Source organism: Osmerus mordax, chromosome 2 (assembly GCF_038355195.1).
Source record: "Osmerus mordax isolate fOsmMor3 chromosome 2, fOsmMor3.pri, whole genome shotgun sequence".
Classification (NCBI taxonomy): Eukaryota; Metazoa; Chordata; class Actinopteri; order Osmeriformes; family Osmeridae; genus Osmerus; species Osmerus mordax.
In genome coordinates, this window is record NC_090051.1 from 11,084,192 (window position 1) to 11,155,076 (window position 70,885).

General features: G+C 42.1%; 4 protein-coding genes across 10 annotated transcripts; 2 read left to right on the forward strand and 2 right to left on the reverse strand.

Moving 5' to 3' along the window:
- The first annotated feature begins 14,704 nt into the window (after positions 1 to 14,704).
- Positions 14,705 to 25,700, forward strand: si:ch1073-416j23.1 (rac GTPase-activating protein 1). Of its 5 annotated transcripts, none has more exons than XM_067255384.1 (17): positions 14,705 to 14,758; positions 17,137 to 17,227; positions 17,680 to 17,882; positions 18,300 to 18,436; positions 20,449 to 20,521; positions 20,652 to 20,705; positions 20,854 to 20,946; positions 22,173 to 22,317; positions 22,549 to 22,715; positions 22,870 to 23,031; positions 23,160 to 23,255; positions 23,346 to 23,544; positions 24,233 to 24,338; positions 24,486 to 24,618; positions 24,729 to 24,855; positions 25,000 to 25,111; positions 25,295 to 25,700. In XM_067255384.1, exons 2-17 carry the CDS (start codon positions 17,143 to 17,145, stop codon positions 25,347 to 25,349), a joined length of 1,947 nt encoding a protein of 648 aa, XP_067111485.1. In that variant the 5' UTR covers positions 14,705 to 14,758; positions 17,137 to 17,142; the 3' UTR covers positions 25,350 to 25,700. The 5 variants fall into 5 exon arrangements, 4 of the variants coding, with proteins under 4 accessions (XP_067111485.1, XP_067111470.1, XP_067111478.1 ...); XM_067255369.1 differs by having other exon boundaries at positions 24,729 to 24,882; positions 25,295 to 25,684; XM_067255377.1 differs by lacking the exon at positions 14,705 to 14,758 and adding an exon at positions 16,860 to 17,018 and having other exon boundaries at positions 24,729 to 24,882; positions 25,295 to 25,684.
- A 995-nt stretch (positions 25,701 to 26,695) lies between these two features.
- gmppaa (GDP-mannose pyrophosphorylase Aa) lies at positions 26,696 to 39,705 on the reverse strand. 2 transcript variants are annotated; one of them, XM_067255118.1, is made up of 13 exons: positions 39,597 to 39,705; positions 39,094 to 39,191; positions 38,832 to 38,935; positions 38,554 to 38,746; positions 38,202 to 38,261; positions 37,984 to 38,114; positions 37,802 to 37,816; positions 36,902 to 37,051; positions 36,685 to 36,782; positions 36,526 to 36,572; positions 34,555 to 34,647; positions 27,447 to 27,615; positions 26,696 to 27,294 (listed from the first exon to the last, which is right to left on the reverse strand). In XM_067255118.1, the coding sequence occupies exons 1-13, from the start codon at positions 39,634 to 39,636 to the stop codon at positions 27,194 to 27,196; spliced, it is 1,299 nt and encodes a 432-aa protein (XP_067111219.1). In that variant the 5' UTR covers positions 39,637 to 39,705; the 3' UTR covers positions 26,696 to 27,193. The 2 variants fall into 2 exon arrangements, with proteins under 2 accessions (XP_067111219.1, XP_067111220.1); XM_067255119.1 differs by lacking the exon at positions 37,802 to 37,816.
- Positions 39,706 to 56,823: 17,118 nt separating this feature from the next.
- On the reverse strand, positions 56,824 to 62,499 carry pnkd (PNKD metallo-beta-lactamase domain containing). Of its 2 annotated transcripts, none has more exons than XM_067257160.1 (9): positions 62,371 to 62,499; positions 62,021 to 62,136; positions 61,827 to 61,939; positions 61,317 to 61,375; positions 61,064 to 61,156; positions 59,611 to 59,726; positions 59,133 to 59,219; positions 58,910 to 59,025; positions 56,824 to 58,460 (listed from the first exon to the last, which is right to left on the reverse strand). In XM_067257160.1, exons 1-9 carry the CDS (start codon positions 62,466 to 62,468, stop codon positions 58,284 to 58,286), a joined length of 975 nt encoding a protein of 324 aa, XP_067113261.1. In that variant the 5' UTR covers positions 62,469 to 62,499; the 3' UTR covers positions 56,824 to 58,283. The 2 variants fall into 2 exon arrangements, with proteins under 2 accessions (XP_067113261.1, XP_067113254.1); XM_067257153.1 differs by having other exon boundaries at positions 59,611 to 59,774.
- A 482-nt stretch (positions 62,500 to 62,981) lies between these two features.
- LOC136965743 (protein lifeguard 3-like) lies at positions 62,982 to 66,813 on the forward strand. The gene is made up of 12 exons (XM_067259929.1): positions 62,982 to 63,099; positions 63,373 to 63,670; positions 63,835 to 63,905; positions 63,993 to 64,057; positions 64,218 to 64,271; positions 64,401 to 64,451; positions 64,556 to 64,595; positions 65,495 to 65,532; positions 65,656 to 65,743; positions 66,114 to 66,209; positions 66,326 to 66,379; positions 66,512 to 66,813. Exons 2-12 carry the CDS (start codon positions 63,394 to 63,396, stop codon positions 66,659 to 66,661), a joined length of 984 nt encoding a protein of 327 aa, XP_067116030.1. The 5' UTR covers positions 62,982 to 63,099; positions 63,373 to 63,393; the 3' UTR covers positions 66,662 to 66,813.
- The last annotated feature ends 4,072 nt before the right edge of the window (positions 66,814 to 70,885 follow it).

Genomic DNA, 70,885 nt, shown 5'->3' on the forward strand with positions numbered 1-70,885 from the left:
TAACGGAAATACTACGTTTAATTATAAATAAAGGAAAGTAAGCAAACAGCGCTTGATCGGCCATGACTGACGTCAACGCAGCAAACCACGAGAAGCTGGAATGTCCGACTTTAAGGAGGGCCGTGATGGGAAGCCAGTGGAGGGAGATGAGGAGCGGGGTAACATGGGAGCGTCTGGGTAGATTGAAGACCAGACTGGCCGCTGCGTTCTGAATCCTCTGGAGAGGGCGGGTTGCGCATGCTGGGAGACCGGCGAGCAGCGAGTTGCAGTAGTCCAACTTTGAGAGGACAAGTGCTTGGACTATCAGCTGGGTGGAATGCTCAGACGGGTATCTCCTGATCTTCCGGATGTTGTAGAGGGTGAATCTACACGACCGGGAGACCGCAGCAATGTGGGCTGTGAGGGAGAGCTCGTCATCCATGGTCACCCCGAGGTTCCTCGCAGAGGATGAAGGGGTCACCGTCGCCGATCCCAGGGTGATTGAGAGATCTTGGGAGATGGAGGGTTTGGCCGGGATGATGAGGAGTTCTGTTTTGGCGAGGTTCAGCTGGAGGTGGTGCTCGGTCATCCAGGCGGAGACGTCTGTGAGGCAGGCCTCGATCCTAGCTGAGATCCCCAGATCAGTTGGGGGGAACAACAGGTACAGCTGCGTGTCGTCAGCATAGCAGTGGTAGGAGAAGCCATGGGAGGTGATGATTGGTCCAAGCGAGGTGGTGTAGAGGGAGAAGAGGAGGGGTCCAAGGACGGAGCCCAGTGGGACACCAGTGGAGAGCTGGCGGGGGCCTGACACTTTGCCTCCCCAGGAGACCTGGTAGGATCTTCCCGACAGGTAGGATGAGATCCACTGAAGTGCAGTGCCAGTGATGCCCATCTCAGAAAGTCTGGCCAGCAGGATTTGATGGTTAACCATATCAAATGCTGCAGAAAGGTCCAGTAGAATGATGACGGATGACCTCGAAGCCGCTCTGGCAGACTGGAGGGGAGTGGTGACAGTTTCTGTGGAGTGGCCAGTCTTGAAGCCCGATTGGTTGGGGTCAAGCAGGTTGTTCTGAGAGAGAAAGTTTGACAGTTGGTTAGATACAGCGCGTTCAATTGTTTTAGAAAAGAAGGGTAGTAGTGATACTGGTCTGTAGTTCTGGAGGACGGCTGGGTTAAGGGAGGGTTTTTTGAGTAGAGGGCTAACTCTGGCCTGTTTGAAGGCAGAGGGGAAAGTGCCTGAAGTAAGAGAAGAGTTAAGGACATGGAGAAGAAAAGTTATGATGGAGGGAGAGATGGTTTGAAAGAGAGGGGAGGGGACTGGATCAAGGGGACAGGAGGTGGGGCGATGAGAGAGAATGAGGTCAGAGATCTCTGCCTCGGACAGGGGAGAGAAAGAGTTTAGACATTTAGTTGGGTCAGTCATAGAGGGTGAGTGGAAAGGTGGGTTCAGGGAACCGACTGCTAATGTCAGCAACCTTTTTTCTCAAAGAAGGAGAAGAAGTCGTCTGCTGTCAGGGGGGAGGGTGGGGGAGGTGGGTTAAGAAGGGTGGAGAAGGTAGAGAAAAGTTTGTGAGGGTTTGAGTTAATTTTGTTCATGAAGTAGTGGGTTTTAGCATCAGTTATGCGGCAGTTCTCCAATTCAATGGAGAACTGCTGAGAAGTCCCGCTGCTAAAATATTAAATAACTAGAGAGGGTACAATTTCAGGGGAAATTGTAGGGTGTGCTTGCTTGCATCGGTTGCAGGTGGGTCCGTCCTCTAAGTTTTTCCCTTCTAGTGATATTTTCAAGCATTTAGCCTACTCATATTGCATATTTCATTAAGAACACCCTTTGAAACAGCTGCGAACCCCCTTTGAAACAAGCTACTGTAATAACGTTGTCACTGGCAGTATATTTCAGATGGAATCGCGATTCAAACAGTACCGTCTGCTAACCGAAAATATGCCCCCCAAAACGTAAATAAGTTTGACATTAATGTAGGGGGAAATGGCTAATTCAAAATAAGTTTGCTAGAGGCAAGCTAGCTGCTGTTGCTCCACATTTCACTGAAAGCGCCGGAAATTAGTTTCTTTTGACATAAAGTTTAGCTGTGGCATTGAAGACAGTACTACACACTGCCAGTGAGCGAGCCGAGTCTGACTAAGGCCCCGTTTACACGGAGGAAAAACGCATATATTTTCATGCGGTTTGGCCTTTCATTTACACGAAAACTGAGGTTTTATCACGGAAAACGATAATTTCTAAAAACTCCGGCCAAAGTGGAGATTTCTGAAAAGGTTCTCAAACGTCACAGTATGCGACTAAAAATGCATCACGTCATGTGAGCGTCCTATGTTTGTAGTAATGTAATGGGGTTATTTATTTGTGAATCGCATTACATTTGTGAATCACGAAATACATTTGTGCAAAGCGTTACATTTATTTGTGAATCATCCAAACAAATGAACATAGACTTATATGAACCTCGCGCTATATTTACTATTGAAAGGAAAAGGAAGTCGATCATGTTATTCGTAGTTGTTGATTTTGAGAATTCTGATTGATTTGCATGGCTTTATCCTTCTCGTTAAACTGCCGCCTACAGGTTTTGCATAAATAGGGGCGTATTTATGCGGGTTAATGTAAACAGAATTTTTTTTTTTTACGATCTTGTGTGTACAACGTTATTTTTGAAAACGGAGGGGCAGAAATATTCGTTTCTGTAAATAACCGCTATGTGTAAACGTGGCCTGAGGCTAACGTTAAAACAAGCCGTGGTGTCACTCAAATTCCAAGTTTTACGCAAATCACAAAAATATGCTGACCCGCTGGCTGTCTTCGCAATTGCCATATCTTTAAAACACTGCGCTCCTTCTGATTTTTGATGTAGAATTGACCCTGGTAAGAAATTAAGAAAATACTCATCGGAGATCGACAACAGGTGACACAATCGTCAACGGAGGCTGACGGGGCTCTCACGTAGCAAACCAATCAAAGTTTTTACAGCAACCTACATTAAAATCTCACCATCTGGCTGTCTTCACAACATATAGTCATAACATTGCCCTCCTTCTGTTTTTTGGTGTAGAATTGACCAAACTATAAAATTACGAAAATACTAGACTATGACGCTTACATGGCCTAGGCGCTACTGCCGCCTAGGCAGTCTCACGGGCGACCCGCACTCGCTCAAATTATAAAGACTTTCACGACCTAAATCAAAAATCCGAGATTGCAGTTCCACTAGAAATTGCTTTCTCAAAAAAGCCCAATGGTTGGTAATTTTGGGGTTTGGCATTTTTCACTCATAATCCAAGCTCCAACTTGCATGCTAGAACGTCTCTATCACGTTGTATCCATGCGTCGTTGCTAACGTGTGTTGACGTAGTGACGTAGGCTAGCACTGAGTACCCTTCGTTGACAGAAGGCACTTTTTGGGAGTAGCATGTACCTGCAGAGCCGGAGAGCTGCAGTTTCAGGACCGCAGTTTCAGGACCGCAGTTCTAGGACCCTCGTTTTATCTGACAGCGCCACCTAGCAAATTGGATAACCATGGACCGGAACAAGATAATCAATATTTTCCTGCAGTAGTGAATGCAGGTTACGGCTCGACATTAAATTATAAAGAAGAAGAGGAAGTGATGTATGGAGGACCAAACCTGCCATATTTACAAATGAATGAATGAATAAATAAATGTCCACATCCATGTATTTAGACAGAAATAAACGAATATTCAAGACACAATTCTGGTGTCTTGAATTGGACAATAAAGTTAACGTTAGCTAGCTAACTTCAACTTTGCTGTAGAAATAATTTCAAGACACCGGAGTGGTTTATGAGCTACACTGATTGCCAAACATACAACTGTTAACAACCAAGTTGAAGACAGAAATTACTGTCTGTGGGGAATACTGCTTTGGTCGCACTCTTTTTGGTATTTTGGTGGTCGCGAAAATCTAGAAATCCTTCAAAATGTTGATGGTTGATGGGGTGGAGGGAATTATGAAGAGTTGGATGGAGCGATGCAGTTGTATTTGGTGGAGGGGTGGATGTGATACTGCGATTGTTTTTGTTTATTATTGTATATATATTTTAAATATATCCATATCTGAATAATCAAATTCCCCAGTTTTCCTTGTTTCTTGCCTCTTTCAAACCATTCAAATAGCCTATCTTGTTGTGATCTAGTGACACGTACTCAATAGTATATTTCGTCATCCAATTCGCTAGGTGGCGCTGTCAGATAAAACGAGGGTCCTAGACCTGCGGTCCTGAAACTGCGGTCCTGAAACTGCAGCTCTCCGGCTCTGCAGGTTCATACAATTGCTTTTTGGCACAAAAACCCAATTTGTACTTAAACCATGCAACGGAACGTAAATAAAAATACAAGCAACTCAATCGCTACCAAGACAAACCTTTTGACATCGTTGTCTATGTAGTCCAAATATTGAGGCATCCTTAGGGGTGGGAAAATAAACAATAATAAATAAATATATATGATAGAGAACAAAGGTTGTGCCCTTGCCGAAGGCAAAGCACTCCAAATTAGGTGTATTTGTGCCAGATGTTTGGCAAGCCGTTTTATCATTTAACCAATGAATTTTTGATATCAAGAAATGCATTTTGGATATCAAGAATTCGAATTTTGGATATCAACAATTGTCATTTGGATATCAACAATTCGAATTTTGGATATCAACAATTGCATTTTGGATATCAAGAATTCGAATTTTGGATATCAAGAATTGCATTTTGGATATCAAGAATTGCATTTTGGATATCAACAATTCGAATTTTGGATATCAAGAATTGAATTCTGGATATCAACAATTCGAATTTTGGATATCAAGAATTGCATTTTGTATATCAACAATTCGAATATTGGATATCAAGAATTGCATTTTGGATATCAAGAATTCGAATTTTGGATATCAACAATTAAATTCTGGATATCAATAATGTATGCTAATGACTTTCATGTGGGTGGGAGTAGGCAGGCTACGTAAATTCTGTTTGCAAAGGCGTAACATTTTCTACGCTAAGAGCGTTGCCCACTGTAGACTTTACAATCCGTTGGCGTTCGGTTTAGTTCAACATTTATTTTGAAAATGGATTGAAGTTGGATGTTTTGACCCCAAAAAACGTTTGTCTAATCATTGTCTTAATGTTTATTAATGTATTGTACGTGTAACATATTTATCTGGGTTCAGATTAAATTCCACTAAATTGGCATAACTACGCCAACTACTGTTCAAATGTGTACCTGCTCTGAGTACCTATAGCGTGGCATTGTGGGGAATTCCTCATAGCAACGGAGGATTTTCTACAAGGCGGAGCGTGCCTGCTGTTGTCGTCTACATTCACACGTTTTTCCAATTGTAAATGCAGAAGTAAAACTGGATGTTAACAACTGACCGGCTCCGAGTGATTTAGAAGACATCTCACATAGGTCACATATGCACGAAAATGTATGAGACTATACCACCAAATACATTGAAGCACTACTGGCATACATTAAGCTTTCAATTATTTGTAATAAAACTACTAAACTTTCCTTTTGGAGCTATTAATAGATGCTAAACTGTCCAACACAATCCAAAACCAATGCATTTTACATAAGTAGGCCTATGTTGTTCACGTGGGAGGGAAAAGGCAGGCATTATGTTTTATAATTTCACAAATATGTTGAAATGATGCGGTTCATAAAAAAAGATGCTGTCATTAATTCCTAGGACTTGGCATTTCCAATGGGTGTTATTAAGCATTCCAATTACAGTCCTAACTTGGACACACATTGCATCACTGTGTCTGTCTCACTGTACATGCATGTATGGGATTTCCCATGTACTTAAGTTATTCACTAATCAATAGAACTTTCACAATTCAATAGAACTAGTCATTGAATACTTCTCATGTGAGTTTGTTATTGATAAGAGTAGATTGTGTGTAGTCAGGTTGAATAGATGTTCAGGGTCACGAGAAATTACTGGCTAAACGTCCCTTGTGATAACGGGGAGAGCGCAACCTATGATCTCTCTCTGCCCTGAGTGGTCATGGGCTGGGAGCTGTGAATATTTCTCTGTGACTGTTGTAACACCATTAATGCCTAACTATCATCTATGTTGACTTTATTTGGCCCTATAAATCATGATCCTCCGACCTTTGAAGATGGGAGACACGATTGAGACCTAAGCCTGGTGTTGTGCCATCATTTATTGTCAGAGGTCTGTTTTCTCTCCAAATCTGCAGATCAATAATTCTTTAGTCACATTTAGTCACTTACAAAAATACAGAACTGAACTTAGTCTCCGTTAATGAAGACAAACAAGATACTTTCCTCATCAAAGGTGAGGCTGGGGATCATGCTGGACAGCTTGGAGGAGGAGGCTGAGAGTAGCTGATGGCCATCATGGACAACCCATCTCATCCCCACAGTGATGATGCAATGGAGAACCCACAGCAGGGCCGGCCCAAGCCTTTATGGGGCCTTAAGCAAAATTGATTTGGGGGCCCCTCGGTGTCGCATATCGTTGCAAAAAAAGTATATATATATTTGTTTTAGTGGTGGGCCGTTATCGGCGTTAACGTGCTGCGTTAACGTGAGACTCTTATCAGGCAATAAAAAAAATATCGCCGTTAATCTATTCTCAAAGTTGGGTTGGGTTGGGAGCTGGGTCTATACTACGCAAGCTATGATGACTTTCACCTTGATATTTTAGCTCGGATATATACCTCGCCGAATTGCACTGTAGGGGGCGAGAACGAGTCTTCGAACCTGTGTGTATTCCTTGTGTATGAAATTATCACATCAAACGTGACGTGCTAACATGGATGCAGCTATGAAGCCGCCTGGTTTGCTTCAGGGAAAATGTATTTCTAAGAAGCTTCCCAATGGAAACCTCGACAAGACTAAGGTTGTTTGCACCTTGTGCTATGCGGAATTAGTTTACTGTAGGAGTCTCAAATACCACCTAAACGCAAAGCATCGCTTAGCTAATGCGGAAGATGCCGGGCCAAGCACTGATGTAGCGCAGGGGAAGAGTCGTCGTCAAACTACTGTTTGAGTGCAACCGAGGCAAGCCCGTCAGCACAGCTCTATCAGCCAAGCTAACTAATCTAATAAACAGTTAATAAACACAAGTACATCTTATTGAACATAATTTATTTTCATCACCAATTATCATAGTAGAACAGCTTTCTCAAGCAGTTTGTGATGCATTTTGGAAACAGGAGATGAGCCCCTGGTCTAATGCGCCACCTGGCTTGAGAAACCCATTCTCAAAGACTTACTTTTAGTCATTATTTGGGTCGCACACATATTCTGAATGCCTTCGGCGGAATTCAAATGAGCCATTTTAATCTAGATTAACGCCAATATTACAGTGAGATTAATCTAGATTAAAGAAAATAATCTATGCCCACCACTAATTTTTTTATTACATTAAACTGTACTTTCATGTGCTCTCTTTCATGTGCCCTCTGGTAGCCCTAAGCAGCCTCTTAGTTCGCTTATTCCTTGGGCCGGCCCTGACCCGCAGCAACAGAATAGACAGCCAAAATAATTAGAGGGTACAGTACAATCCATTAGCTAGTAAGATAAATGAAGATATGATAAATTTTATGAAAACAATGAAATAAACATGATGGAGATGGTCTATTGCAAACAAACTTTATTAAAAGAAAGCAATTATAATTCGTACAATATTTACATTTACATTTAGTCATTTAGCAGACGCTCTTATCCAGAGCGACTTACAGTAAGTACAGGGACATTCCCCCGAGGCAAGTAGGGTGAAGTGCCTTGCCCAAGGACACAACGTCAGTTGGCATGACCGGGAATCGAACTGGCCACCTTCGGATTACTAGCCCTAACCCTAACCGCTCAGCCACCTGACTCCCCACAATATAAATGTGACTTTGGATTCATTTATTAGCTTCACATAAAACATTACATTGATACCTGCCCCCTCTAATAACTACTTATCCCTAGCACATGAGATGTAAAGGTAAAAGCTTGTACACAATATGGGCACATTACTCTGATCTAACGTTGCTGACATATCAAATATCAATCAAATAGTAGTCGGACTACAAGGGGTTGTCTTCTGCTTCTGCTGGTGAGATCAGATTGGATTACCTTTAAAGTCACATTAATATTTTTGCATGTTCAGAAGACCAGCAGCTCAATAAACATAGGTGAACTGTGTCCTTTCTTCAGGCTGAATCCAGACAGACTGTCCAACCAGGTAGACAAGGTCCACCATGTGGGCTGTGGACAGCAGTTTTGGACAAGGTCAGCTTGGTGTCAGGCCAGGTAGTCATGATCCAAGGACTCTGGTACACCTACGATTCAATAGGAAACCAGAGATCTGGGGTATTCAACTTCTATGCGGTCCAGAGTCTGCAATTTTCCTGTTCTACCTCATCACCGTCACTCACCCACCCAGCAGTGTCCCAGGTCAAATGTATGCCCTGATTACAGCCTTCAAATGAATAAAAAAACAAGCTTCATGTCCAGAGTTACTTTTTAAGGGACTTAGATTAAAAACAATATCATCAATAGAATTCTGACTGAACCTAGTTCCACATCCCACACATCAAGAGGACATGTCTGGGGAAAATAGGACGTTTGTGTCACCACAGTAGCTACCAGTCGGTATAGTCTGGGTCTCCAAACCTGTTCTTGGAGAACTGCCTAACTGTTAGTTTTTGCTCCAACCACACTCATTTGACCTGATTCTACACTAGTTACCTGATCAATCAGATAATAATTAGAATCAGGCGTGCTAGATTAGTGTTGGAGCTAAAACCTACAGGCAGGTAGCTCTTCAGAAACAGGGTTGGAGACTCCTGGTATAGTCTATTCATATCTTTTCACGTCTCATGACAGTACAATAGCATTAACGTGTGCTTGCTAGCTCGACTGTAGTGCTAGTTATCGAACAAAACAAAATATAAGAGCCAAAACAAGTACAGTACCTCTTGTTGGGCGGTCCACGTAGGTTTCTATGAGATTATGAGACTTTTTCATTACAAACGCTTGTACAGACATAGTTATACCAACCTGTCTGTTACGAGCAGATTAAACCCAACAGAATCCCAACTCTTGCGTTGTGGACGTAACGTTTTTGAAAACTCTCCCCACTCCCTACCCATTGGTTTACAGCTTTAATTATGTTAAATTTACACAAATGTATGCTAGTTTGATATCCAGAATTCCATTTTGGATATCAAGAATTCGAATTGTTGATATCCAGAATTGTATTTTTGATATCAAGAATTCGAATTGTTGATATCCAGAATTCAATTATTGATATAAAGTATTCGAAAATGCAATTCTTGATATCCAAAATTGGAATTCTCCATCCATCCATCATCTGCCGCTTTTCCGGGGGTCGGGTCGCGGGGGCAGCAACCTAAGCAGGGAGGCCCAGACTTCCCTCTCCCCGGTCACTTCCACCAGCTCTTCCTGGGGGACTCAGAGGCGTTCCCAGGCCAGCCGAGAGACATAGTCCCTCCAGCGTGTCCTGGGTCTTCCCCGGGGCCTCTTCCCAGTGGGACGTGCCCAGAACACCTCACCAGGGAGGCATCCAGGAGGCATCCTTATCAGATGCCCGAGCCACCTCAACTGGCCCCTCTCGACGCGGATGAGCAGCGGTTCTACTCTGAGCCCCTCCCGGATGACCGAGCTTCTCACCCTATCTCTAAGGGAGAGCCCGGACACCCTGCGGAGAAAACTCATTTCGGCCGCTTGTATTCGCGATCTCGTTCTTTCGGTCACTACCCACAGTTCGTGACCATAGGTGAGGGTAGGAACGTAGATCGACTGGTAAATAGAGAGCTTCGCCTTTCGACTCAGCTCCTTCTTCACCACGACGGACCGATGCAGAGCTCGCATCACTGCGGAAGCCGCACCGATCCGCCTGTCGATCTCGCGCTCCATCCTTCCCTCACTCGTGAACAAGATCCCGAGATACTTGAACTCCTCCGCTTGGGACAAGATCTCCTCCCCGACCCGGAGATTGCACTCCACCCTTTTTCGGTCGATAACCATGGATATCAACAATTCGAATTCTTGATATCAAAAATACAATTCTAATCTTTTTTAGTAAGTATGACAAGCGTTTTATCATTTAACCAATGAATTGTTGATATCAAGAATTCGAGTTGTTGATATCAAGAATTGGAATTGTTGATATCCAGAATTCAATTCTTGATATCCAAAATTCGAATTGTTGATATCCTAAATGCAATTGTTGATATCCAAAATTCGAATTGTTGATATCCAAATTACAATTGTTGATATCCAAAATTCGAATTATTGATATCCAAAATGATATTCTTGATATCCAAAATTCGAATTCTTGATATCCAAAATGCAATTCTTGATATCCAAAATTCGCATTTTGGATATCAACAATTCATTGGTTAAATGATAAAATGGCTTGCCATACAGATGTGCTATGTTCGTGTGCTACAACAAGTCAACAATATACCCTTTCATTGGATGGCTTGAAAACGACTTTTTAGTGTTCATATAATTCGTTTGCCGGTCAGATCGCTGCCCTGCGGTCTGTTGTGCTGCGATAAGCAGCCGTTACATTAGCCACAAACAAGATGTTCTTACGATTTCACTGCAGGGCATATGCATTTGCTATACCTTGTTTGAAAGCTTACGTCCTCTACAATTCAGTCCTGTGATTAATTTTACAGTCAGTACATGTATTTGAGATTCCTCCGCAAAACCGACCAACACATGCGCATTCAGCAAACGCGCTGCAAATACACACAACACAACCAAATACATAAACGCGCTGCAAATACATAAACGTGTTGCAAAAACGAAAGCACGCAAACCAAAAATGCTGCAAATACATAAAAGCGTTGCAAAAACAAAAGCACGCAAACCAAAAACGCTGCAAATACATAAACGCTTGCAAAAACGAAAGCACGCAAACCAAAAACTCTGCATCCAGTTTTCACAACGGAAGTTGTCTAGGCCTCTAGGGGGAGCGCAAAGTGGAACAGCTTGATTTTCGGCCCTACGGAGCGAGAGAGAGAGAGAACATATGAGAAGTTTGTTTTGGAAGTGGGACCAAAATCGAAGTTGCTCTTTTGAAAAACTGTAAAAGAGGAGGGCCACATGTAAAAATGAATACTAAACTTTTTATGTCGACTCTTTACTTAGATGTTGGTCCAAACTTCTCATATGCTCTCTCTCTTTCGCTCCGTGGGGCCGAAAATCAAGCTGTTCCACTTAGCACTCCCCCTAGAGGCCTAGACAACTTCCGTTGTGAAAACTGGATGCAGCGTTTTTGGTTTGCGTGCTTTCGTTTTTTTAACGTGCTTATATATTTGCAGCGTTTTTGGTTTGCGTGCTTTCGTTTTTGCAAAGCGTTTATGTATTTGCAGCGTTTTTGGTTTGCGTGCTTTCGTTTTTGCAACGCGTATATGTATTTGCAGCGTTTTTGGTTTGCGTGCTTTCGTTTTTTCAACGTGTTTATGTATTTGCAGCGCGTTTATGTATTTGGTTGTGTTGTGTGTATTTGCAGCGTGTTGTGTGCTGAATGCTGTGCATGTGTTGTCAAATTCATGAAGATGTTTTCTTAATTTGCTTGTGTTTTGTCTATTTGCATGTGTTTTCTTAATTTGCAGATCGTTTGCACATGTCGGCCACCGTAATTAAATAATTTGATTGCTGCGTTGTTTCAAAAGCTTTACATTACATTTAGATGCACTGCAACAGTTGTTTTGCTCACAGCCATGCCCATACATTTGGTTATAATCTTGTATCTACTAATATCCTAAATTGAGAACACTAAAACATACTAAAATATAGATAGTTTATCTCATCACTTCCAACATAAAGTGTGTAATACGAGCAGACAAAAGGAAACTTCGGTGGGTTTTTTAAATTCAGCGCCTTCAGCCAGGGACGCAGATCCTCAACTTTGGTTGGAGGTCGGTGCAAAGTATGTCGGCCCACAACACTCGGACCTCTTCTTTCCATGCTCAAAACAATGATCAGACAGGGTCAGATTACGTTTTCTCCAGCTGTTATGGCAACCACAAACTGCACAGTTGACGCTGTCCATCTCTATTAGCCTTAAATTAGTACCGTTATAAACCAGAAAGTAACTAAACCGGAAATGAGATTACGCGGATGGCCGCGTCCATCATGACTTCCGGAATAAGGTGAATATGCTGCTTCGAAATACAAGCCGTACAACCACAAGAAAACTGTAAAATCGGGGTACAAGCTGCGGTTTTATTTCCGAAAAATACGGAACTTGTTCAGCCACAGTGCTTTTTATCACCAGCCACATGTGGGCCATGTGTGTTCTTGACTATGACACCAATATGAATGAATTATGAGGACAAGCAGCAGCAGGCAGGAAGAGGAGGTCAACACTGTAAAATCACTGGGAGGGAAACCACCAAAGCCATAATTGCATATGATGTGAATCTAAACAGTGAGCAAAGCCAGTGGTGTACATCCCTCAGCTAAACCACCTTGACTCTCAGTGGCACCTCATTACATTTCAAGCACATCTCTTCACTAACAATACAGACGGCTTATACTGGGGGTCAAATTATATAAACATTGAGAATTTGCACTCTCTTTTTTGCCAAGTAATAAGGTCATGTGAGGTTCTCAGCTTCATAGAACTAATCTTATATGCAACAAGATAAAGAAGGAGAAATATGCATGTGCTGGTGAGCTAGTGATTAACACAACCTGGGAAGAGGCCAAACAAACCTTTAAGATCTCAAAGAAATAAGCACCCAGAAAGGAAGCAGTCAGCAGCTGGGGATATATGCTAATTGTTGCAATGCGGAAGAATCCAGGGGCTCTGACAAACTGAGATGACATTGCACTGCTGTTTGGAGTTTGATAGGATGGAGGTTTTTAGTTTTTGATGCAAAATCTCTAACAATTTATCCCTTCTTTACCCAAAACCATTAAAGCCCTCATGTAATATGGAGCATGTACATATACACAGTGCTTCCTCATGGCATCTGACCTCAGTCTTAGTTGTAGGCCTACAGTATATGCACACCAGTTTGGATTGACATTTGTATAATTATGCATGAGTATGACACGTAATTTGGCAAATGTTAATTTGAATTCCATTGTATTGATGTTGCAGTTCAGGCAAACTTAATTCCAGCCTTATCAGTGCATTAGCTTATTGTGTTTCCATGGGACTAATAAACATCAACATACAAAATCTTGCTGAATGTCAAATGCTTTCATTTCAACAAAACTAATCAACAGGAGTGGAACTCACACCAAAATCATATGCACTTTAATATGGTTTGCATAAAGAGGTGATGTTGCAAAAAGCATTTTCTTTCCACCGACATTAGTGTCCGTTAAAAGTGTTAATACGAGGACAATCATTTGCAATGTCAATCAATCCCCAAATGATGCCTTTCATAACTAAATGTTTACTGTAAATTAATGTGCCAAATGAATCAAATGTCTTATTATCGCCTGCTGATTATTTTAGGGTTTAATAAACAATGCATATAGCAATGTGTTTGCGAGAATAACATATTGTGTATTCTACACAACTCGCACTACTGGAATACCATTTTTATCAACATGGCATGGTGAGAGTGTTTAATTTAGAGAGCAAACCTCCATTTCTTAAAAATGTGGAATTATATGCATGTGGGAGGAGGGCGGGGGTGGAGGGGGTGCGAGCAGCACAAGGAAAGAATAAAAGTGTGTATAAGAGAGATGACAGAGAGAGAGGAGTGGAAGATAGAGAGGTGAGTAAAAGAGCAAGATGGATCAGAAATTGCTTTATACAAAAGGATTCATTAAAAATACCTTTGGTCCATTTTCATTCAAATAGGAGCTCTGTTATAAGGAATGTTTGATGGGGACAGTGGAGGTGGTGGTGAGGGAGAAAGCTCACCTGAAATACTTCACATTATCATCCACCTGGATGTATATTTGCATCTGAGGCGGTACAATTTATCTACCCTTCCTTAACAAAAACAAAACAATGTTTTGCTGGTGCATTCAGTCCAAAATCGATTAACAGCACTTCAGTAGTCTGTCTCTGATAAGAGTAGCACAGTGATAGTGAAGCGAAGGCAAAAACGATGATTTCACCGTGTTTGAGCAGTAAACTGACACAACACCAATGTGAGCAACATTTTTGATAAATTATTAATTATGTGATTTCATGACCTCAGTGATTCAAATATTTTATGAAATAATGCCTTTGATATGTCCAGACTGCTTATTTACCATTGCACTGAGTAAACCATACATAACAAAGCTTTGCTCAAATACAGTCTTCCTAATCAGAGGCCACACACCCATCCGAGACAGCACCTGGCTTCCCTTGAATGAATGGGCACAGTGCCCTCTAGTGGAACAAAACCACATCCAACGCACATTGTTAAATAACAATTAAGAGAAGTGCTGGCAAGCCAAAAGGTTGTAAACTTGTAAAACCCCTGAAGGTGGTTTAACAGTCTAAACAATAAAATACATAAGAGTCTGCTTTTATGAAGAGATTTCCAGAGAGGCAGTTTCCAGTAACATAACTGGTTTGTCTTACAAACTTCTTCTCTCAGTACCCACTTGAACACAGGGCTCTCAAGTCTCACGTATTCGCCGTGAGACTGACGCATTTAAGCCATTTTCTCACGCAACACCTTGTATTTCTCACGCTGAGAAAGGCTACGTAGGTAAGTTTTCTGCTGAGTTGAGAGCTGTCTGCCATTCAGAACAAACTGTTTGAACAAACAGTGAAGAAGATTAGAAGTAGAAACTGGTAAGGCATGTTGAATCTCTAATTTATTGAACATCAACATTACTTTATAGCTGTTTCAGTATTCCAAAATTATTCAAGCTGCTTCCGATTCTGACATTACCGAGGTGAAGTTAGTTTAATATTCGACATTCGTCTCACATTCAGAAGACGCTACTTTGCAGCGTCGAGTTAGGGACCGGGTGAAAATTACCCATACAATTTTGAAAAATGATGACTTTTATAATGATTTTATGACTATAAAACCTCAAACAAACAGCAGAGTATTCTAACAATGTCTGGTATACTTCCACAGACTTTACTTTTTCAATAATGTTTTTAAAAGAATGATAAAAAATCGCTAATCTCTGAAAATAGCATGAAATCTTCACTAATCTCAATATCTTTTTCAAACTTGTGTCAATAAATCTCAAATATACACCAGATTATTCTAATAATGTCTGGCCTACTTCCACACCCTTTACGTTTTCAATAATGTTTTAGAAAAAATGATAGAAAATCGCAATTAATTGCTAATCTCTGAAAATAGCATGAAATCCTCGCTAATCTCAATATATTTTTCAAACTTGTGTCAAAAAATCTCAAATATACAACAGATTATTCTAATAATGTCTGGCCTACTTCCACAGCCTTTACAATAATGTTTTTAAAAGAATGATAAAAAATCGCTAATCTCTGAAAATAGCATGAAATCTTCATTAATCTCAATATCTTTTTCAAACTTGTGTCAAAATCTCAAATATACACCAGATTATTCTAATAATGTCTGGCCTACTTTCACATCCTTTACTTTTCCAATAAAGTTTTTAATAAAATTCCAATTAATCGCTAATCTATGAAAATACCATGAAATCCTCGCTAATCTCAATATCTTTTTCAAACTTGTTTCAAAAAATCTCAAATACACACCAGATTATTCTAATAATGTCTGGCCTCATTTAAAAGTTTTATTGAAAAAGTGAATAGTGTGGAAGTAGGCCAGACATTATTAGAATAATCTGGTGTATTTGAGATTTTTTGACACAAATTAGAAAAATATATTGAGATTAGCGAGGATTTTATGCTATTTTCAGAGATTAGCGATTAATTGGAATTGTATTAAAAACTTTATTGGAAAAGTAAAGGGTGTGGAAGTAGGCCAGACATTATTAGAATAATCTGGTGTATATTTGAGTTTTTATTTTAACAATTTTGAAAAATATATTGAGATTAGCGAGGATTTCATGCTATTTTTATAGATTAGCGATTAATTGGAATTTTATTCAAAACTTTATTGAAAAAATAAAGGGTGTGGAAGTAGGCCAGACATTATTAGAATAATCTGGTGACAGTTTGGTTTTTATTTCCATAAAAATATTATAAAAGTCATCATTTTTCAAAATTGTATGGGTAATTTTCACCCGGTCCCTAACTCGACGCTGCAAAGTAGCGTCTTCCCAATGTTAGACGAATGTCGAATATGAAACTAACTTCACCTCGCTTCTAACATTGTACGCGGAAACACTGATTCGGAGGAGGGGGAGCTGAGATTTGTTGAGGGAACATTACTATAGTTTGACAACACATCAATACGACACTCACCATACCGAACCTGTCTGACAGCTGCTGCCAGCAAAGCAGAAACATACATCACCTTGGACAGGAGGTTTCGGCAATACTACGCACAGAATGCGCAAATGAGACCCCAATGGAAACGATGCGAATAATCACCCTGCCATCCCCTATAAATGTGACAGGCCGATATTAGGCTATGAAATTAATAGCATTCCATCTACATCACCCACCATGGCTTTCTTCGGAATGATGGCGCGCTGGTCTTATACATATTGCAGCAGGATACATTTGGACCGTCGCTATTGCATAAAGCCCAGCCCTAGCATTATCCGGGCTAAACTTGGCACGCAGCTAGCAAGAAACTACCATGCATGTTACGTTGCTGAAATCTTAATTCCAACATTATGGCATTCTTTTTATGTGACATGGGCAATTTGAGCTCGGCAATAACTGCATAATCTGCATAACCGCAAACAATGTAACATACATCATAATAAACATCTTCCGCATGGTAATGAAATCTTGGTTCGGTGGCCGTGCAGTAGCACAGTGCAGGGTTTTACTATGCCAATGTGTTACAATCTTCCTAAAACATTCTCATTTCACTTCACCTGTGTAGTCTCGGTCGCCTACCACGTGTTCAGGCACAGAATATTGCAATCAAGTAGTCTAATTGACTAGGACTTGGAACGCTGCAGGCCGCTGACAGGTAGGATATAGGCCTAGGTCACGTTCGAAAATGCAACCGTTTGAAAATGAATGTATGTAAATAAATTAATCGATAAGAAAGGTTACAATCGTAACGGAAACGTTACGTCCCTCCATAGACGATAATGGAAGAGGCGTTGATCCGGGAAATACTCTCCCTCTGCCTCGACAGGATAGCAGCAGAAGGAAACGCACTTAATACTGAAGTCGGTAAGTTTTATTTTTTTTGTGTTTTCCGGTTTAAGATGAAACTCCAATGTCGCTGTTGGAGGTTTAGGGAGAGATTTGTAGGCTACAGGGCAAAAAAAAAGTTACGAAAATGTTATGACTTGTTTGCCTGCAGGCATCCTAGAGAATACATTGATGGTGTTTGGGTCTTATGCAGTATAATCATTTTAGACATTCATGTCAGAAATACTGTCAAATGGGATAGAATCCCAACTCCTCAAATAATCATTGCAGCACTAGAGGACAAGGCCATAGCCATGGAGTCAACATTGGGGGGGACAAATTAAAATGTTTATGATAATTTCGGACGGCATGCGTGGTTGCCTGTTGTATGTGACATCCATCTAGCACAAGCCTGTTTGTCTTCAGGACCACATGGTCTTTACTCCTGACTTGCTTGCTTCTCACTGTCCCCCCTCCACTCGTCCTTCTAGAATTCATTGAGGTGGTGAAGAACTTCGAGGCCACAAGGAAGAAATGGCTCCATGCCGAGCTGGAGCTGAAGAAGAACAAGGAGCTGTTGGTGAAGTCAGACGTGGCACAGGCTGCTCTGGAGGTCAAGCTCAAGCACGCTCGTAACCAGGTGGACGTGGAGATCAAGAAGCGCCTCAAGGCAGAGGCTGACTTCCAGTACCTGGTACAGCAGACTGTCTGACTTCAAGTGCCTGGTACAGTAGGCTAGCATATGATCAAGCAGGCTCAGAACAATAGCATTGTACACTGGCAGATAATATCCTTGTACACTGGCAGATGGTAGCCTTGTACGCTGGCAGATAATAGCCTTGTATACTGGTAGAGAGACCAGTAGGCTTGCACACTGGCAGATAGACCAGTATACCTGTACATAGGTAGATGGACCAGTAAGTTCATCACCTGGGAGTTGTTTAAAATAGACCCTAAAAATGCCTATATTTCCTATTGACTTCCAATGTGTTTGATTAATAACACAAGGAGATGCAGTTTTGATATTGGTTAACATGAGGACACTTGTGCTTTGCAGCTTGTGTGTTGTGATTAGGGACTAGCACATCCATGTCTTCCTGTGGCTCCACAGCAGAGGCAGATGCAGCTGATGTGTGATATTCTGGTCCATGACAGCAAGTCCAGCGCATGTCTGAATGATGAGCAGAGATCAATGCTGGCCAATTTCAATCCCAGGGCAGCCAATGTCAAAATGCACAAGAGTAAACGGTAAGACTTAAAGTATACGTATATGGGCAAGGAAAATCCACTATGTAAACTCCTCAAAAAAAGTTCAGAAACGTTATTTCGGTCGATTATTCCTCCCCTTCAATAATCCCAATTGGTTTTGTATTTTATATCGTTGGAAAGCCTGATTAGTCACCTTTACAACGAGGTACAACTTTTAAGGATTGTGCATTCGCGGAATGAGCAACACAGCTAATCGTGTGGGTAGCGGCACCCAAAAAATTGCCAAAATCCCCTGCAATATTCTCTGTTGGTATTCACTCTCCTTTTGAGTTGCTTGGTGGATTGGATGATTGCACTCTTCCACAGTAATAAGGAAATAACAACACATATTGGCAATTTTTACACTATTCATTTTACACTGTCAGGGACTTCCGTACATTTACATTCATGCTCTTATGGTTCTTCCCTTTGGCACTTATTTGGTTTTTAACAATGTATGCTTCATGTTTTGGTTGCTCGCAATGTTGGGGTCCTATGCACTTTTGTAAAGCTCTCTCGTGGAAGTCGCTTTAGATAAAAGTGTCTGCTAAATGCATAAATGTAATGTAAATGTATGCATTTAGCAGACGCTTTAATCCAAAGCGACTTCCAAGAGAGAGCTTTACAAAAGTGCATAGGTCACTGATCATAACAACGAGATATAAGAACTATAAGAGCATGTAGTTAAACAAGTTACAATTAGACAACATGAACCTCAAAAGTGCAAGAGTGTACCTGTAGAAAAGGAATCAACAGTAAAATATTTCACAGCGAGTACAATAATTTTAAATCTGTTACAACTAACCAACAAGAGCAACAAGTCTCTCATTGTGATCCTGGAGGAAACTAGCGTCAGGTCCAGCAAATCATTCCGTTTGCTACCGTTGTACTCCCGGAAACAAGTGCGCCTTAAGCCTTTTCTTGAAGGTGGGGAGACAGTCAGTGTCTCTAATGGAGGTGGGGAGTTGATTCCACCATTGGGGGGCCAGACAGAGAAGAGCTTGTGTTGGGACCGGGCGCTCTTGAGCGGTGGGGCTACCAGACAGTTGTCAGAAGAAGACCGTAGGTGGCGGGTGGGGGTGTAAGGCTGGAGGAGAGACTTGATATAGTCGGGTGCGGTCCCGTTCACCGCTCGGAAGGTCAATACCAGGGTCTTGAATCTGATACGGGCCGTGATGGGTAGCCAGTGAAGGGAAATGAGGAGCGGGGTAACATTGGAGCGTCTGGGTAGGTTGAAGACCAGGCGGGATGCTGCGTTTTGAATCCTCTGGAGTGGGCGGGTTGCGCATGCTGGGAGACCGGCGAGCAGCGAGTTGCAGTAGTCCAACTTTGAGAGAACAAGTGCTTGGACTATCAGCTGGGTGGAATGCTCAGACGGGTATCTCCTGATCTTCCGGATGTTGTAGAGGGTGAATCTACACGACCGGGAGACTGCAGCAATGTGGGCTGTGAGGGAGAGCTCGTCATCCATGGTAACCCTGAGGTACCTGGCAGAGGATGAAGGGGTCACCGTAGCGTGTGGAAGATCCATACTCTGCCACAACAGCTTGGCACCTCCTCCTCATGCTGGTCACAAGCCTGGTCACACACTGCTGTGGGATGGCATCCCATTCCTCAACCAGGATTTGTCGCAAGTCAGCCAACATGTGTGCGTTGGTCACTCTGGCACGTACAGCACGCCCAAGCTGATTCCACTTGAAGCTCAAAACGATAGTGAATACCAGCAGAAGAATATTGCAGGGGATTTTGGCAAATTTTTGGGGAGCGCTACCCACACAGTTAGCTAGGTTGCTCATTCCACGAATGCACGATCCTGCACGAAATAACGTTTCCAAACTTTTTTTGAGGAGTTTATATATTATACAGTACTGTTTATATATAGATGGATGGATACAGTACTGTATAGAGACTAAACCTAACCCTATACTCTCTCACACCATAATCTGTAATTATTTAGTTGTCATATAAGCCATGGTTGATTGAAGTGTAAAGATTGTTTTGTTTCCGGATAGATTATCTGTCATTGATGAGTCCTCGTTCCTGTCCCACTCTGATATTAGCTATGACAGAACAGATGATGACATGGTAAGATAATTATATCAAGATTGACAGCACCAAAACAGATCTGTATTGGTGGAAACCGGCTGTGGTATGGATGTTGGCTATCAAATGATATTGCATTCATGTTGGTCATTTGATTTATAATTGGGAATAGGACCTGGACACAACTGTGGTCAAACCACTGAAGTCTAGGGCCAGGGAAAAAAGGGTGAGTAATATCCACATTTTTCAGACAGGAAAACTAAATTACTAAAAGGTTTTTGTTATTATGAGGAATTAATTTAGTTTACATTTGTTTTCGATCTATGTGATTCTTCATTTTCCCTATTTTTATATTTTCTTCCTATAATTCCCAGCGTTCCTCAATGGGACCCATTGCCCTTGCTCCTGGAGGAAAGCGAGTACGAGGCCAGTCAGGAGATCTTCTGGGAGGAAGACCCATAGAGAAGGTGGCTAGAGGTTAAGCAGAGCTTAGCCTACCATTGACCTGTCTTGAATAGACACGTATCTACATAGCTTATGTCTTTTTGACCTGCTGGCACAGTAGCTAGGGAGAGAGAAACTACTTTTTGTTATGCTGGGCAACTTGTTTTTGCGTATATAGTAAAAATACGATTCCACTTTTAAATGGCGGATTTAATTTCTGACCTGTTATGAAGTATTTGAACACATTTTCCAACCACCGCACTACATTTGATACAACGTATACATATACAGTATGTAGATAACTTGAGGCTGCAGCAGTCTTTTCAACTGGTGCCTATGAAATGGCAATCACAGGTAACACCATATTCACCTGGTTTCTGTTCCAGCCATATGGAACAAAGGGACTGAATTGTTCAAGTTGAAAATAATGGGATATTTGATGGTCCTCCATTGTTTCCAACATTGCCCCCTTTATATTTTCTCTTCAAATCTTCTGCTAAGATGGTTTTGGCTCTCCTGTGAAATAGCTGCCAAGTATTATGGAAGTCATTTGAACCAGCTGGAGTGGAACTAAGAGGCCTTTTCACTTGGGGGACGGTTTCATGGGCTCAGCTTTTCTATCTTAAACCCTTCAGAGGATGTACTCAAAGGCACAGAAAAATGAATTGCCTCTGGGTTACAATAATACATCCGTTTTATCAACGGGCCTTTGTTTGAGGATGACGCTACCAGCCACTTTGTCTGGGATTTAAAAGAGACCTCTTAACTCGCCTATTGTTGTAATGCATCCATGACTTCTCAAAGCAAATATTTTACACAGTTGTAATGACCGTCATTTGTTCAATATGGTCAGCGTGTTAGTATCTTATGTCCGCCCCTTAATTTGGGCATGATGTCACTTCCTATGAGATGGTTCATCCATCAGTCCCCAGGCTGTCTACTGGGTCTCATGCTCTGTCTCCAGATCTGCACACCTGCTCTGTCTGGTGGAAACAGTACTCGAGCACAGCCATGCTGCCATCCTCTGAGACTTCCTGTTATTGGATCACAGCCATGCCGTCGTCCTCTGAGACTTCCTGTCCTCTCCACAGAAGTCATGACTCAGAGTGTAACAAAGGCCAAACTCCTGAGATTTCAGACTCCAGTTATCTGTCTTCAAACTCCAGAAGCGGGAATTAAATAACAAAAACAAGATTACTTAACATGAATCCCTCTTATGCATCTGCAGTTACTGTTTTTTTTCTCCAAGGAAATGGAGACTACGATTGTAAAGGCGTCTGTCACCACACCGGAGAGCGGCGGTCAGATTCACATGGTGATAGACATCACCCAGGAGACCCCAGAAAAGCCTCCTAGGACATTCCGACAGGAGCACATCTTGCCCTCCATCTGCGGTGAGGCTGGTGTACACCACCCCTGTGGCTCCACCTTGCAACACAATAAAACTCTTTATTAGCTCCCCCAGGATGTGCCGGTTACAGAACAAGTGGAACACTTGACGCTTACAAATGCAACACTGAATCATCCATTTTAATGGGCCTCTCCCTACTGCTAATTGCTTGTGCTGATTGTATTTCATTAAAATATGTTTATTTTTATTTATTTATTTTTAAAACCTTGCCCAGACCAAACGTCTGTATGGGTTCCTGATGATGAAACTATGACAGAGACTGACACTGTTATGGAGCTAGAGGAGCAGGGGGAGACCCCCACCACCATGGAACCCAGCCTCACCCCGGTGTTCACTCCCACAGTTGAAAAAACCCTCAGGCACATCTTCCTCTCAAAAACAGTAAGGACCAACGGCTTAGTAGATCAACACCCACTTCATACTGATTGAAAACGCTGTTGGAACAGACTGGAAGGGTGATGTAATGTGCTTCCATCTGTTATAAGGGTTCTAGCAGGCTGGTTGCATTATGTAACGTGCTTGTTTATGTGTTGAGGTGATCAGACCAGAGACCTGTGTGCCATGCGGGAAGAGGATCCGGTTTGGGAAGATGGCGTTGAAGTGCAAGGACTGTCGGGTAGTCACCCACCCAGAGTGCAAATTTAAGTGTCACGATTGCTGCTCTCCTTCCAGATTTACAGGTCCTCCTGAAATGAAGGTAAATTCAGCTGAAATACTGCTGTTAATGTGGGGAGGAGAAAAAAAAGATACAGAACATTTCATTGAAATTAAGTGCAGCAGGACTGAATTTCGAAGTCACCTCTCACTTTTTATGTTCCTCTTCAGGATGCATTGGAAAGTTTTTCCCCAGCTAACCAACCCAGAATACCCCTCTTAATAATTCAGTGTGTGAATGAAATTGAGAAGAGAGGATTGGAGGAGGTATGTCCTACTTCTGTATATGAATAGAATGGCCTATGTTTATCCATCACATCAGAGCTTATCCCAAGCCTTTCCCCTCTGGTATCTCAGAGAGGTGTGTACCGAGTTCCTGGAGGGGAGCGCTTGGTGAGGGAGTTGAGGGAAAAGTACATTCATGGAAAAGAACCCCTAATGCTTGCAAAAGTGGATGAGATCCACGTTGTTTGTGGACTACTCAAGGACTTTCTGAGGAAGCTCAAGGAGCCTCTCATCACCTTCAGGCTCCATAAATCTTTCATGGACGCAGCAGGTATGTTGTCTCACTTAAATGGACATCATGAACAAACCACCCTTCTGACCCACACAAAAACACTGCAACTCCCATAGTGCATTGCAAATGCCAAGGGAAACAAGGAGCATATATATATTACAGCTGACCGATCAAATAAATGCAAAAAGGACTTATTTTTTCTCTCCTGTGAAGGAGCTGAAAACGTTACATTCCATGTAGTATTCACAACCATTTTCAATTATGAAGCTCATCTGGCTGCTTGGCATGATGGGCGTCTAACAAGCTTCCACCATCATTAAATGCCTCCCTTTACCTGCGAACATGGCCCCAGGCATGGAAATTAATTTACTTAACCATCGTCCCTAAATGAATGAGGTTATTTCCTCACTGTAATATTTTACAATTCCCTGATGACTTCAGAGACAATCAACACCCAATATTTCTCCCGGCACTCCGTTGTCTCCTTTCAGTAAATTAACTTCAATCTCGACCGTGACCTTGAGCGAAGGGTAAGTGAAAGTACATTAAGGGACAAGTGGGATGGGTTGGCGTGCCTGGAATGATCATATTCATTCTACCTCTGTGGCGCAGAAAACCAGCTTCACTGTCAGGGAGATGTCTTCTTCTTAAATTAGAATAGATTTCTCGACGGTGCCTTCCAACCTAATTCTAGCTAGAGTTGACTTGTATTGTATATGTGTTCCAGAGATTCCTGATGAGGACAACAGTGCAGCTACCATGTGCCAGACCATAGGGGACCTACCAAAGTCCAACAAAGAGACACTGGCTTTCCTCATGCTGCATCTGCAGAAGTAAAGTCAATAGTAGTTACCCCTTCACATAAAATTCAATTTTATCATCATGTTTTATCATAAAGTGTAACCCCAATACACTTTAAATACATTTTCCTAGGCAATTCCTTAAATGTCATTCATTGTATTTATCCACCTCTTCTATAGAGTCATGCAAAGTCCACTTTGCCAGATGGACCAGAACAATTTGGCCCGGGTGTTTGGACCTACTATAGTGGGGCATGGAACCTCCGAACCATCTCCATTGACCATCGTGAGAGACACAAACATCCAACACAAGGTAGCCACCTCTGGACCCTGTTGTGCCACATGCTAAATGCCTGAAACAGAAATACCACCAAGAAAAGTAGAATAAATTAAAATAAGATCAGCATTTCCTGAGCGTTTCAGGTGATCACCTGCATGCTGTCCTTGCCTGCCGAGTACTGGAAGAGCCTGCTCATTAACGAGAGAGACCATGTCATATCCTCTGTCATCGATGCCAACATCAATACTGACCGCCACAGCACAGACCGAGGTAAACAAGCCAGCCACCAACTCATAGGTATTGTAGCTGTGCCAAAATATACCCAGGCTTGTCATTTTCAAGTTGTGGTGTTTGTGTGTTGTAAGGCCCAGATGCTTGATCACTACTTTGTCCACTGTTCTATTATATCTCCAGATCGTCTGTTTAAACCGTTGACCTCCCCTGAGATGAGTAAATATCAGAAGACCCCTACCAGTGGCTCTTTAAAGTGCAAGATCAAAACCCTGGGCCATGCCTTCAACAACACGTAAGACCACGCTTCACAACATCTTCTTTCAAATGATTAGGTTTCTTAGACTCGTTCAGCAGTAGGTAGCTCCAAGCATTAATACATGGACCATGGATTCCAGTGTACATGTACAGTACTTGCCGCAAATGGCAAAGTAACTTGTAAAGTAACTACAAAAACGGGTTGCCCTTTTCCCCACAGAAACAAGGCAAAGACTGACTCAGGCAAAAAGAAATTCTTCACGTCACCATGTTGATGGCATTTTTGTGTTCCTCCTATATATTTTGGTTGTTGTTCAAGTGATTGCCTAGTATAGCGATCGTTTTTTCGTAATTTCTTGTATTTGTGCATTTCTTGTCATGTTTGTAGGTCTACGTATGTGTAAGTATGCTGTTCAATAGGAAATATAATTGAGTGAGTCTAGGGACAGGGAAGTGAATGTCAGCGATGCACTCTGCAGAACCCACTGTTCCTGAAGTGTCGCCCTTTTCTCTCTAAGTACAGTGTGATGAAGGGTTGGTGACGGGGTGGAATTGTAAACACTCGAGGCACTCTAATCAACGAAAAGCACTCACAATTATGTAAAATAAACTGCATTCATGGAATTAAACAGCTGAAGTCTGATCTTTGAGTACATTGGTGAGGTAGCATGATCTGCACTCTGAAATGTGAAACCCAAGGTTTACATGGATGTCTCAACTTAACCATCCTGCTCATCTCATCATTTCCATGTAAGGATTTATGAAGAAAGTGTTTTGTCCGTCTCTTTATAAACGGAGTGACTAAGTTCAGTTGAGTTCTGGATTTTAATAAGTATTATCAATCTGCAGATTGGGAGAGAAAACCAGACCCGTGACAATAAAATTACAACACGACACCAGGCTTAGGTCTCAATCATGTCTCTCTCAGCTCTGAAAGCCGGAGGACCATCTTTTATAGGGCCCAAGAATGTAAACATAGATTGTGACAGTCAGGCAGTAATGATGTTACAACAGTCTCAGAGAAAGAGATTCACTGCTCCCAGAGAGAACACATGACAACTCTCAGACTAGAGAGTTCATAGTTGGAGTTCTCCTTCTAGTCATGACAAGGAACATTTAGCCAGTACTTTCTCCTGACCCCGAACACCTATTAACCCTGACACATAGACACAATATGCTCTTATTAATAGCAAGCTTAAATAGCGAATATACTAACTAGTATCCAATGACTAGTTCTATTGATTAGTGAATAATGTAAGCACACAGGAAATCCCAATTTCTCCCAAAGGATAAAACATGCTTTGGGCATTCGTCTCCACCTGTTTTTTTTCCTTCATATCTGAATTAAAGGAAGGTTAGGTAATGTTGAGAAGCACTGTGTTTTATGCTGAAATATACTTACTAATACGTGACAAATGCTTTTTTTCAAAATGACTAACATATTTCAAAACATGCTGAACCATGAGTGCTTGAATGAGTAAGCACTTGTTGACCAATGGCTCCAGCGCCACAATGCTAAATCACACAATGGTCTGTCCCCAAACCCCCTGCAGGTTGATTTCTACTAAACAAACAGGAAATAAGAAAGTCACAGGTTTAAAAACTGGAGTACACATTTACCATTTAAAGTTCATTTTTAATCACTGTAAAAGGCAAAAGAATTACACCCACAATTAAGAACAGTTTGTTGACAATTATTTCTTTTACGTGAAATCAAGTCTCACATTGATGGCAATTCTTTCTCCAAATAATTGTGCTACCATGGACTAAAGTGTTCCTAGAAATTTATTTTGACCATTTCACTTACAAGGCCAATAATTCAATACACAAAATATACACAGGCATTTGCAGTAATTCAACAAATCAGTGAATCAAATAGAAAATAGTTATACTGGCATTTCAAAATAAACCAACACACATGATTAAATGCAACACTGTTATCCAGAAGCTGTGTGGATGACAAGTCAGCACAAACAATATATGAAATCTCTTACAAAATAACTACATCCACATCTCATATCCATCCTCTTTGACATCTTATATACAGTAACTCAAAAGGCAGTGGCCACGTTGTCCATCCTTCATATATATGACGCTCAAACCGCTGACAGAAGCTGAACTAGAGTATAATCTGGTTTTTAAAGCTCCGGTTGAGGTCTTTGTGCGGGAGGACGATGGAGTTCAGTATTATCACCTCCGACGGTATAGTCACATTACAACCTAGAAACAACATACAGACACGACATTGAGATGGACAGACTTCTGGAATGTAATTTGTGTCTTGGAAAAGTTTCTGTACAAACCAAAGAAAAGTCAACTGATATTATTTCATCATTCTCAATCTAGGACATTAAGAGATATGGTTAACAAACCTAGAATAGTAATTGATGGGGTGAGTTTGCCATCCCTGAATAGCGTCTCGCTGTCGATCTTGGCATGGGGGTCGTTAGGGTTCGGGTCGCTGGGGGTTCCTTCAACACGTGCCCATTTGCCGATGGTGCTGTCCCATCCCACAATGCAGTTCAGAACACAACTGTGATCCTTTAAAAAGAAAAAACTAGAAACTTAGAAACTAAAATAATAAAAACAATATAGCTGCAAGCAGCAATGAGGTGGCCAAGCAGTCAAATGACCCAGAAAGCATTTTAGACATCCTCAGAACAGGATCCGAGCGCATGCAGCATTTTGGTGTGAATCCATCAAAGATTTGCTGAGATACGACCCAACTTCCTGTTTGCTGGCTTAACGGCACATTTTGATTGGCTGTACCGGGCAAACGGTTTTGTAAATCAAAAAAACATATGGTGGCTTTTGTGAGGCTTGGTCTGAAGATAATCTCTGCCAAATTTGGTGAAGATTGGACAACATTTGTAGGAGGAGTAGAGAATTTTTTTCAGTAATTCAAAATGGCGGCAGCATCAATTCGGCTGTTATCACAATTGATCATATGTCACCCAAGACATCATGAGAGAAAGGAATCACTTAACCCTTGTGCTGCCTTCGGGTCACATGACCCAAAGGTTCATAACGAACCACCGTTGTGTTTACCCAATTTTACCCAATACAAAAACAAATAAAAATAAATTTATTTTAACCATTGCAATGTGGGGGGTCTGAGACAGCCCGACAGTTAAAAGAAAATGCTTCACTTTGTTTTTGTAGGAGGTAAATTTGTCGCAATACGACGGTGGGTCACAATGACCCGAAGATAACACAAGGGTTAATAAAGGCAAATAAATCAACAGTTATTGGCCAAAACACATTTTTGCTTCCTGCGGCCACCCTCAATGATCACATGACAGCAAATTGTTTGGACATCCTCAGAAGAGGGTTCCGAGTCGAGATACCAAGTTTGGTGTTGACTTCTCAAAGATTTGCTGAGATATGACCCAACTTCCTGTTTGGTTGCTTTGTTGCCGATTTTGATTGGCTGTACCGGACAAACGGTTTTGAAAATCAAAAATCCTTTTTAATTTTTTAGTGAGGGTTGCTGTGACGATGATTTGTGCCAATTCTGGGGAAGATTGGGCAAAAATTGAAGGAGGAGTACACGCAACAAGTTTGGTGTGAATCCATCAAAGATTTGATGAAATACGACCCAACTTCCTGTTTGCTGGCTTAACGGCACATTTTGATTGGCCGTACCGGGCAAACGGTTTTGAAAATCCAAAAAACATATGATGGCTTTTGTGAGGCTTGGTCTGAAGATGATCTCTGCCAAATTTGGTGAAGATTGGAAAACATTTGTAGGAGGAGTAAAGAATAAAAGTTTTTTCAGTAATTCAAAATGGCGGCCGCATCAATTCGGAAATTCTTAGTGAGGGTTGCTGTGACGATGATGTGTGCCAATTCTGGGAAGATTTGACAAGAATTGAAGGAGGAGAAGCGAAAAAACGTTTTTCCTTAAAATTCAAAATGGCGGAAAATCTATATAACCGGAAATTGACGTCATAGAGTGTGTTGAACTCGTCTTGATCCAGGTAATCCAACGGTACCTCATTTTAGAAAATCGGTCATACGGTTCAAAAGTTGCGTGTGTAAACACAAGTCCAACTTTGACCCGTTGGTGGCACTAGAGTGGTCTAATGGGAGACATGAAACTTGGCTAAACAAAGCTAAAAGCTTAAATAGCCTACAATGCGGGAGAAGCTGAAAGCTGAACTGTTAAACAGAAGAAGTAGGCTAGCTAGTCGTTACAAGTATATTATAGTTTTAACAGCTGAAACTAGAGGGTACAATTTCTGGGGAAATTGTAGGGTGTGCTTGCTTGCGTCGGTTGCACAGGGGTCCGTTTTTTAATGACATTTTTACAACTGATATTTCTGTATATTTTATATGAAAATGCATTGGGCCTACTTATTATTTATAAAGATTACATAGATTTAACCCTTGTGCTGCCTTCGGGTCACATGACCCAAAGGTTCATAACGAACCATCGTTGTGTTTACCCAATACAAAAACAAATACAAATCATTTTATTTTAACCTTTGCAATGTGGGGGGTCTGAGACAGCCCAACGGTTAAAAGAAAATGCTTCACTTTGTTTTTGTATGCGGTAAAGTTGTTGCAATACGACGGTGGGTCACAATGTCCCGAAGATAACACAAGGGTTAAAAGCATATTTTTTTTGCTGCTCATTTACAACTCAAAATACGAGTGAAGTGTAGAACGAAATAGATGTATTTTCATTTCCCCTGCAAGAGGCAGCCTCATAGTTGAATCAAAACTAATACATTTGCCAGACCGGTGTTAAAATTGACCTAATCTCTATGACTTAAACGTCCTTTTAAGTTTTTCCCTTCTCGTGATATTTTCAGGCATTTAGCCTACTCATATTGCATTCATTCATTAATAAAGAACCCCCTTTGAAGATTATTCTACGACGTTACCGGCAGTAGAAGATGGAATCGCGATTCAAACAGTACCATCTGCTAACTGAAAATATGCCCCCAAAAACGTAAATAAGCTTGACATTTATTTAGTGGAAAATCGCTCATTCATAAAAAGCTCACTGGTAGCGATCATTGTCAGTAACAAGGCAAAATGCGATATAGCCGTGTGGAGAAGCTGCCCTGGTACATTGTACTACTACAGTACAGTACTAGCCTACTGCTGGGTTCGTCTTGGTAGTGGTTGATTGAATTCGATTTAACATGCCATTGTACGGTTTAGGCTGAAATGAATTATTTTCATGACAGATTGACAAAGATTAGGCTGTGGCAATGAAGTTCAGGTTAGTAGTCAGATAGTTTCACATATTGAAAGACTTTTGATTTAAGTAAGGGGAGTACCGAACATGTTCTGTCGCCGTTTGACTTCCTAAACAGCTGTGGAGATGTTTTTGTTAGCTACTAGTGCAGTGGTTCCCAACCTTTTTTGGCTTGTGACCCCAATTTGATGTCACAAAACTCAAGTGACCCCAAACATTCAGAACAGAATCTATTACAGAAGTGTTTTTGATCATGTAATATAACTTGTAATGATATATTTAAGTAAATGTTAATTGTAAAATTAAAAAACGAATGAAACGCATTTAGGTTATTTTATGATTATTGTGTAGCCAGGACAAGACACATTGGTGATCAAAGTGAATTTTTTATTTTGGATCCCATTCAGTTTAACTTGGTTCATAAACAGACACTACCTTACTGCAGAAATACTTTTCTATTATTTAATTGTATTATGTCTTTATTATGTCCACACTTAATGGGACGGTTGAGCTTGCGCATCTCGCTGCAGCCTTTCAAAGTCAGGTGATGTAGTTGACAGAGCGCATCTCATCTCTGCGGTTACATCCAGCCGCGAACGGTATTTTGATTTCATGCACACAAGAGCACTAAATCCAGCTTCACACAAATATGTGCTTCCGAAAGGTACCAAAACCTTTAAAGCACACTGAGATATTTGGGTACTCTTCCCTTGCTCCAAACCAGAATTCTTCCACCGCCACTCGCGAATGCAGGCCCTGTTGCGTTCTGTCACATGATAGTTCAATCAGCTCTTCAACAGCGATGACAGGCAGATCCACTGAGCTTGCATCACAGTGGAATGGGTCCCTCACCCAGTCAAACTTTGACATATCCAAGTCTGGAAAGTAGGTGGCAAAGTGTTCTTCTAGGCGTTTCAGGTGGTCACACATTACCTTTGTTGAGCACTGGTCATCGATGTTGTTGTCTGTCAGAAACTTATTCAGCTGAGGAAAAGGGGTAAAGTTTGCTTTTGTAAGGTTTTCTCTCCAGAATGAAAGTTTCCCCCTGAATCCATCAATACCGTCACTCATCTGCAGGATACTCTTGTTTTTCCCCTGCATGCTTACGTTAAGTTCATTAAGTTTTCCAAAGATATCCGTTACATATGGAGTCAGGTGGCTGAGCGGTGAGGGAATCGGGCCAGTAATCATAAGGTTGCCAGTTCGATTCCTGGCTGTGCCAAATGACGTTGTGTCCTTGGGCAAGGCACTTCACCCTGCTTGCCTCAGGGGGAATGTCCCTGTACTTACTGTAAGTCGCTCTGGATAAGAGCGTCTGCTAAATGACTAAAAATGTAAACGTAAACATATGCGAGGAGGCACATTTTCTGCTGGTCACACAAAAAGTTGACAAAATCTGTCTTTTTCACATCCATGGAAAACGCTAAAAGTTCATTTCTCAGCTTGAAAAATCGCTGCAGCACCTTACCTCTGGATAACCACCGTGCTTCTGTGTGAAAGAGCAAATTGTCGTGTTCAGATCCCATATCACCGCATAATTAAGCAAACAGACGTGCACGCAGTGGATGTGGCTTGATGTAGTTAACCATGGTTACAACCTGCTGCAATACGTTTGCGATGGGCACACTCAGTTCCTTAGATGCCAGTTGCTCACGATGAATCATGCCTTGATTCCATACTGCAGAGGGGGCCAGTTCCACGATTAACGTCCGTAAGCCTGCTCGCCATCCCGCCATAGACGGAGCCCCGTCTGTGCAAAATCCTACCATACACTCCCATGGAATGTTGTTTTTCTCCATATAGCTGTGGAGGACATCATACATGGCCTTGGCAGTCTCATTCTCAGGAAGAGGGAGACAGTACAAAATATCCTCATGAATAGCATTATGCTGCATGTAATGAACAAATGTCAAAACATGGGCATTTTTCCCTTCTGTGCTAACATCCATTTGTAGAGCATAGGCGGGGGAATTTCGCAACCGTTCCGTTAACATGCTCTCTTGATCGTTAGCGATCCGGGATATAAAAAGAACGAAAATGAAATCACATTTCTAGTGATAAAAAATTTAAAGGTAAGTCAGCAAAACAATTGACAACTCTGGCTGGCTGAAACTGAAACCTCTGGTCCCTCAATGCTAATATATAAAAGCTTCCATAGCATTTCATCAGTATGATACCAAGTACCCAAGTCGACACCATTCTTCTGCTGCAGTTCAATAGCCTGGGGGAACGAGACGAACGGCTAGTCCGTCTTAATTACGTGATATGCCGTTGTTATAAGTCGTGCAATAACACGATGAGCATCTACATTTAAATTCCTGACCAGCATAGTTAACGGCCTCGAAGATGGATTGTCAACCATCCGCTTAGCTGTCACGCAAACCAGGTGCTGTCTGCTAGCATGGCTGGTCAGGTATTGTTTTCGATGAAACGCACATACGACAGACGAAACTGTGCATCTTCGTTCCATAAAAAACGTTGCTTCCGTTTGAGCTCGTAGCTCTACTTTGCTGCCATCTTCACTTTATTGTCTCGCGCCAGTTGTTAAAAAATTTATCGAGATTAGAGAATTACAGTTATTAGCATTATCATAATTATTATCGTTATTGTCGAGCCCTGGATCGCATCGATTCTTCTTTTTATTGTATTATCAGACACTGGTATTGCCTTCAGTTTTTGTGCTTCTCCCTCCCCACACATCATGTTTACCATTTCCATAGCTGCTGGCAAAACTAAAGTTTCTACAATGGTATGCGGCTTCATAGCCTTTGCAACAAGATAGCTCACCTCAAAAGATGCTTTTAAGGCTCGCTCATTGACAGTCATTGCCTTTATGAAATAGACTCGCTGCTTATTCAGTTCGGCATGTTTCTTTTCAAAGAAAGATGTAGGTTTGCCCACATATTCTTTATGTGTTGTCTCAAAATGTCTTTTGAGCTTGTTGGGTTTCATGCTCTCTGTCAACATTACCACACAATAGACATTTAGGCTTCTCCTCGTTGTTTTCTGTTATGCTAGTAAATCCATACTGAAGGAAGGTGTCATCATATTTTCTTTGTATTTTACATGTCTGTTTCTTATTTGTAGTTGAAGGGGCCGTTGAAAACACAGGTCGGTGAAGAAATCATTAAATTTTGGGGATGGAGGCTAGCAAACTTAGAGAAGAGTTCAACAAAACATCCAGCAGGTGGTGGTATACAGTCAAATTGAGATTTTAATCGCATAATTTGGAGATGTTGAAGCGTGATATCTTATTGTGGAGGACATAACTATGTCCCCGGATATGTTGACAGCATTGATGGTCAGTTTGGTGACCCTGGATCAAGTTAATATCCCCGTAAAAACAGCAGCGGTGAGTGTTTACTACGAGGATAGAAGTGCGGTCGGGTTTGGACAAGGGTAGCGCACGGCTAATTTACCGGCGCCAGCGTCTTTTTACCGGCTCTAGTAAAGGCTAAGCTAACTCTAAATTTTTTAACAATATTTAGCTCGAAAGGTAAGAAGTTAAAGCTTAACGTGAAATCAGTAAATCAGCTGAAAACGTGATACGATCATTTTTATCAAAATTTGAAGTGGCATTTTATCAGAATCCTAGCTAAAAACCGGTCGGGATTGGACACAGTGACGTTAGACTACTGTTTCCGAAAGTAGATGTACTTCCTTAATAATATCAGCTTATATTTTACATTACACATCACAATTGTGTGTCATGTCACAAGGTAAAATGAGCAAATAGTTATCACCCAGGCCTCTTTGCTTGTGGCGTTTCTGCAGCTGCCTTTCAGTAAAGCAGTTAGCCTAGCTATCTCCCAGAAGTTAACGAGCTGCTAATGTTCTGCTAGAGATAGTCACGAGTTTTCATGACGTTAGTGACGTTATTAGCGTCAGTGACTGTGGCTAGCAAGTTGGCCACCGTTAGCTTCACTTTTCGCCACAAAAACTTAATTTCTACAATAAACCGTGCAACGGAACGTAAACGTTGTTTATGTAGTCCAAATATTGACTGAGGCTTAGGGGGGCAAAAAGAAATAATAATAATATATATGTGAGAGAACAAAGGTTGTGCCCTTGCCGAAGGCAAAGCACACCCAATAAGAAAAGGTAGAAACACTTAAGTGGCTCCACAGCTGCGCTGCTTGGCCACCAATAACACTTTCTTGACAAGATGACAGACTAGAAGAGGAGTGGATCCTATTTTAAATCCGGTGTGGTACAAGGCTTGGTGGTCTGATAAAACCACAACTATGAGTCTGGGAGGGATCTTCCTTTACCTGCAGAGTAGCCCCATGAAGGATGATTGACTCCCTGACTCGAACCCCTGCTCCGATGGTCACCCCTGTGCCTATGGAGACATTGGGACCCAACTGGAGGGAAAATAGAAATAGTAAACTACATGAGTGAACATCAAACAAACCATTCAAGTCACTGTGTGTCCCCCAGTATACGGAGCTAGAAAGCTGACAAAAGTATCTGAATTTGAATATATCTGAATTACTTGTATGCCGAATTTAATGAAACTGAATTATTTTGATCCAGAAATACACATTTCTGAAATTCAGATTGCGGGAATTTACATTTACATTTAGTCATTTAGCAGACGCTCTTATCCAGAGCGACTTACAGTAAGTACAGTGACATTCCCCCGAGGCAAGTAGGCTGAAGTGCCTTGCCCAAGGACACAACGTCAGTTTGCATGACCGGGAATCGAACTGGCAACCTTCGGATTACTAGCCCGCTTCCCTCACCGTTCAGCCACCTGACTCCCACTCAGGAATTCAGATTATTGAAATTCAGATTGCTGAAATTCAGGCTGCGGAAATTCAGATTTTGTCTGAACTAGGCCAATGGTGAAACAGCTTGCTTTCACAGGGAAAAGTAGACGATTTCAGAACGACCGAACTTTAACTCAGAACAAAAACTAAGAGTTGCTCGTTGGAGGAAGAGGATGGAGCCCAATGAGGTAAGTGCTTATGAAACTTGTAAAACCTGTGTCTTCTCCTCTGCCAAAATCGTCAGTTACTGTAACCAAGGGAGTCGAGACAGAGTCGGAGGGCGGTGGAGACCAATGGAAGACGCGGAACTGGCAAAGCTGTATATATTTATGTTTCTCTGTTCCATTGTTCTCTCTTTTCTATGTTGGAGTTCTTTTAAGAGCTTGACGGCATCAACATCCAGCCTGATATAAAATCATTAACTTGAAACGTGTCTCTTAATTATAATACCCACACAGAACATCCAGGTTGAATCAAGTAGCTAGCTACTGGGAGTAAGATGGCTGAGTGGTTAGGGAATCGGGCTAGTAATCAGAAGGTTGCTAGTTCGATTCCCAGCTATGCCAACCAAATGATGTTGTGTCCTTGGGAAAGACACTTCACACTACTTGCACCGGGGGGAATGTCCCTGTACTTACTGTAAGTCACTCAGGATAAGAGCGTCTGCTAAATGACTAAATGTACTGCTAATACTAATAGCCCATTTTGGGTGGGCAAGCATATTGTTTTTCATTGTCTCCTTATATTCCTATCAACGTCAATGTTCAGCCTATAGGCTACATGTTCATTTGCTAAGTGAAATTTCACATCGGTTATGGATAGTAAAATATTTTCTGTCTGAGAGATCCGAACTAAATAAATAAATGTAGTAGTTAACAGGATCTGTAGTGCGGCCGGGTGGTGCAGCTTTGATTCATCGTCCACACATCGTCTGGAAGTCAGTTTTGATCAAATGCCGACGTCTTGCCAATTAGCAAACGATCTTCATACTACATCTTACGACGTATCTTCTATACATCGGGCCGTGCTATTTGGGTCTTCCTCCAACGAGCAACTTTTTGTTCTAAGGTAGAGTTTGGTCGTTCTGAAATCGTCTACTTTTCCCTGTAAAAGCAAGCTGTTTCACCTTTGGCCTAGTTCAGACAAAATCTGAATTTTCGCAGTCTGAAATTCAGCAATCTGAATTTCAGAATTTTCTATTTTCTGGATCAAAAGAATTCAGTTTTATTGAATTCGGCATACAAATAATTCAGATATGATATATTCAACAGCAAAATATATCAGTTTTATGAAATTCGACATACAAATATTTCAGATCTTTCATATTCAAATTCAGATACTTTTGTCAGTTTTCTAGCTCCATACCAGTGAGGGTCTGATATCAGGGTTGTGTCTATATTTATGTTTTCTTTAACTTTGTAACTTTCAGACGGAGATGGTGTGTGGTGAAATAGAATGGAGATGTCTTACCACTGCAGTTGGGTCAATATTGGCTGTTGGATGGATGTAAACATTTCCTGGGACACAAACACAAAAATCAGATGTGTGAATTGATTTACAAAAAAGAAAGATAAAATCATCAAACCGCAATCCTAACAAATTGTATCCTATCCTACCAAACATGCGTACCACTTATTCTGGGTCCTCCCTTCTCATTGGAAGCCAGTCTCTCAGGATGGGTCGTGTGGTACTGGTTGAGGTACAAGCGACTGGCATAAATTGCAGATCTGTGGGAAACAATATATATGAATACAGTTGACAAAGACAACTTTCATGTTCACATTTTGTTGTTTTTCTGTTTCCAACATGACAACAACAAATTAATAGTAGATAACTGTCTGCTTACCCTGCCGACTTGATCTGGCTCCAGAAGCTGGGGGTTTTGTAGACGTAGAGTTTGCCCTGGCCGGCCAGGGCCGTGAAGATGTCCTGCTCCAAGCGGATCACCTCAGCACGGTGCCAGCCATTGCCGTTGGTGCTATTGGTCTGCTCGTCTCTGAAAGATACACACCTAAACATCACCCACGCTGACCAGAGCCACTAGTAGGATGCAGGATTATACTCCAGCCCAGCACTAGCACTGCTGCTAAACATACTCAAGATAATTGTCTCTGAAATGTCATGTACTGGTGGCTGGATTAGAAGAAAAACTGGCAGAGCTATTTAGCTGCAAGTTATCCAAATACACGTTGTCTCAACGTGCAGTAACTAACGCATAACCGCGTAACAGCACTTATGAAATGACTTTAATACTCCTTTAGTAAAGTACTTCCCAAGGGATGGGTTTGTGAGTGGTCCAAGATGGAGAGGAGTGTTAAAAAATGAACAAGCACCTCATTAAAAAGATATGTGCTCACAGTACAAGTTAGATGGAAGAGGCAGCCAAGACAGTGTGGTCGGAGGCAAAGACTAGAGAGACCCTGGAATATGAAACTCCTAATGTCTAGTCCGAATGCACGTAAACTTTTGTGATTTACAAATTGTATAACATTACCCTCCTTCCTATAATCCAACAATACAAATTAATTGGGGCTTCAGTCAGTATGAAACAGCAAGTCTGCAACACAATAACACACTCATAAAACACTAACAACACTTAAATGTTTGTGACAAATCAACATCATCAACTCTACATCACAACCAACCCTGTCAAGGTTGACCCCCCTTAGAAAGACACTCGTTGTGGAGGCTAACCAGGACAAGACTACTCTACAACCATACTCTCCTCTTTATAGTATTAACTTACCCCTCGTATGGATATCTGGTGATGGGAGAGGAAGGGGGGAGAGCAGGAAACAGAAATGATGACAGGAAGTTGAGAAAAGGGGGAAAGAAATACAAATGAAGAGAACAAAAAAGAAAGGGGGAAAATGATTGTATTGCCATGCAATCCCAGGCCCAGATCGTAGGGGAAACCTTCCCACTCACAACAGCAGGTCCTGCTGGTTCTTCTGGAACACCGCTCCAATGTGCTGGAAGATGTCTGGAGTAAACAAGTAGATTCCACAGTTGATGATGTCACTCACAAAGGTGCTAGGCTTCTCCACGTAATGCAAAACCTGAATGGAGAGGTTGACATAAACTGGGTATTCAGCTGGGCAAGGTAGCAGTGAGGTGACAGAATAACTAAAAGAGTTCAACATTACCTCATTAGTTTCCTGATTTTCTACTATGCAGCCATAGTTCATAGACTGCTTTCTGTTTGCCTACAATGTAAATAATAAAATTCAAATATAATAAAGTACATTTCAGATACAGTTCATCATTCATTCCTCCGTTGCAGGTCTGAGGGGACCTGGTTGTCAATTTACATTATTTTTACAATAATGTAGGATATTTCTCAACTGTTGTCATTCACATTACCAATTATTTTCACGTTAAAAATAAACCAGTTAATGAAACATTAAAATTGAAACATTAAAACTGTATTGTAATGACCATGTATTGTAACACCATCAATCGTTTCACAGTTCTATATTTCAAAGGACGGGGCCTTACAGTTGTTGCCAAGATGACAAAGCTGCTGGGGTCTCCATGTTCCTTTTGGAAGCTGAGCATTTCTGGCAGGGGGAACTCTGCGCAGACATCTGCGTTCATTATAAAGAAGGCCTCAGGACCTCCAGACAGGATCTGGTCTCTAAAGTGATATATGCCTCCCCCTGTGCCCAAGGCTGCATACTCCTGCAAATACCTGCACAGATCCAATGCAATCAATACTGCTACTGTACTTTCTACTGATCTTATTATAGTCCTGTGTATTTTGTGTAGTCAGTTACCTGATTGAGATTTTGAATTCCTGCTGTGCATAAGTCAGGAATCTGGTAAGTTCTTCATTGGGCTGGTAAAAGCCAATGAGCAAAATTTCCTTCATATTGGAGACCTAGAAAATTAATGAAACATGTCCTGTTCTTTGGATAATGCATTAATTATTTATTTGTCACAAAACGGTAGGAAAATGGATAACCAACTCTACCCAGTCAGTTATTATTCTGAAAAGTTTAAGAAAACAATAGTTTCTCCTGAGTACCTGGTACCCACCTGTGCACATGCTTCAATGTGATGTTGTAGCATAGGCACACCAGCAACTGGAAAAAGTGGTTTGGGTACCTCAAAAGACAGTGGACGAAAACGTGTACCTGCACAAGACAGTGGTGTATTAAATACTTGTTACAAGATAAGACATCATGCAAGATGTTTCGAGAGCTAGGCCATTTCATACGTGCCAAGTCATTTCATAAGTGCTGTTACGCGGTTATGCGTTAGTTACTGCACGTTGAGACAACGTGTTTTTTGGATAACTTGTAGCTAAATACTTATATTTAAGCTTGCACGTTGTTCTGCTTTTCTTGAAAATAGAATTCGAGCTGTACAGCTAGGTGTACGGGTGTGTTGCATGCCACGTCATTCATTACAACTAGTAGCTAGTTCAACTGTGTCCGTGTAGCTCTAGTACCGTTTACAGAAACAAAGAGCTAGCTCATCATAGCACGTTGGCTGACAACTCGTCGTCATGCGTATTGTTTATCTTATCGTATTCTCACCTTTCTGGGGGCCTCCGATTAGGATCACAGTTTTTAACATTCTGACAATGTTGGTCAACTTGATCGCATTTGACAGCTGATCGTACAAAACATCGCACTCTTTTCCGTCTTCCGGGCTCTCAGGATATGACGTACAAGTTGACAATAGGTGTATTCGACTTCATGCAGCGCCGGCGGGGCCGACAGTCGGCAGACTATTTGTCCGACTTGAGATGTTATCAATATTTTATGTTATGTTGATAAAAATGTACTATATTGGTTTTCTGTTCAATTGTCTTACCAGCACAAACGTCTAAACATTAAGTTCATAACAGAAGTAATTACATGCACCCAGGAGCACCGCCTGGAATTTTGGGCCCCATGTCAAAACAATCTAATTGGGCCCCCTCTGCGCAGCTGTTGTCACCACAAATCTAGGACCTAACTGTCCCATCAAAAGCTTTACATAACTCTAATTAAAGGCTTGCAACTGTCTTGCTTCTTGTAGTTCAATACTATTACTAGCACAATATTTACTGCTGGTGATTTGTAAATGCAAGTCTGCATGTGTACGTACATCATCATCATCTCTGCAGGCCAGTGCCCTCACAAAAACCTCCCTGTCCCTGTCAGTCAAACCTGCTGGCCACAAACCTGGGTCAACATCCTTTTTATGACTTCTGTCTTCTTCCACCATGCATCTCTCACCCTCATCATCACTGTAACTTTCTTTCCCTTCTTCCTGTGCTTCCACACTTCTTCCTCCTTCTAGCTCTACCTGAGGGCCCTGGCTCTGTAGGATCTACACAATGCATGTGATATATGCATATATACAGTATATATAAAAATATGCCATATACCAATAAATGACACTGACACTACAGAACATTGACCCAAATTACGTACAGTTCTGTATCACCACCACTTACATACATTAGATCCAATAGGTTTTTGGTGTGTGTGTGTGTGTGCAAGCTTCTCAAATGAAGTATGTATATATATGTATATATCACGGTATAGTAATTGTTCTGTAAATTCAATTAAGAAATGGTACAGAATAACCATACCATACTTCATCATCACACTCGATTATTTATTACAAACAAAAGCAACTGCCTCACATGAGACAACACTTGACTTAAAAACAAAAGACTCCAAAAAGTTACGAGTACAAGCGTTCCGATTGGCTGATGCGCAGTCATGCCATCCGCGTGGTGACCTACTCACAGCTCAATACGGATCCGTAGTGCCCTCCGACGAAAATTTTAAAATGAGTGAAAGCGATCAGTCTGAGTTTTACTATCCATATCTAACTTCGGTTTCGGCGTATCAAACTTGTTAAAGCTCGGTCGATATGTTAAAGCCTCAGTTTGATATTTCCCGGCATGAACTCACTCTCAGTTAGTAAGTAGTTAGCCTTCACTAGTCATCAGGGGCGGCGCCAGATAATTGGGTGTGCAAAACAATGGTTGTCGTGAGCACAACCATTGTTCTCTCACATATAAAGTTAGGTCCATAAGTATTTGGACATTGACACAATTTTCATCATTTTGGCTCTGTATACCACCACAATGGATTTGAAATGAAACAATCAAGATGTGCTTTAAGTGCAGACTGTCAGCTTTAATTCCAGGGTATTTACATCCAAATCAGGTGAACGGTGTAGAAATTACAACACATTTTATATGTGGCCCCCCCCCCTTTTTAAGGGACCATAAATAATTGGACAAACTAACATAATCATAAATCTAATTGTCACTTTTAATACTTGGTTGCAAATCCTTTGCAGTCAATGACAGCCTGAAGTCTGGAACCCATAGACATCACCAGACGCTGGGTTTCGTCCCTGGTGATGCTCTGCCAGGCCTCTACTGCAACTGTCTTCAGTTCCTGCTTGTTCTTGGGGCATTTTCCCTTCAGTTTTGTCTTTAGCAAGTGAAATGCATGCTCAATTGGATTTAGGTCAGGTGATTGACTTGGCCATTGCAGAACATTCCACTTCTTTGCCTTAAAAAACTCTTTGGTTGCTTTCGCAGTATGCTTCGGGTCATTGTCCATCTGCACTGTGAAGCACCGTCCTATGAGTTCTGAAGCATTTGGCTGAATCTGAGCAGATAATATTGCCCGAAACACTTCAGAATTCATCCTACTGCTTTTGTCAGCAGTCACATCATCGATAAATACAAGGGAACCAGTTCCATTGGCAGCCATACATGCCCACGCCATAACACTACCTCCACCATGCTTCACTGATGAGGTGGTATGCTTTGGATCACGAGCAGTTCCTTCCCTTCTCCATACTCTTCTCTTCCCATCATTCTGGTACAAGTTGATCTTGGTCTCATCTGTCCATAGGATGTTGTTCCAGAACTGTACAGGCTCTTTTAGATGTTTTTTTGTCAAACTCTAATCTGGTCTTCCTGTTTTTGAGACTCACCAATGGTTTACATGTTGTGGTGAACCCTCTGTATTTACTCTGGTGAAGTATTCTCTTAATTGTTGACTTTGACACAGATATGCCTACCTCCTGGAGAGTGTTCTTGATCTGGCCAACTGTTGTGAAGGGGTTTTTCTTCACCAGGGAAATAATTCTTCTGTCATCCACCACAGTTGTTTTCCGTGGTCTTCCGGGTCTTTTGGTGTTGCTGAGCTCACCAGTGCGTTCTTTCTTTTTAAGAATGTACCAAACAGTTGGTTTGGCCACACCTAATGTTTTTGCTATCTCTCTGATAGGTTTGTTTTGATTTTTTCAGCCTAACGATGGCTTGCTTCACTGATGGTGACAGCTCTTTGGACTTCATATTGAGAGTTGACAGCAACAGATTCCAAACACAAATACCATACTTGAAATGAACTCTAGACCTTTTATCTGCTCCTTGTCAATGAAATAACGAACTCCCTTTATGAGGGAATAACATACACCTGGCCATGGAACAGCTGAGCAGCCAATTGTCCAATTACTTTTGGTCCCTTAAAAAGGGGGGGCCACATATAAAATGTTTTGTAATTCCTACACCGTTCACCTGATTTGGATGTAAATACCCTTAAATTAAAGCTGAAAGTCTGCACTTAAAGCACATCTTGATTGTTTCATTTCAAATCCATTGTGGTGGTATACAGAGCCAAAATGATGAAAATTGTGTCAATGTCCAAATACTTATGGACCTAACTGTATATTTATTATTTATTTTTATTGTTTATTTTCGCCCCCCTAAGGATCAGTCAATATTTGGACTACATAGACAACGCCTGTGTCAAAATGTTCGTCTTGGTCTCGAATGCGTTGCTTGTATTTTTATTTACATTCCGTTTCGCGGTTTAGGAGGTTACAATGTTTTTGTGTCAAAAAGTGCCTTTAGTCAACGAAGGGTACTCAGTGCTAGCTACGTCACCACATCAGCACACGTTAGCAACGACGCATAGATTGATGTGCAGTTGCACAGCCAGTATCGTGCTGTGGTGTACTAGCAGCACATGGACATTTAAGCAAATCAAGACTTGCATGTACAGTAAGTAACGTCACATTAAATTATGTATTTAAACTCAAGCTTGTGTGGTGCGTCACTGTCTTCAATGCCACAGCCTAAACTTTATGTTAAAAAAACATTCTCATTTCTGGCGCTTTCAAACAATCCCCTCAGTGACGTTTGGCTAGCAACAGCAGCTAGCTTGCTCGTAGCAAACTTCTTTTGAATTAGCCATTTCCCCCTAAATTAATGTCAAACTTGTTTACGTTTTAGTTATCAGACGGTACTGTTTGAATCGCAATTCCATCTGAAATACTGCCGGTGACAACGTTGTTACAGTAACTTGTTTCAAAGGGGGTTCTTTTGTAGGCTAAATGCTTGAAAATATCACTAGATGGGAAAAACTTAAGGGGACGGACCCACCTGCAACCGACGCAAGCGAGCACACCCTACAATTTCCCCAGAAATTGTACCCTCTCTAGTTTATTAGTGTGTTTGCTGCAAGCAAAAACACTATTGTTATTCTGCATACTTATTAGTGTGTTTGCTGCAAGAAAAACAAAAACTCGTCTTCTAATCTTGAGTCAACTAGTGATTCTAACCCAATGTTCCATCAAAGTAAGGAAAACCAAGTGTTTCAGTGAGCCTCAGTAAACTGAGCTTATTGTTGGTATAGTTTAAATGACAATGTTGATAAGACTGTAAGTCCAGGGCCCCGTTCGTCGTAAGGGTTGAAGCTAAGTTAATCAATTGTCCTTTTAGTCCGTTAACATTAGCGAGATGAGTGAGAACAGCAAATATCGGTTCGTCAACGGCTGATCCGCATCCAAATCATGTGGTTAATTTCAATCAGGCTAAACTTATCAGGGAAATTGCATGTGCACGTCCTACTTCAAAAGGCAGGTAAGGTCGATCACCAAAACCGTGATTTTCTAACGGTATGATGGCGGAAAAGACGAAAGAGAGAGCGGTGATCGGCTATTCTCGCCATCCGAGCAAACTATTATAATGAGTCTCTAGACAATAAGCATATAATCATGGCTAAGTCAAACACCGCCACCGCTGCCAGAGCAAACAAGCAGCTTGGGAAACAATTGCCGATAAGCTAAATGCGAAAGTTTTGGGGAAATGTATAGGCTCATCTTAAGTGCCTCATTAACCCAATCAATCAGATCACATTTCTTTAATTGTGCCTGCTGGTATAGGCTTAATGGAAATTAATAATCGAATGAGATCTTGCTAGCGAAAATAATGAACTCAACTCTTTCAGAATAAGTAGGCTAAATAAAAACAAGGCGAAAGAGTATCTAATTGATACGAATTCATAGACAATTATGAGGATATATGTAGGCTACTGCGCTTATATCATGTACTATATATGTGTATATGCATGTAGGCATATGTGTAAATCCCTCTTTGATGTCATTGACTGGGACATGGCCAGGGAATATGATGAATTGATTCATCAGCTGGTTAAGCGCCAAGTACACTTTTCTTACAGCAACGCATGCTGCGGCTTTGCCAATGTTTTCTGCATCGCCTATACTGTATAAAAATGTAGCCTATAGCCTACCTGACGCAAAAAACCTCAAGGCTATGCAGTCTGAAGCACAGTTAAAGTTTCAAGTAGCTTTATTGTCAATTCTTCACATGTCAAGACATAAAAAGGAATCGATATGACGTTTCCCACTCTCCCACAGTGAAACATATAAAAAGCACAGGCACAACAGATAAGACAAGACATTTCGTAAAACATAGCGTTACATATTCACATACAGCAGCATAAGCTCATAATAAAGCATAAAGCTTGCTGCGGTGTGTGATATTTGCAATGTACGGCCCGAGAAGGTCTTGCAAATAAATGAGTCCATGTCGGCTGAATCGATATCGCTCAAACAAGAACTCATCCGTGTGAAACAAAGGATCTTGGCAATCTCGAAGAACTCTATTGGTATGGAAAGCTAATCGAACTAAATTATAGCTCCTTGGTCAACTGGGTCTCTCAAAAAGGGAGCTGCCATGTTATTTTCTGGGGGTGTGGCAAGCTTATCCAGCTACACTTACGTTAGCCTGCTCTGGAGCAGGTTAGTGCTAATTGATATGTTACTATGGTGATTTATCGAAAGTTGCTTCCACGAACCAAAAAGAGGGGCGTTTTTTATCTTAGCCTGAAAATTAGCTCGCTAAACCGCTTAGCGAGCTACGACGAATACCCCCCAGGGCTACTGGTCCTTGAAGTCTTGAACTTCTGTGAGTATTAACCTAGGTCTGGAAACAATGTGAAAAGCCTTTGATTGTAGGAAATGAACAATATTGTAAACTATTGAAATTCTAATATATTTATTCATAAATATCAAACAAAGGGCCCAATGTTCAGAAAACTCAGTGTTGATAAATTTGTCACTCTGGCAAAAATGAGTTTTTTAGCCACGAAATACATACAATTGTGTCATTTATTTACAAATATTTACTATTGTTTTTTCTCATGGAGAGATGGTGATGATTTTTTGTTTGTATGTGCAATATATGAGGCTTGTCTGCATGTTAGTTTTGACATGCTGATACTAACTACTGCTAATAATTATTTCAAAATTGTCGATTCACAAAATGTTTTCTAAATGTAAACAAATAAAACCTGTTTTTGATGAGGTCACCGTCTGCTTTATACTTTTTTCTTGAATACTTTTAACGCTTTTAAACTGATGAAAGTAAATTAGATACTCTTTTCATCACTCCTTTTTCAACAGTAAGAAAATATTGAAATGCATATGTAAATATGTTTCTATCGTGATGGCATTAAATGTTTTTTCTCACCTATACTTTCACAACATACTCTCACATTGTTTATTGCACATACCTCTTTTAAAAACTTTTAAAAACCTTCTTCACTATTCAACTTTTCAACAGCAAACACACATTTTCTTCAGGAAATGTACCTTTCTACTTATTAGTGTGTTTGCTGCAAGCAAAAACACTATTGTTATTCTGCATACTTATTTTTAATGTGCTTGCTGCAAGCAAAAACACTATTGTTATTCTGCATACTTATTGTTAAATAAGTATGGGTTTCCAATGGAGTTTTCTTTCAAATCCTCTCAAACTTCTTTAAACTTCTTCAACTTCCAAATCCTTCTTCTTCCTCAATCTTTCAGCTAGAGCCACCATTTAAACTTTAAAATGTTGACAAAACCCTAAACTATTTTTAAATTCATTCAGATTTTTGATATCTATTCAACTTTTTTCAATATCACTGATTATGTTTCATGACTTTTTCAAGCCGTTTCTGAGATTTACATGGGTGTTTACGTGAAACCCTAGAGTGCAGACTGAAACGCTTAGAGTGGAGGGCAGCTTCGGATGTCGTTGAAAAAATATTTCTAGTTTGCCAGCATTGCCACAATTTTCGCTCTTCATGCTTCGTTTTTGGATCAATAGATAGTAATTTTGTGCTGGTCGTAGACAGTTGTCTGTTGAATCCAACAGACGTACACATTTGTTCAGAGCCCCACGAAAGCGAGACAAGGTCCAACTCTCGCCCCATAGAGACCAATGCAAATCTGGTGACAAAATCGTCAGAGAAAGCAAAAAAAACAAGATTTTGAAACTGCCGGTAGAGTCGTATTTCTGACCGCACAGACATATAAAGGACATCTCTGGTTTCGGCAGAGTCTTGGGTCTCGGAAAATATCCTTATTTTTGGGATTGGACGTATAGTTTTGCTTCTAGGTTAACTTGTTTGAGGTGTGGATTCTAGCTACATTAGTTATTCTCTCTGCCCAGCTCGTTAGCGATCACAGCTGCTCCATCGCCCTGGCAACCAAACAAACACGCACCAGGAAAGCAGAAGGAACACGTTTTTGAAACTGCAGGTAGTGTCGTATTTCTGACTGCACAGACATATACAGAATATCTCTGGTTTCGGCAGAGTCTTGGGTCTCGGAAAATATCCTTATATTTTGGATTGGACGTACAGTTTTGCGTCTAGGTTATCTTGTTTGAGGTGTGGATTCTGGCTACATTTCTCTTATTCTCTGCCCTCAGAGCGTTAGCAATCATAGCTGCACCATCACCGTAACGACAGACACGCACCACTCAGTCTCTCACACAGGTGATTGGTACGTTTACTTGACCATGAGAAACCCGATTACTAGCAATTGTCGGTTTATACCAATAATACGATTACTCCGTTTACATGTGTAATTAGTTATGCGATTACTCAATAAACGCGTCTACATGATTCTTTTTTATTAATCGTTGTATGCTCCACGGCCAAAACTTGCACCATCATCCTTCTGCAACAAAGTGTCGCCGTGTCGTCCTGTATCGGCTCTACTGCTGTATGTTTCATTCCATCAACACATTGAATCCTACTAAGAAAGCCGAGTAAACACACTCAATGGTAGGCTACATCTGCTACTGCTATTACTATCCCAACTATAATTTCAGCTGTTAAAACGATAATATTCTTGTTACGACTAGCTAGCCTACTTCTTCTGTTTAACAGTTCAGCTTTCAGCTTCTCCCGCATTGTAGGCTATTTTAGCTGTTACCGTTGTTAGATGATGCAGTTCAGATTCCACACTGCCTCTTTTGTGTGACTCACACATTTTTGAAATTAATTTCAGCTTTCAGCTTGCGGGTATTTTCTCATTTATCACTTTTATACTTTTTTAAATATTAAGGTTTTGTGCAAATTATTCTCCCTTTAAAAGTAATGGTAAATCCTTTCAAATCATTGTTGGAATGCTGCTCCAGCCCCTTTCAAAAATACCTTTCGGTTGCTTTGAAGCTTCAGCTTATAACTTTCTACTAAATGTTCACAATTTTCCGCTTTTTTTAGCATGGTCAGCTATCCCCATTCAGGTTTTCAGCATTCTCACTGCTGTTTCGCAGGAACAGCCGTTTCTAGTTTTTATTTCTTTTTGCCCCCCTAAAACTCAGTCAATATTTGGCCTACATAGACAACGTAGGTGTAAAAAGTTTCGTCTTGGTAGCGATTGAGTTGCTTCTATTGGAATTTACGTTCCGTTGCATGGTTTAGGCTTAAGTTAAGTAATTGTGGCGAAAAGTGAAGCTAACGGTGGCTAATTTGCTAGCCACAGTCACTGACGTTACTAACGTCACTGCGTCACTAATGTCACGAAAACACGCGTGACTACCTTTGGCAGAACATTCGTTTCGCATCTGTTAACTTGGGGGATAGCTAGGCTAACTATAGCTTTACTGCAAGGCAGCTGCAGAAACGCCACAAGAAAAGAGGCCAGGGTGATAACTATTTACTCATTTTACTTTGTGATATGACACACAATTGTGATGTGTAATGTACAATATAAGCTGATATTATTAAGGAAGTACATCTACTTTCGGAAACAGTAGTCTACTATTTCACTGAAGTATTAGCATCATGACATTAGCCTGTGTTGCCCGGGCAACACATACTACAGTGGTCTATGATGTATCTGTTTTCAATCGTTAAAATAAACATTCCTCACATATACATTTTCGTTGTATGATTTATTCTGACATTAGTAAACGATTTGTTGGTGAAATTACCATTACCTGTGGTTTCAAACCAGTGTAGCTCACTGCAACGCTGTCGCTTACGCGAGACACACTACAAAAACATCTACACTACACAGCTGTTTAGGAAGTCAAACGGCGACAGAACATGTTCGTCACTCCCCTTACCTAAATCAAAAGTCTATCTAACTACTAACCTGAACTTCATTGCCACAGCCTAAACGTTGTCAATCTGTTCATGAAAATAATTAATTTCAGCTTAAACCGTACAACGGAACGTTAAATCCAATTCAACCAACGCAATCGCTACCAAGACGAACACAGCAGTAGTCTAGTACTGTACCGTAATACTGTAGTACAATTTACCGGGACAGCTTCTCCACACAGGGCTATATCGCATTTTGCGTTGTTACTGACAATGATCGCTACCAGTGAGCTTTTTATGAATGAACGATTTTCCACTAAATAAATGTCAAGCTTATTTACGTTTTGGGGGGCATATTTTCAGTTAGCAGATGGTACTGTTTGAATCTTGATTCCATCTTCTACTACCGGGTAACGTCGTAGAATAGTCTTCAAAGGGGGTTCTTTATTAATGAATGAATGCAATGAGTAGGCTAAATGCCTGAAAATATCATGAGAAGGGAAAAACTTAAAATGACGTTTAAGTCATAGAGATTAGGTCAATTTTTACACCGGTCTGCCAAATTTATTCGTTTTGATTCAACGATGAGGCTGCCTCTTGCAGGGGAAATGAGAAGACATCTATTTCATTCTACACTTCACTCGTATTTTCAGTTGTAAATGAGCAGCAAAAAAAATGCTTTAAAATCTATGTAATCTTTATAAATAATAAGTATGAATTTTTATATAAAATATAGAGAAATATCAGTTGTAAAAATGTCATTCAAAAACGGACCCCTGTGCAACCGACGCAAGCAAGCACACCCTACAATTTCCCCAGAAATTGTACCCTCTCTAGTTTAGTATAATTATAACAAGCACACAGAACTGAGTGATGAACTTCTGGCGGCGGTGGATGGTCCAGATGCGACCGGAGGATGAACGGCCGGGGGCCGAAGCTCGATACGGCTCCGCGCTGCAAGAGAAGCCGTGTGTTGGTGAACTCCGTTTGTCTCTGGTCCATGTTAAAACTGTCCGCCGTGAAATGGTCAGTGCAGAGGCGGCTGTTGGAGTTTATCCGAAGCTTTCCATGAGCGTGGCTCTTCACAAAATCTATCCACCTATTTTTCTTTTCATTATCAATAGGGAACTTAAATGGCGTTGCAGCGCAGCTGGAGTTCTTGCATCAGGGAAGATGCAGTTGCGGGTGGTGGGAGACATCCTGAAGCTAGCTAGCTAGCTGATGTAAGCTACAATAACAGTACTATGGCAAGCCGTTTTAACATTTATTTCTACAAACGTACTAGTCACTATTTTGAAGTTACTAGTACTTATTCTTTAGTTACTAGTAACTAATCCAATAGTTACTAGTATCTATTCCCGTTTTACTAGTAACTTTTCATTAGATACTAGTACCTATTCTTTAGTTACTAGTAACTATTGCCAACAAGATATCTAGTTAACATGCAAATTAGCTTCTGAACATATCTAGTTAACATGCAAATTAGCTTCTGAACATATCTAGTTAACATGCAAATTAGCTGCTGAAGACCACACCTCACAGAAGACAACACTACAGAGAACATCGACGCGAACCGATTTCAGAAATGGCACACACGTGTTATTGAACAAATTCAACGAAAATGTAAAGAATTAGAAAGAGCTTTCCAACAAGGCAACACGCCACGCACAATTGATGCCTATTGATTCATCACTGGTGAATTTAAGAAGACTCGAAGGCATTTTATCGATGGAGACAATGGAAGAACTTTAGAGGGGTCAGATGGCTGAGCGGTAAGGTAGTCGGGCTATTCATCAGAAGGTTGTTGGTTCGAATCCCGGCTGTGCCAAATGACGTTGTGTCCTTGGGCAAGGCACTTCACCCTACTTGCCTCAGGGGGAATGTCCCTGTACTTACTATAAGTCGCTCTGGATAAGAGCGTCTGCTAAATGACTAAATGTAAACTTGTTGCTAGTCTTTCAGAACTCCGAGCTCTCATCACCACGCACTCGATGTCAATTAGAGAGCCCGCAGCGACGCCTTCTCAGACCCTCGTATGCCATCAGGTAACGTTTGGATTTCGCTTTTAGAATAACTACTCATACAATGGTAATATGGTTAGCCAAATATACCTTGTATTAGAGATCCCCCTAGGTTATATGACTTAAACTAGCTTGCTAGCTAGCTGTCGAGCGCTAATGTTATCTACCTAGAATACCAGGGCTTGGTTTATACTTATCAAAATGTCTAGCCACTGGGGGACCAAAGGCAGGCTAGGGGAACTCATATTAATGTTAAATAACCTCACAAAGTGACATTTTTATCCCTTGAGACCTATAAAAAACAATCACCATGGCAATGACTACACAATGGAACTTGCATTTAGCTTAGTTCTAACAATAAGGGCCAATATATGGTTATGGTGTTGCATGACAAGTTATTGGCTATTGGAATATGCAAAATGTGTGTCATTAAACAGTTTGTGATTGTGCCCTTACCTGTGTTGCAGCTGGCTAGGGCACACTCTCACACTTGTGTCCTGTCGCTCCCCACTGTCCTATTTGAGGCAAAGGCTACCATTTGACTGTAGTTCCAAATTTGTGTCCTGTTTTTCATTACTGCAGGTACATGGATGACCTCCGCGAAGCAGGACGACTGACATTATCCACCTCTGCTGCTCACCAGGCTGCTGCGCTGCTATTTGAAAATGGTGTGGGCACAGATTTGGACATAGAAGCTGGGCAGTGCTCTGTGCCGTCACAGTCGACCAACACAGCGTACAAAGTAAACTTGTTACACTTCACGTGTGTGGAGTGAAGTGTGGAGAGGGTGGCAGACTTCCGCTTCCTGGGGGTCCACATACAGGACAGCCCATCCTGGAGTGTGAACACCTCTGAGCTGCTGAAAAAGGCCCAGCAGAGACTGTACTTACTGAGAACACTCAGGAGGAATAACATCACACAAAGACTGCTGGTGTCCTTCTACCGAGCCTTCATCGAAAGCATCCTCACATACTGCATATGCATTTGGTATACCAGCTGTACAGTGGCTCAGAGGAAAACGCTCCAGAGGGTCATCAACAGCGCTCAAAAGATTGTTGGCTGCCCTCTCCCCGCACTGGAAGACCTACACAGATCCCGTTGTCTCAAAAAAGCCCAGAACATCATAAAAGACACTTCACACTCCTGGGCACTCCCTGTTTGAAATGTTGCCTTCAGGCAGACGGTACAGATCAATCAAGGCAAGGACAAACAGACTAAAACACAGTTTCTATCCAACTGCAATAACCACTGTTAATGCTGGCAAAACATAATACATAACATAACATTGTGCACATTATGTAATGACGTTGTGTGGTTGTTTACGGTACAGTCTTAGGTATATTTATTTTTATTTATTTGAGTAATTTTAGCACTTTAGTAATTTTATCCTTTTTACTGATTTTTAAGTCAATGAATGATGCACTGACTGGAAGCACTTTAATTTCGTTGTACCTGTGACAATGACAATAAAGATCTATTCTATTCATTTGTATAGTATGTGATTGTGTTGGGGGCACAGCCTGGCCCAAGGAAAATGCTGTAGACTGTAGTTACATGGAGATTTTTATTAATGGACCCAGTAGTATTTGTTAGGGAACAATTTATACATGAGATGATCAATAAAACTACCATACCTGAGAAATCCCCAGAACAATATAATGATCAATTCCTTGTATTCCACACCTACACTGGTACAACATGATGCTAGTGTGTCCATTTCTCTCAGGCAGACAATCTGAGAGGTCAACCAGCCCAACACATATTTCCTACATTATCCTACACTAACTGCAGCTGAGGTGAGGCAGCGCTTCAAAAAGATCAACCCTCGCAAGGCACCTGGCCCAGACGGTGTATCAGGTAGGGCCCTCGGGCTGTGCTGACCAGCTAGCAGGGGTCTTCAGTGACATCTTCCACCTCTCCCTCAGCCTGTCTGTACCCCACACAGTCATCATGAAGTGCTTCGAGCGGCTAGTCAAATCATTCCTCTGCTCCTCGCTGCCCCCCACCCTGGACCCAATGCAGTTTGCATACCGGTCCAACAGGTCTACAGACAATGCCATCGCTCTGACTATGCACACCGCTCTCTCCCACATGGACAAAGGGAATACGTATGTGAGGATGCTGTTCATTGACTACAGCTCAGCATTCAACACCATTATCCCCTCCAGACTTGTCTCCAAGTTTTTGGAGCTGGGACTAAGCACCTCCCTCTGCAAGTGGATCTTCAACTTCCTGACGGGGAGGCCACAGGTGGTGATAATCAGTGACCGCACCTCATCCACACTTATCACCAACACAGGTACCCCCCAGGGCTGTGTGCTCAGCCTTGTTCACTCACGACTGTGCGGCAACACAAAGCCCCAACCTCCTTGTTAAGTTTGCTGACGACACAATCATCGTGGACCTCATCTCTGACAGTGTCAGCCTACAGAGAGGAGGTTGATAACCTGAAATCATGGTGTCAGGACAATAACCTGTCTCTCAACGTCAGCAAGACCAAGGAGATGATTGTGGACTAGGAGGCGGCAGGAGGAGGAGCATGCACCCCTACACATCAACGGATCCGAAGTGGAGAAGGTCAGCTGCTTCAAGTTCCTCGGGGTGAACATCAGTGATATGCAGATTTTCTATACATATCAGAATCATGTGAGGTTGTCTCTTGCTGTGGTCAAGAGGTCACGCAGCGGGCCTTTGACAATACACATATAGATCAGTGAATGTGCTCTGTTTAACCTTTGAGAAAAGTACAAACAATGAGTTATGACGCTTCACCTGTGTGCTGTTTCTCCTGTGCATTAACCCTTGTGTTATCTTCGGGCCATTCTGACCCATCAGTCATTGTGACCCACTGTCGTATTGCGACAACTTTACCGCATACAAAAACGAAGTGAGGAATTTTCTTTTAACTGTCGGGCTGTCTCAGACCCCCAACATTGCGAAGGTTAAAAGAAAATGCTATTTATTTGTTTTTGTATTGGGTAAAATTGGGTAAACACAACAGTGGTTCGTTGTGAACCTTTGGGTCATGCGACCCGAAGGCAGCACAAGGGTTAAGTTGTGAAATGTGTACCGTTTCAGGGCATGTTTTGGTGGTTACTATATCTGTATGGGCCAACTCATGTATATAATGGACCTCTGAGAGACTTGTTTCTCACTCCTGCTATCCCTCTGTCATGGACTGATGGCATGATCCGACGTTGTTACTAATAAAACCGAGTCAACCCTTTTCTAATTGTCGTGCCTCCTTCCGGCTTGCCTGGAGACAGAGATCTCATCCTTACAATCAGCAATGATCTCACCTGGTCTGTTCACACGGACAAGGTGGTCAAAGCGGCCCGTAAATGCCTATTCTTCCTGAGGAGACTGAAGAAGTTCAGCATGGACTCACTAACTTTTACAGATGCACTATAGAGAGCATACTGACTGGTTGCATCACAGTGTGGTATGGGAGCTGCACAGACAGGGACCGCAAGGCCTTATGTAGTGTGGTCCGTTCTTCTGGAGTTCATCATCGGCAACACAATTCATGATGAATTCTCTTCCCTTCATATATAGCATCATCAAGAAATAGCTATTAAATTGAAATGTACTCAAAACAGAAAATGTCATTGATAATCATCCAGCTTGTTGTAGTGCTGATTCTTTTGGCTCGTACATTTAGCCATTGAACCACAACTTCGACCAGTTATTCTTGGACAAAATACATATGAGATATATTAATTATACAGGGATGATACCACACTGGTCCCATGGGAAAATACAAATAATAATTAAGATATATTGTTGTCTTTCTCTGGTGTCTCCTCCGCACCGACAGATCACGCGTCAGACAGGCAGCCCGTTTATGAGATAATTTAATGTCTTAGTGTAAAATACAGAAGGCATCTAACATATGATCGTCATATATGTCATGAACTATAATAACTGGTGAACAAAGGGTATCGATAGTGTTCCCCCCAATGTAAGAGTGGATGAACTACTGTACAGCCCTTAAGCCATCAACGCTTAATACAAGGCATTATCATGTCGAAGCTAACTCGAGCTCTGGCATTTTTCATTTATCAAAAACGTAAAAAGAATATAGCACGCAGCGTGTGAAGAACGCGTACAGCATGCCGCGAACATTGTTTAATTTTGAGGCTTGTTGCCTGCAGGCTATATAATTCTGACCGCGATGAGAAAAAAACAGCTTCCATTGCGAGTGGGCCGGACAAGGAAAGCATGTGATTGTCTGCCTCATGTTTATTCATTAGAACATTTGAATGAAGACATCTCCAAACTTAGGATATCTCCAAACAGATTCTTACTAGTAACTATTGGATTAGTTACTAGTATCTATTCCAGTTTTACTAGTAACTATTCATTAGATACTAGTAACTATTCTTTAGTTACTAGTAACTAATCCAATAGTTACTAGTACCTATTTCTGTTTTACTAGTAACTTTCATTAGATACTAGTACCTATTCTTTAGTTACTAGTAACTAATCCAATAGTTACTAGTATCTATTCCCGTTTTTCTAGTAACTTTCATTAGATACTAGTAACTATTCTTTAGTTACTAGTAACTATTACAATTGTTACTAGTAACATTATAATTCTTACTAGTAACAAATGCGTCATTGCTTATGACGAGTAAAAATGACTACTTGATAGTAAAATTTTAAATGTTACTAGTAAAACGGGAATAGATACTGGTAACTATTGGATTAGTTACTAGTAACTAAAGAATAGGCACTAGTATCTAATGAAAAGTTACTATTAAAACGGGAATAGATACTAGTAACTATTGGATTAGTTACTAGTAACTAAAAAATAGGTACTAGTATCTAATGAAAAGTTACTAGTAAAACGGGAATAGATACTAGTAACTATTGGATTAGATACTAGTTGGACACAAATAGTAGATATCTGTAAAGCAGAGCCCCATAGAATACAATTGTAAAATTGTGCAATTTGTTACTAGTAAAACGGGAATAGATACTAGTAACTATTGGATTAGTTACTAGTAACTAAAGAATAGTTACTAGTATCTAATGAAAAGTTACTAGTAAAACTGGAATAGATACTAGTAACTATTGGAATAGTTACTAGTAACTAAAGAATTAGTACTAGTAACTTTAAAATAGTGACTAGTACGTTTGTAGAAATAAATGTTAAAACGGCCTGCCATACAGTACAGCAGGAGGAGCCATTACATACGTACATAGGTAGTTTTTTGTCTCCGCGCTTTGCACATGCTTTCAGGAACTCATTTCACACGTATATAATGTACTTAGCAGCAAAACATGGAATTTACTTTACAGGATCTTTAAATAAGCATTGTTTGGAGTTCTATTGTTGTGTTCATTCTGTTTTGAAATGTGTAATGCTATATGGTCTTTAGATAATTTGAGTGTTCACCTTGATTGGGAATGTTGTCTAGTTAGATGACAAGTAATCAATCGTGAGCATAGATCCGCTCCGTTATTTATATTTTTCAAGTCCATTTCTGCTTGATTTCTGCTACCTGTCAAGTCAAATTGCAGTGTTTTTATGGGTGTGTAAATTCACTTTGTTTTGTAAATAAACTATGCACTGTGTTATTTCTGTAACACAGAAATGCTATTATAAGTCCATGGTGCTTGAGCTTTTTTTCCAAAAAATATTTTGGATGTTCCAACACTTATAGACCCAGATTATACTGTATATATATTAATGAAAACAGTGACCCAAGACTCTTGACCCCCTGAAGTAGCCTTGGCCACCCCTTGGCCACCCCATGTATAAAACTCTAGTTCCGCCACTGGAAATGACTCACCAGAATAACTTGGCTGAACGGACCATTTATCATAGTATTCCTATTGTAGAAAAGGTGTTCTTGCAGTTCAATCACTGTAGCATTCTTCATGTGAATGAATATATTTACATATTTGCCCTTTTTTATATTCAAATCTATTCAGTCTATTAAAATTAAATAGTCACCTGCTTCTTTTGATTTGTTTTCATCCCACAACCCTAGTAGAATATTGCCATTGGGCAAAAATGAGATTAAACAGGAAAATGTATCTTGCTTTTTTACTCATTAAAATGTAACCTTAAGTAAAATGATCTCCCAAGTGGTTTGTTAACCGTATGTGTCAGATGTCAAAATGTAACATATGCTAATACAGATCTGTATCACACAAGTAGAGTATCGGTATGATACTAATAGCTCTGATTCAAGCATATGGGAACACGCCACAAAATCTGGTCTCCCTAAAGATTACTATTAAAAGAACATGAGAGTGCAGATGAACCATTAGGTGTATCAGCTAACATTTCTGTGAGTGAACTTGATGCATTTATAACGGCACTTACTTAGAGCATTGTGGTAAAGAAATGCATCAAATCATTATTAAAATAAAGCATTGTATTTTACAAAAAAATTATATAAATCCACGTATCTGTTGTTTAGTTAATTAACTATTACTACTACTGTTAATTGTTCACAATTTTGGTTACAAAAGACCTTTAATAATGGAGTAAAAAGGAGTAAAGAAAATCATGATATCCTTACTTTTTAAGGATGATGTTAGATCATCAATTAGGCTTATCATACTATGCCCCAAAAAGAAATACTGAAATTCTACTTTGTCACTGTATTTCTTATCACATTTAATCCAAATTAAGTAAAAAAACACAGTGCATATAGGAAAAAAACTAGTTGTAGCTACATCATGTGGTATCAATATGGCATTAGTACGCTCCTGTAAAACTATTACTATCTTCAATCTGGAGGTTTGAATCAATCATGTCACACCAACATTTATTTTGCTTCTTTTTCATTATTAATCAATATGCTCTTCTAAAAAGCTCAGTATTTTTTGGGAAAAAATACACATTAGTATTTAATAGCAGCTATCAGTGTTCACTACCTGTCCCATCACCAGTTAGTGACTCATGAGTGGATGATTAGGTTGTTTTTCAAATGAGTACATAAAGTGGAGTAACCAAGCACTGAATCACATTGTAGTACCTTTGTTCGACAAGTTAAAAACTATCAATAAAACATCTTTAATTTAGGGTCAGATGGCTGAGCGGTTAGGGAGTTGGGCTATTAATCAGAAGGTTGCCAGTTCGATTCCCGGCCATGCAAAATGACGTTGTGTCCTTGGGCAAGGCACTTGCCTCGGGGAGAATGTCCCTGCACTTACTGTAAGTCGCTCTGGATGAGAGCGTCTGCTAAATGTAAATTAAAAATTCTGAAATTGTGCTGATTACAGCTGAGCTTACAGTTAAGTACAATACAGTACTGTCCATACCTTAAGTAAATATTGAGTCGTGACTTCGAGCAAGTTTTCACATTTAACTGAAAAAGTCCAAGATATCTTAATTTACATTACAGGTCTGATGCTATAATGAATGGAATGCCAGCAACAACAACCTACACACTGCTTTTTAGTGTTGTACTTGTATGTCATTTTGTTCCCTAAACCTTTCACTCCATTCATAGCTTAAAGTTTCACTTCAGTCCTAAAACCACTATAATATTATAACACTGCCTTATGCAGGGCCCCCACCGCGTCACTACTGAGGTCACTTCTTTCCCTTGTAAACATCTTTGAGTCTGCGTAGCTCCCCCAAGACGCGGGCCCTAAACTGGTTCCAGTCTTCATCTTGATACTGCTGGAGACCCAGGGCCTGGTGAAGAGCCACTGAGTGGATCCGCAGGAAGGGATTGTACTCCTTCTCCTCTCCTATGGTGGAGGGGCTCTGTATGAAGAGGGATACACACACAGCAAATATGTAACATTCCATGTTGATTCTACTGTTGATATCATATTATCTAGGTACGTATTCTATATAGATGACCTTGTCAAGAGTCGATTGATTCTGTCTGAAAGGTTTCTTTCATGTTCATGTCTTCACGTCTTGTATATATTACAATATACTATATGTAAGGTATGTTTCATCATCATAGCTTCGAAGCAATTGATATGCAGAATGTTAGCCATAAAACTGTTCACAGAGCTGCATTGCTGTGCATGTAGTTGCACCACTAGTCCAACCTAGAGTGATGAGAATGCAGAGAAGATGGGAGCAGGGAGAATGAATAAGTAACCTTCCTGTGAGCCTTTAATGAGCCAGTATTCTCAGCTGAAGCCAGTCCCTTTGGAAGGGCATGGTAGGAAGGCAATGGCTGTGATGAGGATTGTTCTCACCGTGCATAGCTTCTGACCTCTCTGTTTTTGCACCCACTGATACTTGTTTTCCCTGGCAGTGTTCCGAGGCTCTACCTCAGCAGCAAACAGCAGGTTATCTTCTGCATACTCATGGCCTAGGAAATAAGAGGTTCACACACATACAGTCAAACACACACACCCTAGAGTTATGACACTGCGTCTCCTTAATACTGAAGCTCAAATCAAGAGATTGGTTTCATACCCGGCCAGAGAAGGGTTTCATCGCTTAAGGAGCCGACTGTGTCAAGAGAAGACAGCATTGTTGTAGCACTGCCTTCAAACATCCTCCCTGTAGGCAAAAACATCCATCGTGTCAATGAGATTCAAGTAACACAAACAACTAATAACAACATTGCGGCAGAAGCCAAAGGCAAGAAGTATGATAATTCATCCGCAGGGAACACTTCTTTAAAACAGTAAGCAGTGTCTGTGAATATAATGAACACTGCTAGTTTTTGGCAAACATGACATGTGGATGTCATGTGTCACACATCCTGTAGTAGCCTGTGCAGACGAACTGGGCACACTGTAAAACCATCACATGACTACAAATTAACAAATATACGCATAATATGGAAATAGTATGTGCATGTAAAAGTCTTTCTATGTGAACTATAACGCCTCTTCACTATTTAGGTCTACCCAACCTGGACTATACAGAATGTAGACCCTGGTCCTACCACATCCACAGAGGAAGACAAGGTCTCCAGAGAATAGGCTGGAAGGTGCTCTGATGGCCCGTCCATCCAGGAGGTAGATCATGTGACCAACGGTGTGTCCAGGGGTGAAGAGGGCCCTGAAAGTCATGCGTCCAACAGTCACACAGTCCGTGTCTGAGAGGGGGCTAGAAACACACACACAGGCTGCAGGTTAAAGTTTAACTTTGACTTTGAATCGGCTTTGATTTTACAAACGTTGATTGGGATACTGCGTTAATTGTTTTAAGAGATTATCAATCTAAATGAATGCACTGACTAATAAAGTAACTCAAATTTTAGATTTTACTGGGGCACAGCAGATTTAGACTGGGGCACGTGCCCCAGTAAAAAGGGTCTAACGACGCCCCTGCTGATCATGTTTTCAAATAATACAGCGTACGACTCTGCTAGTAGCTAATCAGTGCGACTAGAGTGTGTGCATGTGTGTGCGCGCGTGTGCAGTTTGTGTGTGTGTTGGGGGGTGGGTGGGGGGGGGCGCACTCAAAGATTAGCCTAGGGGCCCGTGACCACCTTAATCCGCCACTGCCCACACAAAACACAAGTCATGTGTCCTTCTGTCCAACAGACAAAGATTGCAAGTCAAATGTCTGCATATTAGACCCACCAGATTAGATCAGATTACATTCTTAATTTTTTGCACTAGTAAAGGTTTTAGTACAGCATATAATTGTTGTGTGGCCTGTGGGTTATACAAGTTTTTCCGTTCCTTGTTCCTCCTTCTGACTCTCCTTTTGTTTAATCATAAAGAAATAAAACATATATCCTTTTTTTATATATACTAGGAGTTGTTAGGATCTATTTGGTTATCTCAATTAGGATAGGATAAAACAGCATGTTCTTTGGGGGGGTTAATTTAATTCTTATGACAACCCCTGATGTCCAGTGTCCCTTTTTCACTGTGGTGTTTGTGTTTAGTGCATCTTTGTAAATGTCTTTTAAACCTTTTTTTGGCATTATAGCCATGTAATCTTGTCAACAGTGGATTATTTTATGTTCCCCTACGTACCCCTAGGTTATTATGTTGGGTTGTAACATAATTTGTTTGCAGAGGATAGCCACACAGAGAGATTATTACGTGTTGTTAAAATATTTTGTATGGATTTGGTAAAGCAAACGGACCCTTCACCTGTGTTGCTGCATCATCTTCACCCCTGATGCCAAACAAGCTAATATTAACGATCCTTCTCTATCAGTGAGGTGTATCAGAATAGATTAAATCACCAGTGACCTAAACACGCCTGCATGACTCCATACCAGAATGCAGAACAAGCCATGCAATTCACCCTCATAACGTATTCTGTGCATGACAACTACCTTTCATGGTGCAGGGCAGCTTAGGAGCTGTGCACACAGAACCCAACACACGCCAGAGAGATAGGATCTGAATTCACAAAACTGTGTGGTCTGCCCTTACTGTGTGAGTCCCGGAATGTTATCAGTTGCATTCCCATACACCCGGCAGGCGTTGTGGAGCCTTTTCAGGCCTTTGTTACCCCCACTGTGGTCCCTGGAGAGGATACAGAGATCAGAAAGCACACTATGAATATTGGTTTTCCACACACTAATCTAATACATTACATGATCCATTACAACCACACAACACCATGGATAATCTGTGTACTTGAAAAGAGTGTTTAATGTCTGTGGTCACAACATAATGTTCTCACCAGTGTTTATGCGTGCAGAAGATGGCTTCCAACATAACACCTTCCTTCTCCAGGAATGCCTAGAGGACTTACAGAGGTTAACTGGTTAACCAATTAGCAACATCAGTGCCATATGGGCCAACTGCCACAATATCCTGCAACAGCAACAGATGGATACAAAACACTAACCAGACGCAACTTAATGATAACGTAATAACAATGTTTGGAGAGTGCAATGTTTGAGAGGACTGACTGAATTTCTATCTGAGCAGTCATTGTGTAATGCTGGGACAGAGGCCAGAGTGGCACAGGAACCAATCAAATAGGGTCTTGTGTGGAAGAGGAAGTGCTACTGGCAAGACAGATGAACACGAATCACCGCTTGAGCAGTCACTGATGACTCTTTGGCCTGGTTTACTTTACTAACATGTAATAACCCAGTTTTGTTGAATAAGACTAGATGGGTCATCATTGAGAGGAGTTATACCTAGAATAGAACAGGGGCCCGCCATTAGGATTAAAATCACCCACCTGAACTGCTTGTGGATCTGCAGGGTCCACTACTACAGCCACACTGGATTCAGTGTCTATTATAAGGTAGCTGTAGTTGTCGGAGAGAACTGAGATGGGTATGATTTTAATACCTGTGGGGGAAAGGAGGGCGGACAGTGAGAGGTGAAGTTGACCTGAATTAAATAGCTGCAGCTTTAAAAACACTCACGGACCATTGAATTCCATTGGCTGTGTCCTAGAATGGCCAGTGGGAAATTGCTCTCGAGCCTTCCTCATTTGCCTTTTGTAGTACATGTAACCCAGTTTGGTCCTGGTGTATAACGTGTATCTATAGCAGAGTCAAAATTGCAGGTAATTGTATCACCAAATAATATAGTTATTTGTATACTAAGGTATACTAAGGCTGTTCAGATAGCATAGTTAGATATGGGTTCGTAGTTAGCTACTGTAGCTTGCTAGCTTAGCGGCTGACTTGCAGCAGTAAATGGATGTGCAAAAACTGCTGAGTATCATGAACGGTATCACAACATAAAACAGCATACTGTTCCACAGATCAACTCACGCAATCCGAAACAATGGCTTCTCCGTGCGTGCCATTATCTTCTTGAATAAATTGATCCAAGCAGTGCGTCCTATTCGCCTGTACCGAAGGATAAACATAACACTGTAAATGATGCAGTTGTAACCAGGAAAACTGACCAGTCAGAGAACGTCAGCTACGTAGGCGCATCCGTAATAACGCAATCTTCACCACCATCATTCTGAAATCAGCTGTGTCTCATCCGTGCCAATTAACATTTATTATATATTTTAAATTTGCTCTCCCTGAAATACTTCTGAGCAATTTATGCAGGCATACCGTTGTATTTGCATGCTTGGATATTTTGCTTTAGGAGAAGTAGCCTATACGGATGATATCATGGTCTATAGCGGCTCCTACCGGTTTCTTCTGTTGAAGACAAACCATATTTTAACACGAGAAATGATGGGATGAGCCTGTCTACGGACTTTTTTGCATAACCTAAACGCAATTTCCTTCTATCCAGGTGACTATTATTGAGATATGACTTACGTATCCAATTAAAAAGTAAATTGGTTCAACTCGGATATAATAGTAGTAGTAGGCTAGTAGTTTGACTAAGTTAATTGTATTGAAGTCTAAAAATGTCCCGAGGTAACCTGTCATCTGCTGATAGCGGACACCGGCCTAGGATATCCCATTACAGCTGAGAAATGTGTGTGACGGAGTCGCAAGTTAGGCTCTCATCGCCCAGCCGGCGATATAAACAGGGTAAGTCGGCCCAAAGGCCAACTAATTCACAATATTGTACGTTTTTGTTGCAACGCTGTCTTTCGTGAAAGCAAATTGTTGGTAGTTTTTACTCTGTTGGTTATCTGTCTATTTAAATGTACATTTAGTGCTTAGACTATATAAACAAGCGAATAGCTTTTTCTAGCCTGCTGTTACATTTGAGCCATTCATTAAATAAAGCATTATAATGTGGTATAATTTTTCAAAAAGACTCACATACATGTATTACTACATCACCTCTCACTCACGCAGGTGTCCATCTCCCATATAAAAATGGAAAAAGTTGATTTGCCCCCAACCTATGAAGATTCCCTACGAGGCCCCAGGTACGATAACTACTCACAGCAGTCTGGATATGGACTCCCAGGGTATGGTGGTCCGCTACCCCAACCCCCTGCCTACATCTCCGGCCCTGGCTTGTCCACCCCCCAGTACCCAGGGCATGCTGGCTTCTACCCCCAGACTGGCGCAAGGATGAGCCCGTGCCACCCTGCCACGGGCCTCCCCAGTATTATATCAACATCACCACTGGGGATGCCAACCAGCACAGGTCCGGAATAATACAAGACGTCACTCTTGTTGCTTTTTTATATATCAACCTCTTAGAGTAGTTTTGTGTAACTCCATAGTGTTAACATCCAGGCTCCCGCCTCCATTTGCCTACTTAAATGAATAGCCGTATTCCCTCAACTGGTTGTATTGTTTTTGCTGCAGGAGACATGGATGAATTTGCATATGATAGAACATGGGAGAGCACAGCGATTCGACATGGATTCATCCGAAAAGTATGACACCTTAAAAGTTGTAGTGACATTTTGATAATTGTTAGCAGGAATATAACGTCTGTGGTCTCATTTTTGTGTTTGTGTCAGGTATACATGATTTTGGCTGCCCAGCTTGCAGTCACTGTCTCAATTGTTGCTGTGTTTACATTTGTGTAAGTGTCATAAAACTTTTTACAATATATTTAATTAAATGTATGTTATTACATTTCACACTATTATGCTACAATATGTTGTTTTTATAGTGTTCATCCTTCAATATTGGTGGCATCCTAACATCTGCCAATAGAGTTACGGTTTCTTTGTTTTTGACAGTGAACCAGTGCGCATGTTTGTCATCAGAAACCCATCAATTTACTGGGCATCACTGTGAGTTATTCAGTGAGGAAGATACAGTCTGTATACATATCATCAATTATGATGACTTGATTCATTAATATAGGCTACTGTGTTTAGTATGACCATCTTTCATGTTGAAACATCTTCCTCTTTTTGCAGAGCTGTTTATTTTGTCACCTACTTAATTCTTGTCTGCTGCAAAGGCCCAAGGTAAGCTCTGAGCAAAATACAGTGCTCAACACAGAACCACTGCAAAGCACACAGTTCGCAACATCAGAGAACCACAGCTCAACCAATTAGTGTTCTCTTCTCAGGAGACGCTTTCCATGGAATCTACTACTTCTGTTTGTTTTTGTAAGTATTTACTACGAAGCCAGATTTAGGGTGAACGAGGTAACTTCAGGTTTAACTCTGGATTTTCAGTGTCACAACAGTGGTTCACTTCTTACCAGGATAGATCCCCATTGTAACTCATGCTGTACACCCAGAGCCATAGAGAAAAGCCATTTATCTCTATGGCTCTTTGCACTGCTATGGAGCAGGTTATGTTTGAGATAAAGCACCGCCTACTGACCAACCAAAATCGTCTTGGAAAATGGCTTCACCATTTGTCGAAGATATCGTGGATCTATTTAAATGGAAACACTATTGTATTCAGAGTCAGATGTACTACTGCCTTAATGAGTGATATTGAGAAGGCCATTAACTTACGCATTCACAGTCGGCAATTTTCTCCCAACATTCCTTTCTTTTTTTGGAAGTTGCTTTTCGCTTGATTTATGCTCTTAAACGCATCGTATTTGTTAAGTTTGTACTTCTTCTGTGAAGTAGGCCTACGGCGCTCTAGACTAGTCCATGTTTGTAATCGCTCGGGGAAACCTGGGTTGAGTTAAGATGATAACCACAGTCGTGATACTGCTTAGCGCGATTGTTAGGTTTAGTGAAGCAAGATAACGAGAATATATCCCGGGTGTGCCCAGGTTAGATAGATAGATGGATAAACATATACAGGCAGACAGATACACGGATAGACAGAGAGGTTGTTAGTGAATACAATCAGGCTATACAAATATAACACGCAAGTTATTCACATACACGTAGGCCTACCATAGACAAGAGACAAGTAGAATACAAGCTTATGGGAGGTTACATTTGAAAAGTAATCCCAGTTTGGCTTGCAGTGACCTGGTCACCACTATGGTCAAATAGCCAGAAAACATAATACATTCACTAACTGATGTTTTATCTTTTAGACTCTGGCCATGTCATACATGACTGGAACAATAGCCAGGTTTGTTTTTAATCATCTAACAGTAACTCAATGCGAACTACAAAGAATCAGAAATGTTCTGCAAAATAAATTATTTACAATTTCTTTCATAAAACATTTATTGTTATGTTATCCTTCATACAGTTACTATGAGACCAAAGCAGTGTTTCTGGCCCTTGGAATTACTGCAATAGTGTGCATTGCTGTCACCACCTTCTGCTTCCAAACGAAGGTAGATTCTAAGATGATCCTGTTTTCCTACAAACTCAGTCAGTCTGTGAGGCTCTCACTCAGTCTGTGAGGCTGAGTGAGAGCTTGTAAGCTGTGTAAAATAACTCCTTTGTCTAGTATTACAATGGAGAGCTGGTTTAAATATTCATGGCATTTGGAGTTAAGTCTGATGTGAGTGTCCCTCATGAGGCTTGGCTTGTATATAAATGTAGGCCTACACACATGATATATACAGTATCAAACCTCAATTTTAAGGTGTATTTCCATTGCTTTCAAATTATATTTTGTGTAAACCTTTTATGCATCCGATTGATAGTTATTTTATTGTCTTTGAGAAATGTGTTATCTTTTATTGTGATGTCTTCTAACAGGTGGATTTCACATCCTGCGGTGGGCTCTTCTGCATTCTCGCAATTGTTGTCATGGTTACAGGGATCATCACAGCCATCATGCTCTCCTTCCAATATGTCAGTATGAACTTACATCCTATAATGATCTCACAATACTCACACACAATCGTAAATTGAAGGAGCATCTTTGCATGTCGGAGGTCTGAGATCTCGTTTATACTTTCACCCGACAGGTACCGTGGCTCCACATGCTCTACGCTGCCATTGGCGCTATCGTTTACACACTGGTGAGTTCACACTCACATCTGGCGGGCTGCTCTGGAAGCCACAGAGAGACTCATCCATAACCCTAACTTCTGTCAAACTAGCGCCGTGGTATGAGAAGATACTTTTTTTTGGTTCTCGTTTGTTGTTTTTAGTTTTTAGCCTACAACACCCAGCTTCTGATCGGAAATCGTGAGCTGGCACTGAGTCCAGAGGAGTACGTGTTCGGGGCACTCTCTCTCTACGTGGACATCGTCCAGATCTTCCTCTTCCTGCTACAGATCGGCGGCGCTGCCACTGACTGAGCTCACGTCAGGATGGAAGGGCCCTTACTACGAGCACTTACTACCTATAACATGTTACAGGTGTATTTAAATGAGCACTCACTATTTCTATATTTAACAAATTACACATTTACTAGGATTCAGTGTCATAATAAATTCAAGTGTGCACTTTATTTTATATCTCAAGCACTTTTGTTCTAAACACGATCTAACCCACTCACCCACTCAAGAATGATTACTATTGTAACGATGGCGCTAGAGGGCTGGAGTGGATGCTCAATGATGTGACGCCGAGAAGAAGACCTTTTTATCCTGTGTCCCATACACCGCTCGACTACAGGTTTTATTACTACACCTCCAATCGCATGTGAATGCCAACAACAAGTCATTAACTCACATACAATTCCCAGTTATGGCAACAACGACAACTTATAGTTACTAACATCGATACATCATCCACTGACAAACCTAATCGACAGAACAACAACACTCAACTCAAACATGCATGCAACATTAATTAAACATGAAACAAGTATGTGAATTGCGCCACCCACAATCCTTTGCGCCAACAGCGCGAGTTAACAGCGACCAATCCGTGGGTCGCTACATAGCCCCCACCTGAGGGGTCAGTCGTCCCCGACAACCCCATCACCCAACAGGTAGTCTCTCAAGTGTCCTGGCCGTAGCCGCCGCCGAGTTGGCCTCCTGGGACTGGTAGAAGGCGCGATAGGGGGGGGGCACATTGTCCAGTGTGAGTGGTGCCACTGGTGTCGTTCTCTGCTCCACCCGTCTCTGGAGCAAGTGGGCGATATGGTGATAGTCTGTCCTGGTGCAGCACCACCACACGCCCCCGACCAGGCATGCGCACCCGATACACCACCTCAGAAACCCGCTCCATAACCTCACCAGGCCCCTGCCAGTGACTGCATAGCTTGGGTGACACCCCCTTCTTACGGGTAGGGCAATACACCCAGACCTTGTCACTAGGCTTGAAGGTCAGCTTCCGACACCGGGTGTCGTAGGCTCTTTTCTGCCGCACCCCAGAGTTAACCTGGGCCTGACGAGCGTACTCATGGACTACTTGGAGGCGATCTATCAACCTCCGGTAGTAATCCATCTCCTTTCCTCCAGCAATCTCCGGCTCGGGAGGGGTCCCGAAAACCAAGTCCACCGGTGTCCGTAATTCCCGCCCAAACATGCGGGCAGCTGGTGTGCACTGGCTGGACTCTTGGACGGCCGTCCGGTACGACCACAGGACCAGGGGCAGGTGGCGATCCCAGTCCCGCTGATGTTGGCTGGTCAGGATGGCGAGCTGGGTAGCCAAGGTGCGGTTGAACCGCTCCACCAGCCCGTCGCTCTGGGGGTGGAGAGGCGTCGTCCTCGTCTTGGATACTCCCAGCCGTCGGCAGACCTCGCTAAAGACCTGGGACTCGAAGTTCCGCCCCTGGTCACTATGGAGTTCGGCAGGGACCCCGAAGCGGGCAAACATTTCCTTCACCAGCCTTTCCGCAGTTGTGATGGCACTCTGATCCGGCACCGCGTATGCCTCCGGCCATTTGGTGAAATAATCCATGGCCACAAGGACGTAGTGGTTGCCGGAATCAGTCACTGGAAAGGGCCCAAGTATGTCCACCGCTACTCGCTCCATCGGAGCCCCCACCAGGTACTGCTGCAATGGGGCATGGGAGCGCTGCGTTGGCCCTTTTTTAGCAGTGCAAAGGTCACAGCAGTGCACGTACAGCTCCACGTCCTGTCGACACCCTGGCCAATAGAATCGGCCCCTGAGGCGGCGGAGGGTCTTGGCGATGCCGTAGTGCCCCGCCCCCACCGAGCCATGGACGGTCTGAAGGACCTGTTGGCGGAGTTCACGGGGTACCAGCAGCTGTAGGAGGTCGCTTCCCCGGCCAGGAGCTTGCCACCTCCGGTGCACCAGCCCGTCGTGGAGCTCCAAGTTGCCCCACTGTGATTGGTAAGCCTTAACCTCCGGTCCGTGGGCAGATACTTCTGTCCATTCGGGACGCCGCCCCCTTGCTAGCCAGTTGATTACCACCGCCAAGGTTGCGTCGGCCTCCTGGCATTGTTGCAGCTGAGCGGAGGTCCATGGGGAACTCCCCTCGCAGTCAGCGGTCTGAATGGCTGACACCGTCAGTGGTTGGTCCCGCTCCTCCTGTCGTTGGCAATATCGACATTCCAATACTGCACACGGCCGGCGGGAGAGGGCGTCAGCATTAGCATGCAACCGCCCTGCTCGATGCTGGATCTCGAAGTCATACTCCTGTAGGGCCTCCAGCCAGCGAGCCACCTGGCCCTCAGGGTTCTTAAAGTTCACAACAGCCAGGTTAGGGAAGCATGATCGGTGCGCACAAGAAAATGGCTGCCATGCAGGTACGGCCGGAACTGTCGCAGTGCCAGGACCACTGCCAACAGCTCACGCCGGGTCACACAGTAGTTCCTTTCAGCTCGGTTCAGAGTGCGGCTAAAGTAGGCTACTGCGCGCTCCACACCTCCAACACTCTGGGACAGTACGGCGCCAACCCCTACGTTGCTGGCATCAGTGTCCACGATGAAGGGCTGTTCCGCATCTGGGTAGGCCAAAGTGGGAGCCTCGGTAAGGTCAGTTTTGAGCTGGGTGAAGGCTCCGGCACACACGTCGTCCCAGTCAAAAGGCTGTCCCTTGTCAGTCAACCGATGGAGGGGTTTGGCGATTGTGGCGAAGCCCCGGACGAAACGCCGGTAATAGGACGCCAGGCCCAAGAAGCTCCGCAGTTCGTTGACGTTGGCAGGGGGGGGCCAGTTCTGGACCGCGGCCACCTTGGCGGGGTCGGTAGCTACCCCGTGCGCGCTGACCACATGGCCCAAGAACTGTGTTTCTCTTGCCAGCAGGCGACACTTGGCAGGGTTCAACCGCAACCCAGCCTGACGAATGGCTCCAAAGACCTCCTGCAGGTTACCCAGGGCTCGGTCAAAGTCGCTGGCATGCACCAGCAGGTCATCCAGGTACACCACACAACGACTCCGTGGTATTTCAGCCAGCACCCTCTCCATCAGCCGTTCGAACGTCGCTGGTGCGTTACAAAGTCCAAACGGCATAACCCGAAACTGCCACAGTCCCTGTCCAATGGTAAAGGCGGTCTTTGGTCGTGCGTCGGGGGCCAACTCCACCTGCCAGTAGCCACTACGCAGATCAAGGGAACTGAACCAGCTGGAGCCTGTGATATGGTCGAGGGCGTCATCTATGCGAGGGAGTGGGTAAGAGTCCTTCTTGGTCACCGCGTTGAGACGTCGATAGTCTACGCAGAACCGCCAGCTGTCGTTTTTTTTTCGGACCAGGACAGCTGGTGCGGCCCACGGACTGTCAGAGGGCTCAATTACCCCAGCAGCAGCCATCTCCCTAACTTTGTCTTCTGCCACCTGTCGCTTGCCGAGGGCCAGACAGTGAGGCCGCAGGCGGATGGGTTGAGCGGTACCGGTGTCGATGGCATGCTGAACCAAACCCGTCCGCCTACAGTCCTCATCGTTTGCTGCAAAGATATCTGCATAGTCCTCTAAGAGGTGCCTCAACTGGCCGCACTGCTGTTGGTCAAGTCCATCACTGCTGCGTCGGCAGAGTTCCCTCACCGCCTCAGACGTCTCCGCCGATGTATGGTTGGTGGGCTGACCCGGCATTGAGTCGCTGGTGGCGGCTGTTTGGCGGCTGGCTTGCCGGTCTCTGGCCTTCGTGTTCTTGTCCTGGCCGGCCTGGAGCGCCACCGTCTCCCCACCAAGGGTGATGGCTGCCCCCGGGACATCAACACAGGCACCTCAATGGGACAGCAGGTCCAGGCCGATAATGCATGAGTCCTGGATATTGGCGAGCCAGAACTCGTGCTCCGCCTCCTGGTTCCCAGCCTGGATCCGCAGATGCTTCTTCCCCTTTGTAGCAGCCTTCTCCCCTGTCACCGTCACCAGGTTCGTGTCTGACTTTGCCCATGCTCCGGAGAGCGTCCCCAACGTTCCTGGAAGGACGCCAGGACGCACCAGTGAGACGGTAGACCCCGTGTCTACTCGAGCTTTGCAGGGTTGGCCATCAAGCCAGCAGTCCAAATACAGTCCCCTAGTGTGGCCTACAGTACCAATCAACAGTTCTTGGCTCAAGGGAGGGGTCAACAACTGGAGTGGCGGGCCCCTCACTGCGCCACCCCCCCGTCGTTTCCCGTCTGCTGTGGTGCTCTGGCGACTGGTGCTGGGCAGTCACGAGCAATGTGA

Excerpts from the sequence above, each read along its gene's own strand:
- si:ch1073-416j23.1 (XM_067255369.1), top strand. The coding sequence starts at position 17,143 with ATGGAAGAGGCGTTGATCCGGGAAATACTCTCCCTCTGCCTCGACAGG. Across the intron at positions 20,947-22,172 it reads GAGGAAGACCCATAGAGAAG|GAAATGGAGACTACGATTGT; the intron begins GTGGCTAGAGGT and ends TTTTTCTCCAAG. Across the intron at positions 24,339-24,485 it reads CTCATGCTGCATCTGCAGAA|AGTCATGCAAAGTCCACTTT; the intron begins GTAAAGTCAATA and ends CCTCTTCTATAG.
- gmppaa (XM_067255118.1), bottom strand. The coding sequence starts at position 39,636 with ATGTTAAAAACTGTGATCCTAATCGGAGGCCCCCAGAAAG. Across the intron at positions 36,783-36,901 it reads AGCCAGATCAAGTCGGCAGG|ATCTGCAATTTATGCCAGTC; the intron begins GTAAGCAGACAG and ends TGTTTCCCACAG. Across the intron at positions 27,616-34,554 it reads TTCATGGGGCTACTCTGCAG|GATCACAGTTGTGTTCTGAA; the intron begins GTAAAGGAAGAT and ends TTCTTTTTAAAG.
- pnkd (XM_067257153.1), bottom strand. The coding sequence starts at position 62,468 with ATGTTTATCCTTCGGTACAGGCGAATAGGACGCACTGCTTGGATCAAT. Across the intron at positions 59,026-59,132 it reads TGAAACCCTTCTCTGGCCGG|GCCATGAGTATGCAGAAGAT; the intron begins GTATGAAACCAA and ends CTTATTTCCTAG. Across the intron at positions 58,461-58,909 it reads GAGGTCAGAAGCTATGCACG|AGCCCCTCCACCATAGGAGA; the intron begins GTGAGAACAATC and ends CTCTTCATACAG.
- LOC136965743 (XM_067259929.1), top strand. The coding sequence starts at position 63,394 with ATGGAAAAAGTTGATTTGCCCCCAACCTATGAAGATTCCCTACGAGGC. Across the intron at positions 64,596-65,494 it reads TACTACTTCTGTTTGTTTTT|ACTCTGGCCATGTCATACAT; the intron begins GTAAGTATTTAC and ends TTTATCTTTTAG. Across the intron at positions 66,210-66,325 it reads TCATGCTCTCCTTCCAATAT|GTACCGTGGCTCCACATGCT; the intron begins GTCAGTATGAAC and ends TTCACCCGACAG.